Genomic DNA, 72,089 nt, shown 5'->3' on the forward strand with positions numbered 1-72,089 from the left:
CTTGTTGTGGTTGTTGCATATCACAAGGAATGGCTGGAACTTCAACTTTTGGAGTATCATCCAACACTACATAATCATCTTCTTTCTTCTCATGTTGCTGCAATACATCTTTGTACAACACTTTCTCATTGAATATGAGATCCTTGGCTCTTACAATTTTATGATTTTCAAAATCCCAAAGCCTATAACCAAATTTGTTAATTCCAAAATAAACAAAAATACATTTCTTTGACTTAGCTTCTAGCTTGGTTCTATTTTCAAAATCTATGTGAGAAAATGCTTCACAACTGAAAGTTTTGAGAAATGAATAACTCACCTTCTGACTAGTCCATGCTTCCTCTAGAATACCACAATTCAAAGGAGTAGAGGGAACTCTATTAATCAAATATATAATAGTATTGATAGCCTCTTCCCACATGTGTAAAGACAACTCAGCATGCAACCTCATGCTCCTTGCACGTTCCATTATAGTCTTGTTCATGTGTTCAACCACTCCATTTTCATCTGGAGTCCTTGGAATAGTTTTATGTCTATGAATACCATTAGTGGAGCAATAATCTTCAAATTCATGATTACAATACTCATCACCATTATCAGATCTAAGACATTTTAATTTCTTACTAGTCTCATTTTCAACCAAGCATTTCCATTTCTTAAAAGTTTGTAATACATCATATTTCTATCTAAGGAAATAAACCCATATTTTTCTAGTTGTGTCATCAATAAATGTAACATAATAATGAGAGCCACCAAGGTAAGATATCTAAAATAGTCCCCATACATCGGCATGCACAAGTTCTAATTTCTCCTTTTTGTTTTCCTTCCCAGTCTTCACAAAACTCACTCTCTTTTGTTTGCCATACACACAAATTTCACAAAAATCCATATTAACACATTTTAGACTTGGTAAAACTTTCTTTGAATGAAGTAATTTCATACCTTTCTCACTCATGCACCCAAGTCTATCGTGCCACAATATTGTATTAGAATTTAGAATAGCTATATGTTCTCCCCACTCAACTACAACAATTGTTCTTGAACATTCATTTTTCTCTTAAAAAATTAAAGTAGAAGTAACAATATGACTTGTACAAAGATATAAGGTGCTTACTTTCACACATTTTGCTACTACAAGGAAACTCCATGAATCATCAACACTTTCTAAAGACAAAATCAAAGCATCCTCTTTGGATTTGTCACTTACCACATTTGCCTCCTTGTCTCCATCTAGTTTATCTCCATTTTTCTTTTGATTCCAACAATCTTTCTTTTTGTGCCCTGGTTTCCCATAGTACCAGCAATCATTCGGTCCTCTTCATTGAGACCTCCTCCTCTTTGACTTTCCTCTTGATTTACCACAATTTCTAGAGGTACTTCCTCTCTCAGTCATTCTGCCCCTGCTTTGTGCATTCAAAGCACTTCCTGATGTAGATCCACCTGAGGTTTTCCTATAATTTTTCTCACTCAAAATAATATTGATCACATCTTCACATTTTAGGGTACTAGATCCATGAACAAAATTACTCACAGCCATTACCAAGCCATTCTATCTTTTAGACAAAGAACACAAAATCAAGAGAGCCCTAATTTCTTTATCAAAATTGATACCCATAGAAGATAATTGACTAGTAATAGTATTAAACTCATCTAAATGTTTTGCAATAGATCCACCTTCAACCATTTTCATATTAAATAAATGATTCATGAGAAAGACCTTGTTTGAAGCTGAGGGCTTTTCATATAGTTTTGCTAGGGTTTGCATCAATTCTTCTATCATCTTCACTTCTATAATATTAAATACCACTGATTCTTCTAAGCATAATCAAATGCTTCCAAGTGCCTTTCTATCTAAAAGATTCCATTCATCATTTGACATAGATCCTTGATTCTCGGCTTTGCCTTCTAATGGCTTCTATAAATCGTTCTAATAAAGATAGTCTTCCATTTGCATCTTCCATAACTGAAAGTTCTGCCCATTAAACTTGTCAACCCTTAGCTTACCCTCATCTACCATTGCTCTCACTCAATTGTGAGAATTTCCTATAGAGGATAACTAAAAAACAACCTCACTCTGATACCACTTATTAGGATTAAACCACAGACAAAAAATAATAATTATATGCAAATATAACCAGTAATAGAAAAATAATAGATCACATAGAAAAGAACAGAAGGCACCAAGATTTGACTAGTTCACCCAATCCCTGAGCTACATCTATCAAACAACAAGTTTGATATTATTATGATCTAATGATTATAACCTAATTACAATCTATAATCCCTTATAGCTCAATACCACCACAAGAACCAATTTTGCATCACAACTTAATAAAAATACCTAACCCTAAGCCCTTTTATACAAGTAATTTTATGCTACTTTAGGGTTACAACATGTTGACCATATGTCAGCCACAATGTCAACCATGAACCAAACCTTAAAGAATTTATGAAGCATGTACAATACTTTCCTAATCAATCACCAAAAACTAACATAGATTTGAGGGATGTTTCTAGTAAAGAGAAGAGAAGTGTTGAAGGTGAAGTATTTTCTAATTTTATGAAGTCTTTGCATGAGGAAGTGAAGTTGAGGTTGGAACAAAGTAATCTAAAGTAGGAAAAATCATGTTTTTGAAGTTGGTGATGAGGTGTGTTAGAAGTCTTGTAGGGGGTTAATTAGGATCTGTAAAAAAAATTATCATTTTGAAGGAAATCAAATACCTTCACCATTAACCCATCTCATATAAGGACCATGAATCATATAACCATAAACAAATATAGATCCATTTATTTATCACATGCATAAACATGAAAGTAAATGTAAACTAATAACACAAAAGATTTGGTTGCCCATAAAACCTCCAAGGTGAAGGTAAAACTAGAGTGGGGATAACACTCACAAATCTTCAAACTACAACAATAAAGTGTGTCTATTAAGGTTGAAAAGTTTTCATCACATCTGGTGATCTACCTTGTGAGGGGTCTACCCTACTAAGGGCTTACAAGAGTTATTCAATCTACCTTTACCTTGATTAAATGATTTAAACTTACAAATAGTTAATCATTCTATTAGGAGATTTCAATGGGCCTATTAGGACCAATTATTTAAGAGATTTACCTAATTCACTTGCTAGATTATACCAATGCCCGATCCTTCTGTTTGTTAGAAATTCTTTAGAATAATTGAGGACGGGGGGTTGGTGAATCAATTATTCAAGGTCCAAATGTCCTACTCAAACTTTTCACTAAGTATAATGAGCCCATTCAACTATTCATTCATCCAAGCTTTAATTTTTCTAATTAGCAAGTTACTATAAATCAGCATGCAATCATAACACAATGATTTACATAGAAACCTAATTTGGAAAAAACCACTAGTAACATGCTACTCAATTCTCACTCTTTTGAAGTGATGCCCTATGAAAAGCTTGCCCTATTAAAGGCTTACAACACACTATTAAATGTGACCTTGTTAGAGGATTTAACCACCCTGTTAGAAGTGGGTCTAGTTAGAGGACTTTAGAACATCACTTGGAATGCCACCCTATTAAAGAATTTACAAATGGCTATTAAACCAACCTAAGTCCATAGGATTTTTAGATTTTTAGATTGAATTCGCTCAAAAATGGTTTACATAGAATTTTGTACCACCAACTCATTCAAAAAATTCAAGGTAACCACTTTGTTGGCTTAGATTTGATGAATCTTTGTCATTTAAAATAATGTACTAGCTCGACACTATTGAAATACTAGTGCTTGACACATACTATGTTGCTCAACATCAACTATGTTTTTCCTGATTCTTAGCACCTAAAGATCACTCGACACCAACTAAGATTTTTTGATGCTTGGCACCTAATCTTCACTCAACACCTGAAGATTACTTGGCACACCCTAGAATTTCCTATTACTTAGATCCAACTGAGAATGTTCTCAACTTCAACTAACTTGCTCGACACTCACTAATGATCTTAGTTTAATCTTTGCGGTCAACCTTGTTACAACTTCTTCCTCCAATGTTTCTAAGTATGACCAACCTTTGTATCTTTGAGTATGTTATCATTACAACATTTAACCATTATCTTAACTGATTCTTGCACTTCATTACAACATCATAACTCAACCTTTCCTTTAGGTGCTCTTGTTACATCTTGTTGATCAAATCCTCTTCATCAATCAACTAAGTGATAGTACTTAGATCTTATAAGAAAATGTCATTCCTACACATAGCAAGTTTGACATCAATGAAAAAACAATGATTGAAAACAACAATCGCCCTTTTTGATCTTCAACAATGAGCTTTTTAATCAGATTTCCAACAATCTCCCTCTTTTCAATTGATGGCAAACCAAACTGATCAACCATTAGACTAAACTATTCAACCACAAATTAACTATGTTAGAATAGGAAGTCAAATGCCAAAAAGTAATTATAACTTCACATCTTCCTTTACTATTCTGATTGCTTCATTTCTACTTGTCACCCTATATTGCTCATCTTCTACTATTCTGATCAACTTTTGATTATTTCTGTCAACTTCTCCCTTTATCTTCTTTTGATCAGTTTCTCCCTAATACTTCTGATCACCAGATCATCAGCATGTGATCAGTTTCTCACAACTTCTCCTATTGATTAGTTTTCACAACTTCTTCTATTCATCAATTTTCTACTATTTTTCCCTCTTTTAAAACAATCCCAAAGACATATTAGCATCTTAGTATGCAAGTGTAGCTTTTTGTAGGTCCTTTGTCACCTTTCTTGTGACTAATTTGGAATTTAAGTACTTCTAATACTTTAGGCATGAATCCTAAAGTAAACATTCTCTACATCAATGTGTAAAATCTTCAACATTCAACTATTTTGATGCAAGGCATTCTTGCATTTGCTTCACGTAGCCTTAGCTAAGGGTATCACCCCTAACTTACCTCTAAGATACTCAAAAGAATCTTTAGGTAGTTCTTTTGTCAAGATATAGGCAATATGCTCTTTTGAGCTAACCTATTATATCTTCACTTGTTTGTGTTCCACCAACTCTCTTACATAGTGATACTTGATTGCAATGTGCTTGGTTTTAGCATGCATTATAGGATTCTTTGATATGTTGATAGTACTTGTATTATCACAATAAAATATCGTAGGCTTAGTTACCTCTTCCTTTATAATTTGCAACAAATATTTGATCCATAAAATATTGGTGCAATTTATAATAGTTGCCACATATTCAGCTTCAACAGTGGACTGTGAGGTACAACTTTTCTTTTTGCTGGTCCAAGTAATCAACTTTTTTCCTAAGAAAAATGCTCCTCCACTGGTGTTTTTTCTATCATCAATGTTACCTCCCCAATTTTCATCAGTGTAGGCTTTTAGTTCAAACTTTTCACTCCTCTTGTAGTACAAGACAAAGTTATCAGTTCCTTTCAAGTACCTCAGTATTCTCTTTACTACCATTAGGTGATTTTCTCTTGGAATTGCAAAAACTCTTGACACTACTACAATGTCTAGCCTACTATGTACAACATATTGTAGCTTTCCAATCATTGATCTATACAATCTCTGATTTACATCAGAAAACTCATCATTCTTGGATAGCTTGTGTCCTATTGACATTGGTGTGCTAACTAGTTTTCAGTCTTCTAACGCAAATGTTTTGGTTATCTCCTTGATTTATTTGGATTGGGTCACAAATATGCCATGCTTCAATTGATGTACTTGTAATCCAACAAAGAATTTTATTTCTCCAAACATTGACATCTCAAATTCATGTTTCATTTGATCAGCAAAATCTTTGTAAAGAACATCTTTTCCTCCAAATTTTATATCATCAACAAATATTTCTGATATCAAAATGTCTTTACCTTTTTTAGCTTTGATGTATAAATTGTTGTCATCTATTTTCTCAAATCCTATCTTCACAAGATATTTTTGCAACACCTCATACCATGCTCTAGGTGCTTGCTTCAATCTATAAAGTGCTTTGTGTAGTTTGTAGAACATATCCTTGTTCTTGTCATCTACAAATCCCTCTATTTTTTCTATGTAGACTTTCAAACTTTTGTATGCAGCATATGTAAGTAATGTTCTTACTCCTTCCATTCTTGCAACAGGGGCAAATGTTTCCCCAATCTAGTCCTTCTTCTTGTGCATACCCTTTGCAAACTAGAATGGCTTTGTTTCTTGTTATCTCGCCATTCTCATCAAGTTTGTTTTTTAACATGTCCCATTTACTACCAATCACATTCTTATTAGGTGGTCTAGGAACTAAGGTCCATGTTTTATTCTTTTCAATCTGATCTATCTCCTCTTCCATGACTTTATACCAGTCATTATCTTGTAGTGCATCTTTCACCATTTTATTTTCAACCTTGCTCAACAAACATGATTCATTCCTTAGTCTATTCCTTATAATTAGTCTAGCATCTTTGTCACCAATAATTTGATCTACAAGGTGATGTCTTCTCACACACTTGGCTAATCTTTGATCTATCTTTCTTTCCATGTTTGATCCTTCAGTTTTAGAGTCATTTTGTTCTTCTTCATCTAGTATTTCATCATTCCCCTCATGGATACTATTTTTAGAACTAGATTGTGCATTCTCTACATTCTACTATTTGGCTTCTGAAGGCAACTCGACATTCATTGGCTGAGACTCAACAAATACTAAATTTTTTTGTTGATTCCCAACTTGATTTGCAACATTGTTTTCAATAGTCATTCCTTCATAGAAATATAGAAAGGATCTATAATCCTTTGTTTACTTGGACTCATCAACTTGAACTTCCACATGATCATAAAATTTTACATTTACACTCTCCACAATCTTGTTAGTGTTAGTGTTTAAACACTTATATGCCTTGCTTCTAGTGGAGTACCCAAGGAATATACATTCATCACTCTTTGCATCAAACTTTCCATTTCTAGTATCTTTAAGAGTATAACATTTACAACCAAATGCTTTGAAATGTTTAACATTAGGTGAGTGACCATACCATAATTCAAAAGGTGTTAAATTTGTACCTTTCTTGACTTGTACTCTATTCAGTGTGTAGATTGCAGTACTTACATCTTCTCTCCAATACTTTAGTGCAACATTTTTCTCCATTGTCAAAGTTCTAGCATAGTCAATCACTTTCCTATTCCTTCTTTCACCAATACCATTCTGTGGTGGAGTTCTTGGTGTAGATGATTTCCTTTTGATAACTTTGTCACTGAAAAATATCTTAAATTCTTTTGATGTGAACTCACCTCCTCTATTTGACCTTAGGAATTTTAGGTTCTTTCCTATTTCCTTCTCAACTCTGGTCAAATAACACTTAAACATTTGAAATGCATCAGATTTTTTCTTTAAAAACATAGCAGTCATCATCTTGTAATAATCATCTACAAGTAGCATTATGTATCTGTCTCTTGGGTAGCTTTGCAATTGTATTGGACCACATAAGACTGTATGGACTAACTCTTGTTTGCACATTGTGTTTTCAGGTTTCTTTAACATGGGAAACCCTCTGACCTTCTTCTTCTTGCCAATGCTAATTAGATTATCAAAGTTAATATGACACAACCTTTTATGCCACAACCATACATCATCAAATCTGACAATAAGACATGTTGCATCTTTCATATCTAGGTAAAACATATTACTTCTAGTTTGTTCACCTTTTCCTATTAGATTTCCATCAGTGTCATAGATCTTGATAGTTTTGTTTCCAAATTCAACTTTGTGACCTACATTACCTAACTATGATACACTCAACAAGTTTTAATTCAATCCTTCAACATAGTATGCATTATCACATGAAATTTTCTTTGTGATTTTAATAGAGCCTTTTCTTTTGATTTGACATGGAGCATCATTAGCAAATCTAATTTCCATGATATTGAGTAAAGGTAATAAACTTACTTTTATCTCCTATCATGTGATGTGAGCATCCACTGTCTATGATCCACTTGTCATTCTTGTTCACACATGTAACCAATGTTGTTGCTTCATCTTCATCTTTATCTAATTCATCCTTCATGGCCACATAGACTACTTCATCATCATTCTCATCAAAATCTTCTTAAACAATGTAACATCTCTTGCCTTTCTCCTTGTAATCTTTGCTATCATCTTCTCTCTTGTTCCTATTCTTATTTCCTTCTTTGTAATTCTTCTTTTTTGTACATCTTTTAGCAATATGACCTACTTCATTGTAATTGAAACATATGATAGGGAGCTTACCTTCGAATTTACCTTTGCCTCTATGGAATCTCCTAGCCAATAGTGCTTCAAACTATTCCACATCTTCCTCATATGCACTGCTATCACTAGATGCATATTTTTTCTTTCTTCTCTTCTTGCTTAAAGTCTCCTCCTCAGTGTCTTTTATTGTCATCTTGGCTTTGAAAGCAGATTCAAGGTTCTCTGGTGTGTAGTTATCAAAATTGGACAATTCAAATGTAGTAAGTCTTCCCACTATTCCTTCAAAGGTTAGTCTGTTTCCTTGTACACACCTTAGCTCTTGGATGGCTGAAAATCTAATAACATAGATAGGGAGAAGAGTCCTTAAGTATTTATTGATGACCATTTCTTCTTCCAATTGACTAACTAGACTTCTTATTGCACTTACCACTTCTTTCATTCTTGTAGCATATTGAGCAGCATTTTCACCTTCCTCCATTTTTATGTCATCAAACTTTCATCTTAGACTTTCTCTCTTTGCTCTCTAGACATTCTAATCTCCTCTATAGATATCTAATAAGGATTTCCACATTTTGAATGCAGTGTCACAATCTTTGATGTCATCATATTCTACATAATTAAGTGTAGAGGCAATTTCCAACATTGTTTGATTGTGCTCCTTCCTTTTATTCAAATCATCTACAATAAGAGGTCCTATTGGATTTACATGTTTTGTTCCAAGTGAGGTTTGTGGATAGTCACCTATTGATCCAATGTGTAGTTTCATCAGAATCCCCCATGCAACAAAGTTTTCTTTGTTGAGCTTGGGAACTTCTCCCTTGGACATCTTGATCTTCTTGCTTCTAGTACCTTGAAACTAAATCAGTAGAGGCTCTAATACCAATAGTTGAAAATTCTTTAGAATAACTAAGAGCGGGGTGGGGGGGGGGATGTTTAATCAGTTATTCAAGGTCCAAATGTCCTATTCAAACTTTTCACTAAGTATAATGAGTCCATTCAACCATTCATTCATCCAAACTTTAACTTTTCTAATTAGCAAGTTACTGTAAATCAACATGCAAGAATAACACATAAGAAATCAATACATAACATTGTGATTTATGTGAAAACCTAATTTGGGAAAATCCACAAGTAACATGCTACTCAATTCTCACTCTTTTGAAGTGATGCCCTATGAAAGGCCTACCCTATTAAAGGCTTACAACACACTATTAAATGTGACCTTGCTAGAGAATTTAACCACCATGTTAGAAGTGGGTCTAGTTAGAGGACTTTAGAACATTCACTTGGAATGCCACCTTGTTAAAAGATTTACAAATGGCTATTAAACTAGCCTAAGTCCATAGGATTTTTAGATCTAATACAATTGCTAGAGAGTATTAGAAAATCTTTGACCTGACTATAACATACAACTTAACTTGCAGATCAAAGATCACTTCTCAGCTCATACCATTGTCTGACCTTCAATCACTGTAACTCTGATAGCTTGTCCTCCTTTCAAGCTTAGCCTCCTTGAATCTCTATGCTCAATGTACCACTGCAATCATCTTTTCATGACCACTTATAGAAGTAGAGCCTCCATGCTCTTCCTTCTCCTAGATGTCTTCTCCTTGACACTCTTTCTAACCACTTTTTAGTTTGGCTCTTCAGCAAGAACAATATCAATAGAATTTTCTTATTGGTCTATGACTTCTTAAATAGAATTCTCAGAGTTTCTTTTCTCGCTCGATTCTTCCATTCTTTAATTTCAATTCGTATGGATTAGGTAAGATTCATTACATCTAACCCATATTTTTTTTCCTTTAGAAACTTCTTGAATAATCCTCATGAATTCACTCAAAAATAGTTTACATAGAATTCTATACCACCAACTTATCATCCTTATCTTCCAACTCATTCACAAAATTCAAGGTAACCACTTTTTTGGCTCAGAATTGGAAAATCTTTGTTATTTAAAATAATGTAGTAGCTTGGCACGATTGGAATACTAGTGCTCATCACATATTGTGTTACTTGGCATCAACTCCTTTTTTTTTTTATGCTCAGCACCTAAAGATCACTCGGCACCAACTAAGATTTTTTGATGCTCGACACCTAATATCCACTTAGCACCTAAAGATTACTTGACACACAATAGAATTTCTTGTTACTTGGCTCCAATTGAGAATTTTCTTGGCTTCAACTGACTTACTTGAAACTCACTAATGATCTTAGTTTAAGTTTTGCAATCAACCTTGGTACAACTTCTTCCTCCAATGTTTCTAAGTGTGACCAACCTCTGTATCTTTGAGTATGTTATCAATACATCATTTAACCATTGTATTAACTGATCCTTGCACTTCATTACAACATCATAACTCAACCTTTCCTTAGGTGCTCTTGTTGCATCTTATTGATCAAATCTTTTTCATCAATCAACTAAGTGATAGTGCTTGGGTCTTATAAGAAAATGCCATTCCTACAAATAGCAAGTTTGACATCAATGGCAAAACAATGGTTGAAAACAACAATATTCTTTCTTTTCAACAATCTCCCTCTTTGATCTTCAAAAATGAGCTTTTCAATTAGATTTCCAACATGGTTAGAACTCTGATACTAGATTATGAATCCTCTCTTTTTAGTTCAGATCTAATCTCCTTATCTGATGTGCTTTTTTTGTCCTTCATTGCTAGTTTTCTCTATCTAATCTCTACTTCTATTCATCAAACATAGGCTTGCTTTACTCATACACTTGTCTCTTCACTCTCTCTTGATCCTTCTTGCACATAGAATTTAGGGTTAGGGCTCTTCTTAAATAAATATCTAGAGAAGGTTCTAGATCATGATCAACAAAATAGTTTTCCCTCTTTTTCCACTTAATCCTTCTATTTTTATTATTGGTTGATCACCTTTCATAGACATCAATGATCTTTGAAAGAATGTATAAACAAATCCTTAGTTGTCTCTACAATCCTAAAATCATGTGTAGAAGTTGGTCAAAATGGTTTACACAAGTGTTTGTGTCATCACACATTTATATATGCCAAAACTAGTTTACTCAACACTTGAGTACCTTGACACTTAACCACAACTAACATTCATGTTGTCCCTCAGCTTCTATATGCTCAAAAATGTCTATGAAACTCCACATGAACTAACTTTTTTTTCTTGGTGTATGTTGACTTCACTCACCATAAACTAGCACTTGGTCCATATTCGGGTGCTCAACAATCTAACACTTTCTCAGCTTGTACTAAGATATAAACAAGTCCAAATACATTCGGCCTTCATTGGATGGCTAAGTCACCATGATGACTAACCAAATCTTCCTAGGAAATGATTAAGTGTTTTACACTAATTTAGATAACATGACTTGGAGATCAACAATCTCCCCCTTTGACATTAGTAGAAAAAACACTTTATCATGACTTATAATTACATTCAAAATTATAAAATAACACTCCCTCTTAGACTGTGACTCGGTCTTCATAAAGACTTCACTATATATACATCATATGCACATGTTTACAAGAATGAATAATCTTACATTATCATACCTCTGATCTTTCATTTGTTCATGTTTCTAATCTTTCATTTGGTTTCCCCCTTGAATATCATGATTATGCTTTTCACTTTGTATGGCCTTTTCTCTATTTTCCTCCTTGTTTTTGTCACTCATGTCTTAGGGGTTGTTGGGGTCAAATTATACTTATCCAAAAAATATTTATGGATTTATAAAATTATATCCAATGCATGATACCAATTGGATTTGTTAGATTTTGAAACTTGTATCTTAATCTCTAGTTAAGCAACTAGATCGAATAAACTATATGTTGTAGAGAGATGTAGATCTCTTTGAACTAATTTTATTTTCTTGTGTGAGGTATAAAAATAGATTGAATAGAAATCATTTTTTCTTGTATGTTTTAATATTGAGTCATTAACTCAATTGATCTGTTTGTGTACAAAATTTAATCTATTGAAATGAATGGAGTTTGAACTTGCGTCCATGCTTAAAGAATGTTTGGTTGACTTCAGATTTTTTTGAATCTTATAAATAGACTATTCATTCTCTAACGTGAATAAATTAACATCACAAAGCTTCTTATACAAACAATGAATATTTTGTATAACTTCCTCTAAACTATGTACAAGGGTGGAAACTTCAACATGTCTAATAGCAATTTCTGTTGAAACTATCTCCAAAATTTTGGTCTCAAATTTCTTCTCAAACCACCTCATGAGCTTCACATTTTCCTCAATATCATAGTTTTTTACCTTCTCAACACTATGAACTAATTTTTCTATAATAGGTGTCTTCTCATTAACATTATGAATCTCAATTGTGTCAACTAAAATGTCTTTTATTTCATCCAATACCTACCTTTTTTATTTTCACTTCTTAGCTCCTCTTGCTTTGTCTTCTTCTTTAATAATTCTTGTAATATTTTCAATTGATGAAATGTTGTTGTCTTAGGATCATACTTAGGAGTTACAATGACCTCATCCAATGTCTCTAGCTTTCTCAGTGACTTGCCCCTCTTCTTCATTTTCTTTGACCTAGGTGTGCTAACACTGAACAATGTAATATGCAATTGTGTCATTTCAATACTAGGCCTCACCATTTCATGGCCTATTGAAGTAAACTCCTTTTGAGTAGATATAATATGTTCTATAGGTGTAGCAATTGATGTTTTACTAGATGTGGGCACAATACTCGACAATTATACTAATGCTTGTATTGTCACTTGCTCTTTAGGTTTTAGAGATTCCTTGGTCTTTTGTGGCTCGACCTCCTTTACTCCCTCAATGTGAGGTCCTGAGGCATTAGTTGTAGAGTGATATTATTTCTCTTTCTCTTCTCCTTATTTTTAAATTAAAAGATTGGTCATGGGCATTGGATGTAATAGTATACTCGTTGTCTTTCCACATTCCTTGACACTTACATCTTGTTGACCTTTCTTCTCAATTCTGATTGTGGAATGAAAAAATGTAGGATCCATAGTCGATGCACTTTCAAAACTTCGATAATCCTAAATTTGTATTAGAACTGGATTGATGCATGACAAAGGAATGTTTAAGATTACATTTATGCATGCTTCACTTTTGAGTTCTTCCTTAGTTAGGACATTAATATTTGTCTTTGTTTCATCAGTGATATCTTCTATAGTAAAAACATCTTGTTGTTCACTCTCATCTACCTTTCTTCTTATTTTCTCCTCTAGATTATCTAGCTCATCATAATCATTTTGATTGTCCAATTCCACTATTTTTACCTCCTTCTCTTCTTCTATTTTTGGAACTAACAACCCAAATTCCTTCTTCCAGACTAATGTGATCTCTTACACTAACCTCTTCTATCTAATATTTCAAAATTTTATAAGCCCTTGTCTTGGGCAAAAACTTCTTTACAAAATCCCTTAGGGCTATAAACATATGTGTCCTCTCTAAATTTGGCATAGTCTAAGCTAATGTAGCTTCTCTGGTTTATCTTTCACTAGTTAGACAATGCCCATTTCCACTTTGTATCCATCTTATAGTATAGTTATTCAAAGATTGCATTGCCTAACTCTATAGGTGTATATTTAAACATCATCATATCTAGAACTACTTTCTCTACCTTTTCTTTATCTACCTTCTCTAAAGAAGCATATTTAACTTGCTTACATCTTGAAATTCTTGCCAAGTTTCTAATATTTTCACATACGTGATCAATATCTTGAGGAGGTTTCCTGGGAAAATTTTGAAATTGACTCATATCATCTAACTTTCTTATTTCTCCTTCATACTCTTCATCATCATGCATAACAATGAGTTTCCTCAGCTTCTTCTTTTAACCTTATTCGGTCCCTTTAGCTACCTATTTTCTCTTTGGCGGGGTCTTTCCCTTAACTAGCTTGTGTCATGTCCCCTATTTTCCCCAATTAGTATTTAAATAATAAATATAATAAAAATAAATGAATCAATTAAATAATAAATTATAATGTAATTTTGTTAGTGAACAGATAGTCCTCTAAGAAAATGTGTGCAAATATAACCCTGAATGCCCAAGTGAGAGGACTAATCAGCACCAACAGTTGGATAGGTTATCATTGGATTGATAACCTTTCTCTGAATTTTATTGAATACAACTCCCTATGTGAGATATTCAATGAATTAATTATGGATGTTTTTAACCAAAAAGCATAAAAAGATTACAAGCATCTATCCATAAACATAGACTAGACACGTGAACTTAAAAATTGAAAAGAAAGAGAAGTAAAAAAAAAAAAGCAAATCACACAAAGTTTATTTGCTGCACTCTACATTACAAAGGACAAAGATCAAAGGAATAATTTCTATCTTGTTGAGAAAAAGAAGAATCAAACCTTCATAGAGAACTTGATATCAAATGTATTCAGAAAAAGGCAGCATCAGACGCACTTAAAGAAAATTGAAAGTTACGAAAAGATAATGATCAGTGGAAAGTAAACTACCTAAACACAAAGTTCTAGTTTGCAGTCCCCTTTTAAATCTCCCTTCTTTAAGATGTAAAAGACTATGCAGATCTCATTACATGTCACATTAGATTTATTATCTAGAAGAAAACAAAACCCTCTCCCATATATTAGATTTTGAAATCAAATTTCCCCTTAATAACTAACACAAAGTCTAGCAAAGTGAAGCTCTGTTTTGCTAGAGCTCCAAAATCTGCCTTCTCCCAGAGAACTAGAAAATCTTCCCCCATGGAAAAGTAGAATCCTCTCCTTAAGATAACATAAAATCTCCTTCTGGAAAGAAAAAAATGGAACCCCTTGTTTGTCTATTTCTAGCCTATTTAACCCTTGACCATTCCCACAACTTTTCAGTTACTAATATAACCGAATTGGAACCGATACAAATCTGAAAAATAAATCATATCTTCAATGACTCTTTTCAGTTTCGCAAGAGTATTCCAGAATTTTGTGACCACTTGTCATTTCTTGAAATATTAATATATATATTCAAAGACCAACTGTCTTAGTGATACCTCAGGCTTCACTAGTGTATTTTCTTCAGATAATGTGAAAAGTAGCTAGAGGGATCTTTTCAATTGTATATCCAAGTACTGTTGGCAGCAAAACACCATGACTGAACAAGACAGCATCAATTAGGAGGAGTAATTCAGTTGCAGCACGTATAAAGGTATATTCAGATAGGGAAAAGCAGTAGAATTCCATTGTCAGTGCTGAAATAATTCTGAAGGCCACTGCCAGTGCTGAAATAATTCTGAATGTCTTTTTCTCGTCTCTCCACAGAAGTATATCAGCTGCTCTTCCATTACCAAGCTACAAGCTGAGGGTTGTGACGCAAGTGTTTTTAAGCCACAATTTCCATGAAACCTTCCAGTCACCCTATCACGAACTGCGAGTTCCCATTTCTTCTAAAGGGCTTCATGTGTCTCTTCATGCGCCAATTACACAGACCCCAACTCATGTTTTCCTCTTCTGTGCATTATGAAAACACAATTAATAGACTCGATGTTTTATTTCCATTTCTAATGTTTCTTATCTACTTTGCTTATTTTTGTAGCAGGCACGGTAAACACTTTGGACTGGTTCCTTCAAGTCTACCATGTAGTCTTACGAGCTCATGTATTAGAGCTATCTTCATGATCCTCTTGGGTCAGATGTGAAAGACTTCATTGGTTTTCGAAAACACTTATGTCTGTTTTGGAGAGCTTTGTCGCTGTGAGCCCACGGCTTTCAACTATTAGGTAGTTCACATGATTTTCGATGTAGGCCCGAAAACAAGGATAGACTTGGTCGGCTTCTTTTGCAACAACTAGATTCATCATTAGAGCATTGGTCCATATTCCTCTCATGGATTTAGATGCCAGGTTATCGTGATTGAATCTTTAACATATGCACTTTCTCCTCACAGGTTTACATGAATTTGTGGGATAGTTTCGATCGCTTTGCTAAACCATTATAATGTGCATTTATGTCTGAATGTCGTGACCTTCATTTGTAATTCTCCTTGTAATCGGGCACTCCTTTGTGGCCATCTTGATATGACTGTTGCATTCCATGAAGGTTTATTCTTTACATCATGATAACATGGGTATGATTCAGCATCAATGTTATTTGCGAAAGTTTATGACTTGTGCCTCTTCATAATGGGGTTGTGTTTGGATACTTATATTAACACCATAAAAGTCATTGGTATCCTCTATAAATTGCTCCAGTCTATCACAACATTTCATGATCAAGCAATTTTATTCCCCTTGATTAGATCTAATTGATATTAACCATATTCACACATGACTGGAGCAAGTTCCAACTATCAACAGCCAGTATACTTGATGATGAGGCATCGTGGCTATATTTTTCTTAAGACACAAAGTTTATTATGCTCAGGTGGATGTTGGTGTGGATGTTGGTTTTCTTGCAACATAACTCACTTCATTGTTTATCTTTCACACCGTGTGAAGATCTTGGTTGACCGTGGCATGCAACATGTAAAGAAACTTGAATTTCCATTGACTCTATATCGGGCTTATATATGATTCAATCATTACTATCACCCCCTTCGATCTTCATTATCTTGATATGGTAATGAGCCACAATCACCAACCCATCATCTTTAACAAAAAAATCCATTACATAGGTTCTGAGCATATCACTCATATCTAACAATGATAATGTAAGGAAGCAAAGGTGCGCGGAATCACTTCCTACGTTAATCTTTGAGAGGATGATTATGCAAATCCAAGTAACTATTGCAAAGATCTTAAGAAATGCATAATAACATAATCAAAATAACAAAGAACACATAACACAGTGATTACCGTGGGAAAAACCCTTCTGGGAGAAAAACCCCACCCTCCAAAACTCACACAATGTATTATCAAACCAAGATGATTACAATACACTTGCAATGCAAGTTCTTACAGGAGTGCATCACCACAACTCAAACTCGGAGAGACTCCTTCTAGCACTAGTCTTGCAAACTGAACTCAATTACACAAACACCTCCCCAAGCCCTCCTTTTATAGTGATTTTACAACCTGGTAACCACTTATGGTTTTACAAAACCATGGGCAAAACTACCATGCCACATGTTACCCATTTTTGACGTTTACATTTTCAATATAGAAAAATAAACCAGGTTAAAAATAGTAATCCCGTCCACAATTTTGTCTCTCAGTCTAGACCCCCATAAAAGTCACAAAATGAGTCATCAAGGCTCTAAAAATAACCTACCTATATTCTACTGAGGAAAAAACTCATTTTAACAGCTCACTAACCATTTTCCAATGCATTAAACAAGTGGAAAACTTCCACAAACTAATTTCGGAATTTTTCAAGAAAGGATTGCAAGGTTGAGAAACATGTTTCTCAACATTCTCCCACTTGTCAAACACCTTGCAAGAGTTAGGGGATTTGAAATATCATGGACTTAATTGCTAGGAACCGAGAGGCCCATAGACTCTGAACACCATCTGAATTTCTCTGTGCTTACGGGCTTAGTTAATGTATCAGTAACATTCACCAAAGTCTACCTTATTTGGCTTCACCTTGCCATCCTCAACCATATCTCTCACGAAATGATATTGTACATCAATGTGCTTGGTCCTCGCATGAAAAATTGGGTTCTTTGCTAGGCAGATTACACTCTGGCTATCACTATAAATTGTCACTGCACCCTATTTGAACTCTATATCTGAACACAATCTCTTTAACCAGATGGCTTCTTTGCAGGCATGAGTAGCTGCCATATACTCTGCCTCAGTAGTGGACAAAGCGACCACAGCTTGTTGCTTACTCATCCAACTAATTGCACCACCAAATAATGTAAACACATATGCATTGGTGGATCTTCTTCTATCAACATCACTAGCCTAGTTTGAATCCACATAGCCTCAAATATCCAAGGAATGCTCACTTCCTATTCCATGAAAACATATTGAGTACTCTGAGGTACCCCACAAGTATCTGAAAACTCTTTTTATTGCATACCAATGTGCTCTTCCTAGATTAGACATATAAAGGGAAAGTACTCCCACTGCTTGGGCAATGTCTGGTCTTGTACAAACCATAGCATACATCAAACTTTCAATAGCACTCTAATATGGTACTCGACTCATCTCTTCCATCTCCAATGGGGATGCAGGACACTGTGAGCTAGAAAGCTTTGTTCCCATAGTAACAGGAACACTCAATGGTCTTGCATCCTGCATATTGAATCTTTTCAAAATAGTACCAACATACTTACTTTGGCCTAGCCAAAGCTTTCTGTTCCATCTATCTTGTATGATCTCCATTCCCAAAATGTGTCTAACTACACCAAGATCTTTCATTTCAAACTTTATTAAGAGTTGAGATTTTAACTCTACAATGAAACCTTTTCCTTTGCCAATAAACAACATGTCATCGACATACAAGGCAATAACTAGGAAACCATCACCATCAGATTTGAAATATATATAGTGATCAGATTTAGATCGCACAAATCCCAAACTCAACACATATTTATCAAACTTCTGGTACCACATCCTAGGACTCTGTTTTAAACCATACAAGGATTTCTTCAATTTATAGACCAAATGACTTTTACCTTTCACCACATAGTGCTCCGGCTGTGACATGTAAATTTCTTCCTCCAAATATTCATGAAGGAAAGTAGTTTTCACATCCATTTGCTCGATCTCTAGATCATAAGCTATTGCAATAGAAAGAAAAAATCTAATGGATGTCATTTTGGCTATTGTAGAAAAAATCTCAACATAATCTACTCCCTCAACCCGAGAGTAACCTTTTGCAACCAAACGTGCTTTATACTTCTCAATGCTTCCATCTAAACCCATCTTCCTTTTGAACACCCATTTACAACCAATAGGCTTCCGTCCTTCAGGCAATGGTACAAGGTCCCATGTTCGATTCCTCTTAAGAGGTGCCATTTCTTCATCCATGGCTATTTCTAAGACTCTGAATCATTCATACCAAGAGCCTCTTCTACAGATATTGGTTCATCAATGTTAGCATTCAATGCAGATATGCACCTCCAATCATTAGGAGAATACCCATATCTTTCATGTGGTTTCCTTTGTCTAGTAGATCTTCGAACAAGATCTGGTTTAGATTCAAGAGGTTCAGGTTCATGATTAGGTTCTCCCTCTTCCTCTGATGATTTAGAACTTGTAGAGCTCTCTTCAACATCTTTTCTTTCTAAGGGCTTTGATTCAACTTTCTTAGGTGTAGCAGGAAGTTGAATCGCATCCTTCTTTTCTTTAATTTTTTCTAGCTACTCTGTAATAAAAGAAGGCTTAGTTTCTCAAAAAATAACACTTCTAGAATAAAATACCTTTTATGCAATAGGATCCCAAAGCTTGTATCCTTTCACACCATAACTATATCCGATGAAGATACATTTGATAGCTTTGTTGTCCAATTTTGTTCGCTTCTCCTTTGGCACATGAGCATATGCCTCACAACCAAACACTCTCAGATGTCTAAGTGAAGGATTGTGGCTCGACCACACTTCCATTGGTGTCTTATCAAAAAGAGTTGATGTAGGAGACCTGTTTATCAGGTAGCAAGCAGTGGTTATAGCTTCAGCCCAGAACTTTTTTTCTAGTCCAGCACCACTCAACATACTCCTAGCCTTCTCCATCAAGGTCCTGTTCATTCTTTCTGCATCTCCATTCTGTTGTGGAGAATACGGAGTTGTTTTCTCTCTTTGAACACCACAATCTTTACAAAATGTGTCAAAAATATTGGAGCAAAATTCACCACCATTATCAGTTCTCAAGCATTTTATTTTCTTTCTAGTCTGCAATTCAACCATTGCTTTAAATTCTTTGAAATGATTGAAAACTTCAGCTTTACTCCTAAGGAAATAAACCCATGTTCTTCTACTGAAATCATCAATGAAAGAAACATAATAAACTGAGCTACCAATAGAAGGAACATCAATTGGACCAAATACATCCGAATGAATTAGATCCAAAATACATGAAGACTTATGAGAACTCGAGTAAAACTGAATGCAGTTTTGTTTACCATAGATACAATGCTCACAAAAATCAAACTCATGATTGCAAACCCATCAAAAAGGTTCTTACTTTTCAAGGCCTGTAGGCCCTTCTCACCTATGTGGCCGAGTCTCTGGTGCCATAACATAGTCTTCTCTACAGGAAACTTTGATTCAATAGACAGAGCACCCTTGGGTACCCAAAAACCATGACCATTTGTTGAAAGTGAAACTCTCTCCTTCTCCAACTGAGTAGTCTTTTCCACAATCTTATCAAAATTACTATTGCACTCGACTATGTGTGCATCAACTTGGTACAATGTACCTAATCTACTTCCTCTTGCTATTACCATAGCACCTCTCACCATTTTTACACCTGCTTCATAAAACTGTACATGCAAACCCACATCTATTAGCTTACTAACAGATAACAAAGTCCTTGCTAGTCCAGGGATATGCAAGACACCATCAAATCTTCTAATTCTACCATCAGAAAATTTTACATGAATACTTCCATGACCAACAATATCAAGTATTGAATTATCACCCAAATACACCTTACCACCATCAAAATTTTCATACTTACTAAACCAGTTCCTATTAGGAGTCATGTGGAAAGATGCATCTGAATCTATTAACCATGCATTTTCACCTGCATGAGTGGCCAAGGCTACAATTAAAGCATCTCCATCTTCCTTCTCAGACTCAGAATCAAAATATTGCTGCTTCTTCTTCTTCTTCTTCTTTTTCTTCTCCTCTTTGCAGTCCTTTCGAAAGTGTCCAGGTTTGCCGCAATTCCAGCAGATTGCCTTGGACTTACTAGGGGATTTCGATCTCCCCTTATTTTTGGACTTAGAATGACCATGCTGCTTTTCATTCTTGTCTCTTTCTTTTGGTCTTCTGTGAACACTCAAAGCCTCTTTGGCATTCAGAGAGACCTTCTTTCTCATCTCCTTAGAAAGTAGAGAACCAACAATGTCCTCCATCTTCAAGACAACTAAAGTGCTCCCTATGGCCATCACAAGACTATCCCATGAGTCTAGAAATGAACATAACAAGATTTGACACCTTTCTTCTTCATCCATTGGCACCCCTACTGAGGTCAACTGAGTCACCAACATATTAAACCTTTCCAGATGCTCAAAAATTTGTCCACCTTCTTCCATTCTCAAGGAATACAACTTCTTCCTCAAGAAAATCTTATTCACAAGTGATTTCACTTGATAGATCTTACTAAGCTTTTTCCAAAGCTTCTTCATGGACATTAATCAGAATCGAGTCTGCAAGACACAATCTTATGAGACCTTTAGCTTTTCTATCATTCACATCATATTATACAGCTAATGTCAGATCTATGGGCCTCAGCTTGTTCTCATCAATCACATCCCATAGATCTCGATCAGTCAATAGATCTTCCATCTTCAGCTTCCACATCTCAAAGTTTGTGCCAAAAAAATTTTCAACATCAATTCTTCCTAACATGCTTGCCATCTTTTTAATCTTGCAACACAGAAATGAAATGCTCTGCACAAGCTCCCACTCAAACCTTGATTAGCTCAAAAAACCTTGTACCCAACAAATAGAACCAAAATTGGCCAGGCTCTGATACCACTTGTAAGGAAGCAAAGGTGCACAAAATCACTTCCTATGCTAATATTTGAGAGGACGATTATGCAAATCCAAGTAACTATTGCAAAGATCTTAAGAAATGCATAATAACATAATCAAAATAACAAAGAACACACAACATAGTGATTACCCTGGGGAAAACCCTTCTGGGAAAAAAACCCCACCCTCCAAAACTTGCACAATGTATTATCAAACCAAAACGATTACTATACACTTGCAATGCAAGTTCTTACATGAGCGCATTACCACAACTCGAACCTAAAGAGACTCCTTCTAGCACCAGTCTTGCAAACTGAACTCAATTACACAAACACCTCCCCAAGCCCTCGTTTATTAGTGATTTTACAACTTAGAAACCACTTATGGTTTTACAAAACCATGGGCAAAACTACCATGCCACATGTTACCCATTTTTGACGCGGACATTTCCTATATAGAAAAAACAACTAGGTTAAAAATAGTAATCCTGTCCACAATTTTATCTCTTAGTCTAGACCCCCATAAAAGTCACAAAATGAGTCATCAAGGCTCTAAAAATAACCTACCTATATTCTTTTAAGGACAAGACTCATTTTAATAGCTCACTAACCATTTTCCAAAGCATTAAACAAGTGGAAAACTTCCACAAACTAATTCTAGAATTTTCGAAGAAATAATTGCAAGGTTCAGACACATGTTTCTCAACAGATAAAACTGATCTTTCTCGGTGCGTATTTTCAATGTACAAATCCTTTGATTCATCTTTGCTGATCTAGGAGCCCCACATTCCTCATTTTATGATGGAAGTATAATCACTAACAAACTTCAAGTTATATGCATGTGGAATATTTGCATTATTTGGTGCATGGAGATAATATACCACTCGATCCATTAGACATGTTGCATTTATTTAAATCAATAGCTAGTAATGCTTTTGTCTCCAAATGATGACAAATTCCAAATACCCTTTTCCACACAAACCCAACATCTATTACTAGTCCTGTTTCAAACCTAATCTTTTTAACCAAGATAACTTTCCTTGCAGAAACATTTTTATGTGATGAAGGATAATGGGTACCTTTAGCTTGCAACTTATTAAGTTACCAATCTACACCTTAAGCTTACAATTGCCAACCTAAAGATCTACATTTGGAGCTATTAGCCTAAATTTGAGAATCCAAGACTGAATTTTAGAATTTGATTTGGATCTGCATTTGAACATCGAACTGTTGAACCATATCAATGAATTGATTTGAAAAGCAAAATGGACTATTTCAAACCTTTGAACCACTATGAGTCTTCTTATGTAGACTGAACCATTGAAATAATGCATTAAAAATTCCAAACATAACCTTGCACCTCTAATAAATATTCTCTAAACATGTCTGTTATACCACATTGAAACAATGAGCTTGTAGAATCATTCAAACCTTTTCTAGCAAGTTAGACCTAGTTGAACTACTGAACTATTTTGAACCTCTTTGAACCACTTTGAACTTTAGTTCAAAGTGGTTCAAAAACATAAATTACAAGTTTGAAAATCATGTCCATATTGGGTACCAATAGGGGCTCTAATTGCGGGACTATTTTTGATGCAAAAATAAAGAACTCCAACAATATCTAGTGAAAGACAAGTGCCTTAACCATTGGCAAATAGAGTTCATCAAGAAAAACTCAGAGCTACTTGTAGAGAGGGCAGAGGGGAGTAGGGCAAAGAAAACAAGGCAAAACACCTAAACTACCAACAAGCACAAGGCTTGCACAATATTCAAACAACCACTATGCACAATAAAAACTTATTTACAATATTTACAAAGGTAGGAAGAGAACCTACCATGAGAACCAAAAACAAGAAAAAATCATGTGAATCCATTTATTAGCTGGGAGAAGTAGGAACCTTTTCAAAGAAGTGGGTTGTGCCTTAGTGGAGTAGCCTGAAACCAGTGTCTACCAAAAATCTCTCCAATACTAGATCTCAAGCTGAATGCATGAATAAAAATGTTCACCAAGCACCTCTCCCCAAACAACCACATCATGTCATACACTTGTACTCTTTCTCGATCTTTTTGCACATCTTCTTTGAAATGGTTTCCAATTTTAGGCTGAAAGAGGTGATGTCTAGAAATACCATCAAGGGAGGTTACATTCTTTTTGAAATAAATGTTCCCAAGATTATCATCTTTTACATAACCCCCGATATAATGACATAATTCATCAAAAGAAAATGTTTCATTAAGCACAAAATCTACCCTTACAAGAATACTTACTTCACTTTGTGAAAGAAACACATCACCATTGTGCCCACCAAGCATCTCGTCTACTTCTTTATTTATCAAACTATCTTGGTGTTTAAACCCATTTCTACATTCTAGAATTTTCCTAGCGAGGTCATCTTTTCTGATAGCTAATCTTTCTTGTGATTGTGATGTCTCATATTCATGGTTTTTTTTTGTCTCATCTCAACATTCACATTGTAAAAAGAACTTTCAGAGTGACATAAATCTTTATCATCAGCACATGTCACCTTACTATCAACACAAGTTCCCAAAGAAGAATATGATATGGCTTCATTATCACATATGATAGATTCTTTAATTTGCTGATTACAAATTTCAAAATGCAAAGAATCATCATTATTCATTCTTTCAGTGAGACTAAAAGTCTTATGCTTCTGAATACTACTCTAGAAATATTTATTATTTGGACCACTTGAGTCTAGATGACATTCTATACCTATGGATTTGAGAGATCTAGCCTCTAGGTTGAAGAAACACTATGGTAAAACCTTGTCATCTGAATTTACAAGCTCTTTAGCATTGCTTTGCTTCTCCTCACTTGTTGACTTTGGTATATGGGGTTTCTTCTTGATGAGAATAGCACCATAGAAAAACTTCAACCAGCTCACTTGCTTTGCGACTTCTTTTGTAACTTCTTTGATGGGATTATCTTTGAAAGGTGGGATAAAGATGAAGATATTTGAGGTATCTTCATTCCTTTCTGGAACCCAATCTTTTAATATTTCTTGATATAAGATGAAGGCCACTGGGTATCCTTCTTCAATAGAGTCTCTAACTTCCATCCTAGGGGAGGTACCTTGAATTCTAAAAATAAAATCATTGGACTCTTTAAAACCAAAGACCCTAAAAATTCATAATAGGATCGTCAATCTCTGTTGATAAAGATAACAATTTTAACTTAGGAAAGAAGAACACTAATCTATCATTTCCAATTCCCCAGCAAAATCACCAAAAATGTATTCGTCAACAGATTGTCCTCCAAGAAAATGTGTGCAAATATAACCGTGAATGCCCAAGCGAGAAGACTAATCAGCACCAATAGTTGGATAGGTTATCATTGGATTGATAACCTTCCTCTGAATTTTATCGAGTATAGCTCTCTGTGTGAGATATTCAATGAATTAATTATGGATGCTTTTCACTAGAAAGCACGAAAAGATTACAAGCATCTATTCGTAAACATATAGTAGATGCGTGAACTTAATAATTAAAAAGAAAGAAAAGCAAAAAAAATAGCAAATCACACAAAGTTCATTTGCTGCAAGCTACATTACAAAGGACAAAGATCAAATGAATAATTTCTGTCTTCCTGAGAAAAAGAAGAATCAAAGCTTCAAAGAGAACTTGATATCAAATGCATTTATAAAAAAACAACATTAGACGCACTTAAAGAAAACTGAAAGTTACGAAAAGATAATGACCAGTGGAAAGTAAACTGCCTAAACACAAAGTTCTAGTTTGCAGTTCCCTTTCAAATCTCCCTTCTTTATGATGTAAAAGACTACACAGATCTCATTACATGCTGAATCAGATTTATTAACTAGAAGAAGAAAAAAACCCTCTCCCATACATTAGATTTTGAAATCAAATTTCCCCTTAATAACTACCACAAAGCCTAGCAAAGTGAAGCTTTATTCTGCTACAGCTCCAAAGTCTACCTTCTTCATGGAAAATCTTCTCCCATGGAAAACTAGAATCCTCTCCCTAAGGTAGCATAAAATCTCCTTTTGGAAAGGGATAAATGGAACCCCCTGTTTTTCTTTCTCTGGCGTATTTAATCTCTAACCATTCCCACAATTTTTCAATTACTAATATAAGTAGATTGGAACCAATACAAATCTGAAAAATAACACATATCTTCAATGACTCTTTTCGGTTTCCCAAGAGTATTCCAGAATTTTGTGAACACATGTCATTTCTTGACATATTAATAGATATATTTAAAGACCGTCTTAGTGACACCTCAGATAATGTGAAAAGTAGCTGGAGGGATCTTTTCAATTGTATATCCAAGTACTGTTGGCGGCAGAACACCATGAATGAACAAGATCGCATTGATCAGGAGAAGCAATTCAGTTGCATCACGTATAAAGGTATATTTAGATAGGGAAAAGCAGTAGAAGGCCACTGCCAATGCTGAAATAATTTTGAACGTCTTTTTCTTGTCTCTGCACAGAAGTTTATTAGCTACTCTTCCATTACCAAGCTACAAGCTGCGGGTTGTGATGCAAGTGTTTCTAAGCTGCGGTTTCCATGAAACTTTCCAATCACCCTATCACCAACCGTGAGCTCCCATTTGTTCTAAAGGCCTTCACGTGTCTCTTCATGCGCCAATTACACAGACCCGAACTCATGTTCTCCTCTTCTGTCCATTATGAAAACACAATTAATGGACTCAATATTTGTTTTCCATTTCTAATGTTTCTTATCTACTTTTCTTATTTTTGTAGCAGGCACGATAAACACTTTGGACTGTTTCCTTCAAGTTTACCATGCAATGTTACGAGCTCATGTATTAGAGCTATCTTTGTGATCCTCTCAGGTCAGATGTGAAAGACTTCATTAGTTTTCAGAAATCTTTATGTCTATTTTGGAGAGCTTTGTCGCTCTGAGCCCGAGGCTTTCTACTGTCAGGCAGTTCACATGATTTTCGATGTCAGGATAGACTTGGTCAGCTTCTTTTGCAATAGCTAGATTCATCATTAGTGCATTGGTCCATATTCCTCTCATGGATTTAGGCGTTAGGCTATCGTGATTGAATCTTTAACATGTGCACTTTCTCCTCATAGGTTTACATCAATTTGTGGGCTACCTTCGATCGCTTTGCTAAACCATTATAACGCACATTTATGTATGAATGTCGTGACCTTCATTTGTGATTCTCCTTGTAATCGACCACTCCTTTGTGGTCATCTTGATATGACTATTGCATTCCATGAAGGTTTATTCTTTACATCTTGATAACATGGGTATGATTCAGCATCAATGTTATTTGCAAAAGTTCATGACATGTGCCTCTTCATAATGGAGTTGTGTTTGGATACTTATATTAACACCATAAAAGTCATGGGTATCCTCTATAAATTGCTCCAGTTTGTCACAACATTTCATGATCAAGCAATTTTATTCCCCTTGATCAGATGTAATTGATATTAACCACATTCACACGACTGGAGCAAGTTCCAACTATCAGCAGCCAGTATACTTGATAATGAGGCATCGTGGCTTTATTTTTCTTAAGACAGATTTTATTATGCTCGGGTGGATGCTGGTTTTCTTGCAACATAACTCACTTCATTGTTTATCTTTCACACAGTGTGAAAATCTTGGTTGACTGTGACATGCAACATGTAGAGACACTTGAATTTCCATCGACTCTGTATCGGGTTTATATATGATTCAATCATTACTATCACTGCCTTCGATCTTCATTATCTTGATATGGTAATGAGCCACAGTCACCAACCCATCATCTTTAACAAAAAAAAGTTGTTACATAGGTCCTAAGCATATCACTCATAGCTGACAATGATAAAACTGATCTCTCTTGATGTGTATTTTCAATGTACAAATCCTTTGATTCATCTTTACTGATCTGGGAGCTCCGCGTTCCTCATTTTATGATGGAAATATAATCACTAACAAACTTCAAGTTATATGCTCGTGGAATATCTGCATCATCTGGTGCATGGAGATAATAATATCACTCGATCCATTATACATGTTGCATTTATTTAAATCAACAGCTGGTAATGCTTTTGTCTCCAAATGATGACAAATGCCAAATACCCTTTTCTGCACAAACCCAACATCTGTTACTGGTCCCCTTTCATACCTAATCTCTTTAACCAAGATAACTTTCCTTGCAGAAATATTTTTATGTGATGAAGGATAATGGGTACCTTGAGCTCGCAACCCAAAGATCTGCATTTGGAGCTATTAGCCTGAATTTGAGAATTCGAGACTCCATTTCAGAATCTGATTTGGATTTGCATCTGAATATCGAACCATTGAACCATATCAATGAATCTATTTGAAAAGCAAAATGGACTATTTCAAACCTTTGAACCACTGTGAATCTTCTTATGTAGACTGAACCATTGAAATAATGCACCGAGGATTCCAACCATAGCCTTGCACCTCTGATAACTATTCTCTAAACATGTCTATTATGCCACATTGAAACAATGAGCTTGTAGAATCATTCGAACCTATTCCAACAAGTTGAACCTAGTTGAACTATTGAAATGTTTTGAACCTCTTTGAACTACTTTAAACTTTAGTTTGAAGTGGTTCCAAAAAATAAATTATAAGTTTTAAACCATGTCCATATTGGGTACCAGCAAATTTATTATTAAATAATACAAGATAATATTATATTATATTATAAACAAATAAAAAATTTAATATCTTATTAATTAGTATTCTACAAAGTTTAGCCCAAAATTGGATATTATTAATTGTCCTATAAATTGTATATAAAAGAAAACTAATTATGTGGAATAGTAAACATAACCATACAATAAGATAACTCATAACACCATATTGTGTTACCTATGGAAACCTTGGCCAAGGGAAAACCCTAGTGGGAATGGTACCCACAAAATGATCTACTAATCAAAAGTATCTGGTTAAAGATATTGGCATTGTTAGGAGTCTATTACATGCATATAGTGTCTTGGTCCTTGTTAAAGGACTTAGGCATTGTTAGAAGCCTCAACCCTTTTAGGATTTGTTATGCACAAATACAAAATATATGCAAGAAGAGCTCACTGCCCAAACAGGCAATCTACGACATAATTCCTTGATACAAAATGATAGATACAAAAACTTTTTGTTTGTTGCTGATATCTTCAATATATTATATAACTCTTTTTACACTTCATAAACACAGATACCTCTGATCATACATTAGAATTCGCATCATATAAAGTTCATATAGTCTTCCTTAGAAGGACACTTAACTTTGCATATTGTAATCTTCTTATATACCTTTACAATTTATAAAATACTATCCAATCAGCCTTCAAGCTTTCAGATGCTTTATAAAATATATTATTACAACTTGTTGACTTAGGGTTAACATCGAAGATGTCATTCCTAATTAATTAAGTAATTATTTTGTAAACAAAATAATTCCTCAATCTATAATTATCTCTTTCCTGTCATGCTTTGTTCTTTGTTGTAACTTGAAAAATTCTTATATCTTATTTCATGCTAACTATACTGACTTGCGCACTCACATATGTCATCATGACGATGTCAGGGAGTCATACCTAACTCTGCACATGTCCATTATGCCTTAGTAAACCTCATTAACCAAAACTCTATCTATTCTATTAGATAATTTGTATGATACATAGACAATTTTCTATGTATAACTTGTCATAATTGCATCTTCATGATCTACCCCTCTTCACATAGCCGATATGTTTCCATAAATGACAACATCAAATGATTACCTTAGAGAAATTGTCAACAAGACTTTTATTACTCGCCTTGCATGGTGAAACATTTATGTTTACTTACAATTTAAAGACTTATATGATGCTAATTTAAATAATTTGCACTATGGTCCGTACTATATTTTTCATAGAGTTAAGAGTAGGGTTGCTAGTTTATGTTGTGAATGTACTAGCTATGGTTAATGTGTTAATTCTATTTGTTCCACAAGGCAACACCCTCTTGTGTTTTTATTATCAAAACACGTTAAGAATTTGAACTTTATAATTAAAAAGATAATAAACTATATTCATATTTATATATGTGAGAATTCTATAATTATATAATTAGATAGTCAAGATAATATTATATAATTTCAATTTGTAAAATCTAGTTCTTAGTTTAATCTAAATATAATCTTAAATGTTTTATTATTAATTACTATAAAAATTAATCATATGTATTTATTTCTACTATTTATCTAAACTCCTAGATAATTTTAACTTAATTAGGGTTTTAACCATACAACATAAATAAAACTAAATTAATCAAAAATTATTTTTAACTACACAATCTTCATTAATTACAATCAATTTGATAAAATGACACATAAATTATATTCATTAATCACAACTACTTTTGTTGTTTAAGAATAGACCCTTTCCATTAATTATTTAAATAAAAAGATATATATTCACAACAACTTTTAGTTTCTATCAATAAATAATAGAAAATATTCATTATTTTTAAATATTTATATATTCTAAATTTTAAGCAATGTGAAATTCTAAATTGTCTATTTATATATTCATGATCTTGTATTTCTGACTCTTTTTTGTGAATTGTAATCTTAGTATATTATTTATTAATAAAAAAGGACTACTTATCAAAAAAAAAATATATATATATATATATTGAAAAATGATTATTTACTTTGAGCCTTTTAAAAATGCCATCTTTTAAATTCGAATTGAGATAATGATAAATTCACAGAGCCCACAGTTCAGTAATTTCGGTACATCCATAGTGCAAAGTGGATGTGAAATTGGTGGCGGCCAGAAAATAAACGCTCGGACGCTCTCTGCCCCCAAACTGTTTCAGCGTTTGTTGGGACACAAAAATGCTAGAACTTGGACCTTTTTCATATTTGAGTTAAAAAAAATTGTAACAGTTGGACGAATTAAGAACCATTGATTGTAAAGCGAGTAGAATTATCTACTCCTTCCGTCTTCAAAATGTGTTCAATCAAACACGGCCCTCAAGTACCAAACTACAGTCAGAGAAACGCCACAACATTGAATATAACGAATAAACCGAAAAGCAGCTGGACCAACCTTCGAAAGTTAACAACTGCAAGCTGTGATGATGTGGCATCCTTTTTTGCTCTTATTCTTCATCAGTCGAATCTATGCTTGGTCCTTGGTGGACATCAAAATTCTATATATTCCACATTCGTTGCCCATATTTTCTCATAATTCTGTCCTTTCTCAATTAAATTCAGGAGTTAGGAGTTTCTGAATCTGAGAAAAATGCTCATATTTGAAGGGAAATTCGTGCATCTGGGTTGTTATTTGAGGGCATTATCTCTGTTTTAAGCATATTGGGTATTAAATGCTAATCCTTTTCGCCATCTGGGAATTGAGATCAATCTTGGAGTTATGGAGCCCAAGAAGCCAGACTTTAAGTCAGTGGTATCGATTAAATCAGCTCAATTAAAACTCCCAGATTTTCTTCAATCCGTCAAGCTTAAGTATGTCAAATTAGGATACCACTGTGTGATAACGCATGCAATGTATCTTTTGTTATGTCCCATCGTAGTCCTCATTGCTGCTGAATTGGGCACGCTCAAGCCCGAAGATCTCTACGAGTCATGGGAGCATCTTCGATTTAATCTTGTCAGTGTAATCCTCTGTTCAACATTGTCGGTTTTTTTAACCACGCTCTACTTTATGACAAGACCAAGGTCAGTTTTCCTTGTTGATTTTGCATGTTATAAGCCTGAGGATGAGAGGAAATGTACTAGAGAATTGTTCATGAATTGCTCGAAATCAACTGGTACATTTTCCGAGTCAAGTTTAGATTTTCAAAGGAAGATCGTCGAGCGTTCGGGTGTAGGGGATGAGACTTACTTGCCTGAAGCAGTGCTTAGAGTGCCCCCAAATCCATGCTTGGCAGAGGCTAGGAAAGAAGCGGAGATGGTTATGTTCGGTGCCATTGATGGGCTTTTTGCCAAAACGGGTGTCAAGCCCAAGGATATTGGGATACTTGTTGTCAACTGTAGCGTCTTCAATCCCTCTCCTCCCTTGTCTGCAATGGTCCTAAATCACTACAAGTTGAGGGGGAACACTTTGAGTTACAATCTAGGGGGAATGGGTTGTAGCGCTGGTCTCATATCTATTGATCTGGCCAAGGACTTGCTTCAAGCTCATAGGAATTCTTATGCAGTAGTTGTTAGCATGGAGAGCGCTACATTGAACTGGTATGTTGGGAACGACAGATCCAAACTCGTATCTAATTGCATTTTTAGGATGGGGGGTGCCGCCATTTTGTTGTCAAACAAGAGATCAGAGAAGAGGAGGGCGAAATATGAGCTAGTGCATACCGTTAGGACCAACAAAGGTGCTGATGATAAATCCTTCCAGTGTGTTTTCCAAGAGGAGGATGATACAGGAAGGGTAGGGATTTCATTATCTAAAGAGCTCATGGCAGTAGCAGGGCATGCTTTGAAGACTAACATAACAACTCTGGGTCCTCTGGTTCTCCCCATGTCAGAGCAAATTCTCTTCTTTGCAACTTTGGTGGGCAGGAAATTTTTGAAGATGAAGGTAAAACCCTACATTCCAGATTTCAAGCTTGCATTTGAGCATTTCTGTATACATGCTGGAGGAAGGGCGGTTTTGGATGAAATTGAGAAGAATTTGCAGCTTTCAGAATGGCATGTGGAACCATCAAGAATGACTCTTTACCGGTTTGGTAACACATCTAGCAGCTCGTTATGGTATGAACTGGCGTACAGTGAAGCCAAGGGAAGAATGAGGAAGGGAGACAGAACGTGGCAAATTGCATTTGGGTCTGGATTCAAGTGCAACAGTGCTGTCTGGCGGGCTCTCAGAGCTGTCAATCCTGCTTCAGAGAAGAATCCATGGACTCAAATTATTCATCAGTTCCCTGTTGACGTTCCTAAGGTTTCAACCATATGATCTAATCTTTTCTTAAGTGGGTAATCTATGTTTTAATTTTCTCCCCAACTCTTGAAATATGTATTGTCTTTGCAGTCCTAATAATCTATGATTTAATTTTCTCCCCAACTGTTGAAATATTTATTATCTTTACACCTATTATATCTTGCATAACCTTAAGGTATTTCATCCTGCAAGGTTTTGATGTTGTAATGAAGCTGCAATGACTATTCTATGATTCAATTTCCTCTGCTAGTCTTGGATATTTGACGTCTTGATGTATCTTGTACTATGTTGGGGTTTTTATCCAGCAAGGTGATGATTTTGAGATGAAACTCACACAGCAAGGCTATGGAAAACCTGCTCGATTTTTCTTTTTCTTTTCTATTCGCTTTAGACTGCTGAAAGCCTAGACAAGGCGTTTGAACTTTAAATGTTGAAGCTTCATGATTCGATCCCTCTTTCTCAAAACCTTAGTATATCATTCAATGCAGTATTTATCTGTCATCTAACTGCTGTGAGAATGTTTGCTGGGTGATTTTGATGCATGCATGGATATTTTATTTTTATTCAATTAAGGTAAAGTTACAAAGAAGGCAGGGTTGGGCAGTGATTATAGCTATAGCTATGATATTCATTTGGCTCTCCCCGCATTCCATCTTTATACTTGTGATAGTAGTCAGGGTAAGTGCACACAAAAATTGGATTATCAAAAATAGAATATAAGATTAACATAACTGTAAAAAGGTTAAGTATAAGAAAAAGTTTGAAATATTTTTTTTATAAAAAGTATTCTTTTATTATTATTAATGTAATAGAAAACAATTCAATCTAAATGAACAAATAATAATGATAGTTTAATATAAATGATATGTGATAAATCACATGTAAAATAGACCAATAGCTAATAAATTAGCCCTATGATTTTATTTTTCTCGCATTGATATGAGTATATTGGAACATTCCTCTTACCAAAAATGTAATACCTTTCCAAATATCAAATTTATTTTACATTGTAACCCAAAAAATTCTTTCTTTGCAACCATTGTTAATATCATCTTTTGTCTTTGTTGTAAATTAAGGTAGTCGGTCCTTCACTACTATTCAATATTTTAACCTAGATAATTTAGAGGGAGAGTTAATTACATTAATTCCAGAAAGAGAGAGATTAGTTCCCACCCATACTAAAATTTTCTCTCTCCCCGTACTACCTCTCTTTCCACGTATTAAAACTTCTAGAAAGAGGTTTGAGATTGGATTGCTTTTCCTGCATACAACTTTTCTCTCTTCCCGTACTACCTCTCTCCACGCACTTTTCTCTCTCCTTGTACTCAAATCTTCTCTCTCCCTATACTGAAAATCATCTCTCACTACATACTCAAACTTTTTGCCCTAATCTTAACCCAAACTCCAACTTTAAAACAACCATTGGCTAGAAATAAAGTTCACAAATATAATCTAAAAGACTAGTTTTATCGATAGGGAAGGCCATCCTTACAATTATATAGGTATCTATAGAATGTTTTAGTTCCCAACTCATGACACATTAAAACCTACTCAAGGAAAAGTTTGGAGTCTTTGCAGGTTGCACCAAGATCCAAGCATCACCTTCCACTCTGTGGCATAATTACATTAATCCTAAGAAAATGTAGCCAAATTATATATGTTGGAGGCAGATCAAAGCAATAGTCTTTGACAATATTATAGCTCTTGTCACTCCGATGTATTCATGATAACTTGATATATATAAGCATGCAAAATATTTGACAAAATGATCAACGGAGTCATTATTCATGGTGTGAGTGCAAAAGAACAAGTAGAGAAGTCTGAGTTCCCTCTCTAATATTGCGTTGCCAAGTCCATAGAAAATTCAAGCCCATAATTCCCTATTGGGAGTGTGCAACGTGGAAACTTAGAGAATGTATATATGCATATTGACAAAATGCTCTTGCTTCAGTAAGGATTTGTCATTGCTCAGCCGTCACAAGCTAGACAAGACATGAAAATTGTTTGAAAAAGAACCTCAATTTACCTGTGAGCATCTGAAGTATGGAGATTGAAGCTTAACCATTTGGCATAATGCCTCATAGGGGTGGCATCTTATTTTCCCAACTACTCCAAAGGAAATATTGGGAACGTAAACTCAGTCCCTCAACTTGAATGAACGAAAGGAGAGAATGGAAGTATTAGAGCAGGTATGGAAAGCTATTGAAGCAAGGAAACTATTTTCCACCACATACAAGGACTCGCATTTATCTTCACTAGAGTTCTATATTATTGCACCACCTTGAGGATGCTAGAACTGGGCAAGAAAATCCATGAAGAGGTTACTAGAGGTGGATATGAATCAAATGTCTTTGTAGGGAACTCGCTTGTTGACATGTATTGCAAATGAAGTAGCATTGAGGATGCACGCAATGTATTTGATAGGATGATTGAGAGGAATATTATCACGTATATTTCTATGATTTTAGGCCTTACATAGTGTGGGTGGATGTGTGAGGCGGTTAAACTCTTTGAGGAAACACCAGATTCTAATTTCATGTCATAGACTACCATTATTTCAGGCTATTTATAGAATGAGTTTGTGGATGAAGCTCTAAAACTCATTCAGAAAATGACTGAAAGAGATATTATTTCTTGGAGTGTAATGATTGTTGGACATGCACGAAATGGGCATTTTCATGAGTCTATCGAGTTGTTTCAGCAAATGTACACATTTGGTGTGAAGGCAAATGCTGAAACTTTTCTTGGCGTTCTTCCAGCTTGTACCAATTTGATAGTTCTCCCTTTGGGAATGGAACTTCATAATATAATAGATGCTGTCTCTTGGAATGTAACAATAGGCTATGCACAAAGTGGGCAATTTGAAAAAGCTTTAGAAAGTTTTCAACATATGCAATTAAATATTACAGGGCCAAATTCTAACACTTTTGCTAGTATCCTTTCAGCTTGTGGAAATTGACATCTCTCTGCTGAGGTGAGGGGGTCTACGGGCATATAATTAGGATTGGTTTTCACTCAAATGTATATGTTGGCAATGCTCTTGTATACATGTATTCCAAATGTGGGAGAATAGACAAGGCATGCAAGATGTTTGACAAAATGCATATTTGTGACATAGTTGTGTGGAATGTGATGCTTGCAGGGTATCCCATGCATGGTTATGGAAATGATGCCCCCCAACTTTTTGATACTATGGAATGCCATGGCGAGAGACTAGATGATATCACCTTTCTTGGTATTCTCACTACTTGTTGCAATGGATGCTTTGTGGATGATGGAAGGAAATATTTTAATCGCATGACTCAGGATTACCAAATAAAGCCTACATTGAAACACTATGGCTGCATGGTTGATCTCCTTGGATGTGTTGGGGAACTGAATGAGGCTCGAGATTTGATCAGCAGAATGCCAATGAAACCTAACATTGCTGTTTGGGGATCTTTGCTTGGTGAAATTTTAGAATTATATTGGAGATTGTAAGAAGGTTACCCAAGTTAACCAAAAGATCCTCATGAAAGGGTTATGCAATTTGGTATTAAAATGGATAATGATAATGATACAATTGAAGAGTACATTTCTAAAGAGGTTGGTTATTGGAGAATCTACAATCTTTGTATTGAGAGATACAACATGCAACCTATCATAAATAAACTCTTCTATTTTCTGCACAAAATCTATAGTCATCATGTTACTTATCATTTAAAAGTGATCATGTCACATATTCTAACTAGAGTTAGGATCTAGAGTTTTCACTCATATGAGTTAGAGTTAGAGTCAATTTTCAAATGCATTCCAAACTCCAAACTCTAACTTTTTGAGTGGTTATGAACCCAGAAAGTTAGTTAAGCTAGAATGGTTATAAATTCATGAATCTCAATGTAATAAGGGACTTTTTGGACTTAGAGACAGGGAACACTTATGTTTGGATAAAAAGGTAGTTTTTGGAAAGTGTGTACGATTGTTGTTCTTGTAATTAGTCATTTCTTATGTTCTTGGTGTTAAGAAATAAAAGAAAGTACAAGTTGCATTCTCTCTTCTACTAAATCTGAATTGTTGAAGTGTTGATTCACTAGTCTATGTATTTTCATGGTATGGTGTAAATATTCACAGATTATTGAATTAGCATTATATTGATGGTAACTTTCAAGCATAGTTCTTGCTTGATTTCATAATAGTCTACATCACTTTATGGAAACATTAAAGTCGTATGGTAGATTCATCATCAATAGTTTCCTTTATACATTCTAAGTTGTAATCATCTTTATTGAATTGTAAAAAAAAAAAAATATCTTACGAGGGAGTTACCCCTCTAAACGCAAAGGAAGGCTAGATATCAAGGGCCTATTCAACTATTGGAAAAATTGATTTGCCACACATTCCATTGGGCCAAATCACGTATTTTCTAAGTGACAAATCTATTTACCAACAGATTTTTGGTGACTCTACTTGGGAGACTAAACGAGAAAAGATTGATAGTTGCCTATGATGAAGCATGATGGTGCTACCACATGAGAACATTTTCCCAGTTTTGCAACCAAACCTTGGCTTCCAAGACACCCAGGAAGATATTATTTTAGACTTGAACACTCTAGCCTAGAGGTGTACATGAAGTGCCCAACAATATCATCAAGTAAATAAAGTTTTAGAAGAAGAAGAAGAATACGAGAAAATCTTGTGAAGAGCTCATTAGTCAAAAAAGTGTAGTTGTTGAAAGTATAGTTGTTATCCCAAGAAGAAATAGGTAGAATCTTGGTCACATCCAAAGGCAAGTAAATAATAACCAATAAGCTAGCTAACAAATCATATACTTGAGTGGACAGATAAAAGGGTCTGCTAGAAAAAGATTTTGAATCCCTTTGGAAGTTAGATTTCAAACTGGTTATTCCTAAGAAGAAGAAGAAGATTAAGTCTGTTAGCAAGCCATCTTCACCACCCAAGGCTAGTGTTTTTCCTATAGCCTTTCAAGCTTTTATCCTACTAGGTACACTTGTACCTCTAGCCATAAATTTGTAACCTTTGAACATCATTCTCCCAACCATGGCACATCAAGCACCGTAGCCACTAGTCCCATGGGGAGCCACTATTGGTCCTTTAGCTTTAGGGAACCAATTATATGACATGCCCATTGGCTCCTGATAAATTCTTCCTAAGTTTTCCAGAGACAAAAAAGTCACCATTGATCAACACATTAGTATCATTTTTATGGCAAGTGGGGTTCTTACAATTCAACATGAAGATGTTTCTATTTGTCTCTTTGTTGAAACACTCATAGAGGCTGCGACTGAATGGTTTCTTTAGCTACTAGCTGGATCAATGATGTTATGGAAAACCTTGATTCGAGCTTTCGAGCGGAGATTTAAAACTGCAAAAGATGAACATTTGCTTCTCTCCTAGTTAACTCAATTGAAGAAGGAAATTCATGAGCCAATGCAAGAATTCATTTCTCGTTTTGACCAAATAGTGAATTGAATTCTTGTCAACAAACGACCCACTAAAAAAAATCAAATGACCTTCTTTATCAATGCTCAACCTTTTGATGTAAGCTTTCAACTACGAAGAGCGAGAGTTGCTAATCTAGAAGATGCAAAAATTTAGCCATTGAGGTGGAAGATGAATTGCTTAGTTTAGGTAAATGGAGTCATGATCTGCAAAAAGGGAAGGGTCAAAAAACTCTTATTACTACCATTGACCCTTTATATCAGAAATTGGCTAATGATGCATTACAAATTAAGAAGCAATTGCCCCATAATCCTCCACCTTTGTATCAAGATATTCCAAGGAGGAATTATATGCCATATCAACAGAACAAACAATCTAAATGGCTACCCCAACCAACACCAAGATTAGCCATTGAGCATCCAACATCATCCAGTAATCAAGTTTCTATGTGTGATTTCCACATGATGACTGATCATGACGGTGCAAGTTGTCCCGAGATGGCCAAATTCATGCAAATGCATTTGACAATAGAGTGAATAGAAAAATATGTGGCCCCTAAAGATGCAATAGAACCTACTATTAGGACCTCTTCCATAAATTATCTAGAATATGAATCTGATCATGAGAAAGCTAAAGATATTATGAATCATTCTTGCAATGCATCTACACCAAATTGGAGATAGAGATTAGAAGAGAAGTGGAGAAAAGAAACAAAGGATAAAGCCTCTGATGAGACTACTAAGAAAATTCTATCTCATAAGCATACTTTGGAAGAGCCTTCACAAGAAAAGGAGATAGATAAAGTCAAATCCTCTCCCATTGTTGAAGACTCTTTTGATTCTATCGATCATTGTAACAAGACCAAAGTGCAGATTTCTTTGTTGGACTACCTAAAATCCAACCCACATCAGTTAGGTAGACTAATTATATGTGTTGGTAAAGGAAAAGGTTTACCTAAAATCACTATCAACCACAAGTCAAGGATTTCTCTAGAAGAAGAAAATTTGGAAGGGCTCATGACCAAGAAAGAATCATTTGTTGCAACTTCTGTATCAGATAAACCTGATCCATTCTATGTTTCCCTCTATATAGCTAAATACAAGTTAAGCAATTATATCATTGATTTTGGTCTATCTGATAATGTTATTCCTTTGAAGGTGGCCCATGCCCTAGGTCTCTCTCTAAAAAAACCATTAGGAAAGGTGTATTCTATGGAGGCGAACAAAGTTTCATTGATTAGCTAGTTAAAAGACACTCAAGTAGCTCTTGCAGCACATCCAGAAAAGAAGCTAAAACTGAATATCTTGGTCATTGATATCCTAGCTAGTTATTGGATGCTATTGAATAGAAGTTTTTGCAAAGATCTCAGTGGTGAAATCAAGATGGACATGTCTCATGACCTCATCTCAATTGGAGATAAAAAGGTTAAACTCAATCGTGAACCTAAAGCTAAATATACAGTCTTGAAATCAGATGATCTAAGGGTCAAAATCTTGTATGTTGATGCTACACATGGAACATATATGATGACATCTATTGAAGAGGATTTAACTAAGCCTCTTATGCCTAATATAACCAATATATTATGGTCAATGGAGTTTGAGGGAAGTTCTTCTTCTAGTTCAGGTGCTAGGATAGTTTTGATGTCACCTAAAGGAGAGAAGTTCCTAAAATCTTATAAGTTGGTTTTCAATACCACTAATAATACCACAGAATATGAAGCTCTTCTACTCAGCCTTGAATATGCAAGACTAAAAGGGATCAAACAACTCAAGGTATTAGGAGATGCAAAACTAGTTGTCAACTAGGTACAAAGGCAATATATAACAAAGAATGCAAGACTGGAGGCATATAGAAATAGAGTGTGGGATGAGATTGAGAATTTCAATGTTATTTCTTTATCTGCTATCCCTCGTGAACAAAATTCCAAAGCAAATTGTGTCGTAGTCTCTACCTCTCTCCTCATTCCTCATCCTGAGTTTGACAAATAAATCTACATAGTGGAGATGATTCATAGGCCTAGTGTGTCAGACATTGATCAACATTGGAAAGTCTTTGATGATGATGGGCAAATCATTGCATTTCTTGAGGGAAGACCTCTGTTTTCAAATCCAAATTTTGAAGGATCACATAATGATGAGATGAAGAATTGTGATGGAGCACAAGGAGATAATCCTGATATTATTCAACTACAAGGTAATGTTATTCCAAGAGGATTAGTTACCCTTGAAAGTATTTTTGATAAAGAAGATAAAAGGAAAGAGAAAGTCAAAGATACTAAATCTTCTAATTCTTTGGGTTATGAGAAGGTAAACATTGGTTCTAAATAAATTCCAAAGATGGTCTTAATAGGGAAATAATTCCATAGAAGAGAAAGGAGAATTCATGAATTTGTTGAAGGCCTGTACTAGGATGTTTTTGCTTGAGGTTATGAAGATTTGAAGGAATTCATGAATGGAAAATTTAAACATTAGATTCCTTTGAAACTTGGTTCAACTCCCTTCTAGCAAAAACAAAGGAAATTCAATTCAAAGGTCACTGATGCCATATTCAATGAAGTTGATAAAATGCTTAAAGAAAAGATTATCTACCCTATCCACCATTCAATGTGGGTAGCCAATATCATCCTAGTTAGGAAGAAGAATGATTAGATAAGAATATTTGTTGACTTTTAGAATTTGAATTAGGCATCACTTAAGATGATTATGGGCTCCCTATCATGGATCATATTTTGCAGTTGGTGTCTAATTCTAGGCTCATGTCAATGTTAGATGGTTTCTCTAGTTGTAATCAAATTAGTGTTGCACTAGAAGATCAATATAAAATAGCTTTTACCACTCCATGGAGTACATTTGCCTACAATTGTATGCCTTTTGGTTTGATAAATGTTGGAGCCACCTTTCAATGAGCAATGGATCATTCATTTACATATCTCAAGAATAAGATCATTGTCATGTACCATGATGATCTTACAATGTTTTCTAAAAATAGAAGAGATCATGTGCATCATTTGGAATCTATCTTGCATTGATGTCGAACCCATGACATCTCCCTGAATCCTAAGAAGTCTATATTTGGAGTGATAGAAAGAAAGCTACTTGGACACATTGTCTCCAAAGAGGGTATTCAGATAGACCCTGAAATGGTGAAAGTTGTCCAATAGTTATCACTTCCCATGAGTAAACTAGGGTTCAAGTCTTTCTTTTGACAGATAAACTTCATAAGGAGATTTGTTCTAGACTTCTCTAAAATTATGAAGTAAATTTTGGATATGATGAAAGGGAATACAAATTTTAAATGGACAAAAGAATGTAAGGCTTCTTTTGAATGGGCTAATGCCCTACCCTTTCTTATCTATATTTTTCTTTAAAAAATTATTTGCATTGCTATGCATCTAAGAACGCTTTATTTGCTATACTCACTCAACCTGACAAAGATAATTCTAAGGCCCTAATAGCATTCATGAGTGTCACTCTTAAGAAACATGAATTGAAATATTTTTGGATTGAAACGAATGCATATGCTCTAGTCAGAGCAGTGAAAAAAATTAGATTTTACATCCTAAACTCTCACTCCAAGGTATTTGTTCCTGATTTAGTGGTGAAGACTATACTAACACAACAAGAGATCAGTGTGAACAAAAGAGCTTCCTAGATAGCTTAAGTACAAGAATATGATCTCAATATCAAACCTATGAAGCTTGTCTATGGAAAAGTTGTGTTTAAATCTATCACAGAAGGATCTTCTAGAGATGAAGAAGGGACAATGAAGGAAATACCATTAGTTTTATTCATCGATAATGTTGATGACTAGTTTTCCAATATTGCCTATTTTCTGACATATGGAGAATGCCCAACTCATCTATCACCCAAAGAAAAGAGGACCTTAAAACTAAAATCTGCAAAGTACATTATTTGGGGTGACATGTTATACAAAAAGGGAATAGATGGTACTTTCTTGAGATGTGTGGACTCTAAACAAAGAAAGGAGTTGCTTCAATTGTTTCATACTGAAGCATGTGTAGGTCATTACTTAGCTCGATAATAACCTATAAGATTTTGAAGAACTATTTTCACTGGCCTAGAATGTTCAAAGATGTAGAAGAATGGGTTAGAGATGTGAATCTTGTCAATATTTTAAAAGAAGAGTTCAATTAGTACCACTCCCCTTGAAACCAGTAGTGATTGAAGAACCCTTTCAATAACGGGGTCAGGACTTTATTGGTCCTATCGGTGTACAAATATGTATTTACTTATTACACTAAGTTTTACTTAGGTTAATGCATTATTTAATGATTTTGCATTATTTTATTATTATTTTAGGTGAGACACTTAGGATTTTGTGTACTCTCATTGAGTTACGCAACTCTAATTATGCACACGGTGTATACAACACAAGAGTATGCATCATTCACCGAGTTGTCATGTTGACAACATAGTTATCTGCACTCCTCATTTAGCACATGTTGTCTACACCACTGATTTGCATGCTACACCATTGTAGGCTTATCCTCACATCATCACACTTAATCCCGTGCTCAATGGAGGATAACCCATATTTGGTGGACATGTGCTTGGTTGTATGACATATCATGATGCTAACTTCTATGCATTCTAGAAGCTCTCCTGAGGCCTTTATATTTAGGGAATCCTAGTGTACTCTCAACTAGTTATTGAATGAATATCATCATTCTGATCATACTATGTCTATTTTGGTCTATTGTGTGCTTGTGTTGAGTTCTTTAGTTCTTGGGTGAATTCTAGCCTAAGCCAAATTCTTACATTGTATCAGAGTTGAGGGAGATTCTCTACATGTAGCCATTTGAGACTATTCATGCTTCTGCACCTCGACACAAATCTAGAGGATCCACAAAAATTGGGAGTGTCTAGAGCTAGATCTAACCTCACCATTGCATCTAGAGTGTTGATTCGGTGAAAATTGACTATAAATTTTCCTATGTTGGGTGAAAGTTGATCGTGAGGCAATTTTTTTTTGCAAATTGGAACCCAAAGGCCTCGATTTGCAATTCGGGTATGGTCAATTTATTGATCTGATTATTTAAATTTTGAATCTACATGCATCTCTACAATTTTGGGAATTTTTTTCGAATTTTATTTTCAGATTAATTAATTGCACAGACAAAGAAAATTTTGGCCAAATTGGGCAGTGACCCCTCGACTCGGCTCTATATTTTTTGGTGGATTATTTTATTAATCGCATGGATTTATTCAATCCATGCACGGGTCGTACTACATACTTGATTGTAGTAGCTAGCCACACAAATTCCCCTACAAAATCTGACCCAACATCTGTTAACAATGACCATTCACATATTTCCGGTGCATTCCACCAACTACTGTGCGAGCCTTTATTCTATCGGGCTGTTTGAGCGTCTTTTGCAACACTCTGTATTTTAAGTGCGCTTATAGCACCCTCCCACTGCATGTGGGATATTTCCCACTGACTTTCGATGAATAACAGTCCATAGCCTAGTGTTAGTAAAGTCAAATTTTTGGCAACTATTTTAAATATCTGGCTTTCGAGTAATTTTGCCATGTGTCACCCACTGACATGCAAACAGCTCAGCCCTAGCACACGTCAGCGCTGACACAAGCACCTAGTAAGCTCAACATTAGATCCACGTGGAATGTACTTTCTAATATAGTTAGTGTACATAGTGGATGAACCATCCAATCTTAGATTGACACATGGTGTACTGCAACTGCCCCCTACACACGTGGTGCCCACATCATTTTCTTGGTTCACCTCCAATCAGAATGCCATGCCACCTTATTATGACTGTATAGTTCCATATAATGCAACATCATCGATGATGCCATTTGTGGACTTGGAGTAGCTAACGTCACTTATCCATGAGTTTAGATTTGACGCCCGTTTGGACATCAAGACAGGCCAAATTGTAACTACTATGATGTTTGTATGACTGTCAAATTTAGCCCCATCGTTCACTGATGCAACCCCTCTCCAAATTGATTTTCATTTTTGCAGTCCGACTTTAGGAGGCCATAAAGTTCAAACATTCAAACTCCAAATCAGGTGCAATTTTTTTTGAAATTGGGTAGAATTTCCTAAATTATTCAGTGGTGTAGCTATTTTCTGGTTTTGGTACATGGATTGTTCAGAAATTACATTTTTTGGTGACTATACGTGTATAATTTTGCATTTTGCAACTTCAAACACTCCATATGGGCACATCTGGAGTCGAAAACAAGTTCCATTTTTTTTGAAAGTGCATATTTTTTTGTCTACTTTCCAGATCTAGCATTAGATTATAGTGTTGTGTGGATAAAATTGTCACTTTGAGCAATATGACCTTTCTTTACTTTGGAATGCTTCAGAATTGTAGCACATTGTAAAGTTCTAGATTTGTACTCTATTAAGAGGTTGTAACAAGAAAAATCAGAAGTCCATGAAGGCCAAAATTGGTAAGTGGCCCATTGTAATTGCACTACTGATAAAGTGCCCAAAGTATCTATTTTGGGGGGGTTTCTTGATTTAGTGAAAAAGGGGGGGTGTTCTTGGTGTTGTGTTCTCTTTTCTGCACTTTTCTTTCATTTTCTGCATTATGGGTAACTTTAAGTTTCCTAAATTAACTCCTCATAACTATGCTTCGTGGTCAATCAAAATGTTGTATCACTTAATGCATAATAGAGTTTCACAATATGTAGATGGTACTCTTCCTAAACTAGAAGGTGATAATGTTTTTGCAAGTGATATTTCAAATTGGGTAGTAATGGATAGGAAAGCCCTAGGTGATATATGTTTGGGGGTAGACAATAAGATCATGTATCAAATAAAAAAATGTACTACATCCAAGGAAGCTTGGGATACCCTCAAAAACCTTTATGGTAAAGTGTCTGAAGAGGATGTATTCAAAATTGAAGATGAGCTTGTTTCCTTAGATCCTAAGTCGTATGACTCAATCCAGGATTTCATCATCAAGGTGAATGAATTAAGGATGAAGCTTACTAATTGTGGGAGTTCTATCAAAGATAAAAAACTAATCTATCTCATACATAACAAGCTACCATTGGAGTATTCCACATTTGCATCTTCTTTTAACACCTCAAAGACTACCTTAGGGTCTACCTACAAGAAAGTTACTTTTGATGAATATGCTAAATTGTTGGATGATGAAGAAAATAAGTTGAAATCAATGGGGATTCTCAAATCACCTCAGTCTAAAGCATTGGTGGCCAATGATGGTTCTCAAAATTCAGCTATACAATTTTCAAATAAAGGAAAGGGTAAAAAGAAATGGAAGAACAAATCTAAGGATGCAGAAAAGACAACACCACAATCCAATCAACAAGGCAAGTCCTTGAATTCTAACAAGAAAGGGGACAACAATAAGGCGAAGAAGAAGTGTGCTTATTGCAAGAAATTGGGTCATGAAGAGCATGAGTATTATCTCAAAAAGATCGATGTATTGACCAACATCATGAAGAAACATAATGTTCCATTGCCTAATGCTTATAAGTACAAAGGATCATCTTCAGATTCAAAGGGCAAAGGGTGAGAATTCATGGAAAATGCAAACTCTTCAAAGGAATGGATATTTGACTCAAGTGCCTCATATCACATGGGTTCTTCAAGAGAGGATTTGTCTTCATTGAATCACTCAAAGGTACGACACATATTCATGGGGAATGATAGTAAAATGGAAGTTGAAAGGAAAGGAAATGTGGAAATGGACGATGGAGAGTTTCAAGAGGTTCTCTATGTTCCAAACCTAAGTTCAAATCTCCTATCAATCTACCAAATCACTCACCTCAGAGATGGACATAGAGTTGAGTTCCTTCCAGACTCAGTTAAGGTGCACAATCTTAAAGATGAGTCCTTGGTTGTAGTGGGGAAAGTGAATGATAATAAGAGGTTGTACTCTTTCTCTCATTTTGTACCTAAGTCTTCTTCAAAGGCCTTGTTATCACAATCCAATTCAAACATGCAATTATGGCATGAGCGGTATGGTCATCTTGACTTCCGCTACCTTCAACAACTTTGCATAGACCAAATGGTGAAAGGTCTACCTCAAATCAACTTTTCTAAGGGTGAATGTTCAACATATTTAGTGGATATGCATCCAGAGGGGAAGTTACAATGAGGGAAGTCTTCAAGAGCAATAAGTGTTCTACAGATGGTTCACATGGTATTAAAGTAGGTCCTTTTGCATCCAACTAGGGTCGCTACATACTTACCTTTGTTGATGACTTTTCAAGGTTCAATTGGGTCTATTTTCTTCACAGTAAGAGTGAAGTGTTGGAAAAGTTTCTAGACTTCAAGGCTCATGTAGAGCAAAAATCCAGAAAGGTCATCAAAGTACTTCGAATGGACAATGGAAACATGGATGTGAACATAAGACTTAAGGAATTTTGTAGACATGAGGGAATTGATCTTGAAACTCCACCCACATTCAGTCTACATAAGATAGATGTTGCAACTTTGAGAATCCAAACTCTCAAATCTATGGCAAGTTGCATGATTCATGCCAAGTCTCTAGATCCATCATTAGAAGTTGAAGCAATCTCTAGTGCCACTCACATTCTTAATCAATCTCCTCATCCAGCCTTAGATGGAAAAACTCTTTTTGAGGCATGGTGTGTCAGAAAACCTATTGTGACATACTTCAAATTCTTCAGTTGTCATGCATGGGAAAAGAGATCTTCCAGGGGATTCAAGGAACAAACACCTCGGCCTTTTACTTTCATTGGTTTTGAAGATAGTGTGAAGGCATATAGACTTCTAGATCCTAAGACACATCAGATATTTGTGGAGAAGGATGTACATTTTGAGGAAATTTCACCAAGCTTGTCATCTACTCCTCTCTGCACATCATACAGTAGGGAAACTGATAGTGATTTAAGTGATAGTGCTTGAACAGATTCAGACATGTGGGGTTCTATTGACGGATACAGTGAGAGGTCACTTCATCAGTTCAGTCCATATGCATACATCACCATAGTGATAGGTCTAGAATAATAAGGTACATCCAATCTTCCAAGTACAGGTTCAGTAATAGATTTGGGGGACAGTATTCATGACTTGTCTCTTCTTCTTGATGAAGAAGTACATTCTTTAGTTCTCATGAGGGCTCCATCTAACTCTTTTGTTCATTCTCTACATGATCAATCCTCATAGGTTGAAGTGATTCTGGATACTTATGATCATCAGTTGCAGCAGGGTTCTTCATCAGTTGTAGAGATAGACAGTTCTTTGGGACAGGTTCTTCAACCAATTGAGTAGGTTTTAGATACATCACTTATCCATGGGATTCTTTCCACACATAGCGGAAGCGTCTCATTTGTACCCTTGGCATTGTTTCTTCCTAAGGGGACGAACACCATTCTGTAGTCTTTGATTAGCTTCTTCATCGAAGCAATCACTATTTGGCATTCTTCTTTGGGGAGAGGGGGGGGGGGAGCCCATCTTGTCTCTCTTCATCTTCTCATCATTCTCTTATGTATATACTGGATGTATGTTGTAATGGGGGGGTCTTGATTCCTCCATCCATCCATGCATCCCTATTTATCTCTCTTTTTGGGGAAGGGTTTTTCCCATGAGGTTTTCCCTCTTTTCTCTCTTTATGGGAGATTGCATATCATTATGTACATGGGTACCTAATATGGCCTAGTAGCCGGGACCCATATTGTATTTCATCATAGATTTCGTAAGCTTAAGGGAATTCCCCTAAGTTGCACTTAAGGGGGGTGTTGGTGTAAATAAGTATTTACTTATTACACTTACTTAAGTTTTACTTAGGCTAAAAGACACTTAGGAGTTTGTGTACTCTCATTGAGTCATGCAACTCTAATTATGCACATGGTTTCTACAACATAGGAGTATGCATCATTCATTGAGTTGTCAAGTTGACAACATAGTTATCCACACTCCTCATTTAGCACATGTTGTCTACACCACTGATTTGCGTGCTACACCATTGTAGGATTATCCTCACATCATCACACTTAATCCCGTGCTCAATGGAGGATAACCCATATCTAGTGGACATGTGCTTGGTTGTATGACATATCATGATGTTGACTTCTATGCATTCTAGAAGCTCTCTTGAGGCCTTTATATTCAAGCACTCCTAGTGTACTCTCAACCAGTTATTGAATGAATATCGTCATTTTGATCATACTTTGTCTATTTTGGTCTACTATGTGCTTGTGTTGAGTTCTTTAGTTCTTGGGTGAATTCTAGCCTAAGCCAAATTCTTACAGGTCATATCCATCCTCCATCCACTACTGAACATATCCACATTTTAATGGTAGTTGATTATTTCACCAAGTGGGTAGAAGCCATTTCGGTCAAGCAAAAAACTTCATAAGTGGTGTGCAATTTCCTCAAGAAAAATATTTTGGTTAGGTTTGGGGTTCCTAACAAGATTCTTGCCAACAATGCTACAAATTTCTCTTCCCAAGAAATATCAACCTTCTGTTATCAATATGAAATCATTCTCTCTCATTCTTTAGATTGTTTAGCACAAGAAAATGGTCAAGAGGAATCAAGAAATAGAAATATTATATCCATTGTGCAAAAATTTATAGATGTTAATTAGAGGTCTTGGCACAAACACTTGTATGATGCACTATGGGCAGATTGTATCACTAAGAAGAGGACAACAAAGCTATCTCCCTTTGAGATCCTAAATGGTACCAAAATAATTTTCTCCTTCCTCTGGAATTATCTACTTTGAAGTTATAGAATGCTATTGAAAACCATGAATTCAAAGATGCTCTTGAAAAGAGGATATTATATTTAAGTAAATTGGAAGAGGAAACATAAGTGGTTGTAGATCAGATATAGGAACATCAGTCCTAAGTTTAAAAGTTGTTTGATAAGAAAGCTAAATAGAGGGTGTTCTAGGAAGGTGATCTTGTCTTACTTTGGGAGAAGTGTAGAGAGCCAAAGGGTTTACATGGAAATTTTGACTCCTTATAGAGAGGCCCATTCTAGATTAAAGAGGTACGTAGACAAAATTTCTTCATCTTATCATATTTAAGTGGTACTCAATTGCCCTTGCCTTATAATGGGCAACATTTGAAGCATTATCATTAGTAAGACATGTAGTTTGCCATCTTGTACATATCTTAGCTAGGAGTTTTTGTAGTGCTTTCCTTTTTCTTCTATTTGGTCATGTTTCCAATTTTTTTGTGCTTAGTCCCTTTTCATGGATTTATCTCCTTTTTTAGGTGACTCAATAGCCCTTGCGATAAAGCACTACTCTTTATTAACTCTGGGTTCATTCAGTGTCCTACACATTCCTTGTCCCTAGATATAGCCAACTATTACCCAAATAATTTAGAGGGAGAGTTAAATACATTAACTCTAGAAAGGGAGAGATTAGTTCCCACCTATATTAAAATTTTCTCTCCCCACATCCTACCTCTCTCCACATACTAAAAATTCTAGAAAGAGATTTGAGTTTGGATTTTTTTTCTCTGCATACAACTTTTATTTCTCCACATACTCTTCTCTCTCCACTTACTCAAATCTTCTATCTCCTTGTACTAAAAATCATCTCTCACTACGTACTCAAACTTTTTACCCTAATCTTAATCCTAACTTTCCAACCCAAACTCTAGCATTAAAATAACCACCATCTATAAATATAGTTCATAGATATTATTTGAAAGACTAGTTTTATCGATAGGGAAGGCCATCCTTACAATTATATATCTATCTAATAGAATGTTTGAGTTCCCAGCTTGCGACACATTAAAAACTAGTCAAGATATAGTTTGGAGTCTTTACAGGTTACACCAAAATCCAAGCATTACCTTCCAATCTGCGGCATAATTACATTGATCCTGAGAAAATGTAACCAAATTATATATGTTGGAGGAAGATTAAAGCAATTGTCTTTGACAGTATTATAGCTCTTGTCACTCAGATCTCTTCATGATAACTTGATATATAAATAAAGCATGTGAAATATTTGATAGAATGATAAATGGAGTCATTATTCATGGTGTGAGTGTAGAAGAATAGGTGGAGAAGTCCAAGTTCCCTCTCTAATATTGTGATGCTAGATCCATAGAAAATTCAAGCCTATAATTCCCTATTGTGAATGTGTAGTGCAGAAACTTAAAGAATGCATATATGCATATTGACAAAATGCTCCTACTTAAGTAAGGATTTGTCATTGCTCAACTATCACAAGTTAGAAAAGACATTAAAACTATTTTAAAAAGAGCCTCAATTTACCCACAAGCATCCTAAAGTATGGAGATTGAAGCTTAGCCATTTGACATAATGACTCATAGGGGTGGCATCTTTTTTTCCCAACTATTCCAAAGGAAATATTGGGAATGTAAATTGAGTCCCTCAACTTGAATGAACAAAAGGGGAGAATCAAAGTATTAGAGTAGGTACGGAAAACTATTGAAGTAAGTAAACTATTTTCCATCACATACAAGGACCCAAATTTATCTTCACTATAGTTCTACATTGTTACACCACCTTGAGGATGTTGGAACTGGGCAAGAAAATCTATGAAGAGGTTACTAGAGGTGGATATGAATCAGATGCCTTTGTAGGGAACTCACTTGTTGACATGTACTGCAAATGAAGTAGCATTGAGGATGCACACAATGTATTTTATAAGATGACCAAGAGGAAATTTATCATGTATACTTTTATGATTTTAGGCCTTACACAATGCAGGTGGATGTGTTAGGCAGTTAAGCCCTTCGAGGAAACACCAGATTCTAATGTCATGTCATGGACTGCCATGATTTTAGGGTATTTATGGAATGAGCTTGTGGATGAAGCTCTGAAACTCTTTCAGAAAATGCCTAAAAGAGATATTATTTATTGGAGTGCAATGATTTTTGGACATGCATGAAATAGGTGTTTTCATGAGTCCATCGAGTTGTTTCAACAAATGCACATGTCTGGTGTGAAGGAAAATGTTGAAACTTTTGTTGGCATTCTTCTAGCTTGTACCAACTTGATAGTTCTCCCTATGGGAATGGAGCTTCATAATATAATAGATGTTGTCTCTTGGAATGTAATGATTGTAGGCTATGCACAGAGTGGAAAATTTTAAAAAGCATTAGAAAGTTTTCAATATGAAATTAAATATTATAGAGCCAATTTCTAACACTTTTGCTAGTATCCTTCTATCTTGTGGAAATTTGGCGTCTCTCCATTGGGGTGAGGAGGTCCATGATCATATAATTAGGATTTTTTTTCATTTAGATGTATATGTTGGTAGTGCTCTTGTAGACATGTATTCCAAATGTGGGAGAATAGACAAGGCACACAAGATGTTTGACAAAATGCATATTCATGACATAGTTGTGTGGAATGTGATACTTGTAGAGTATGCCCTACATGGTTATGGAAATGATGCCACCCAACTTTTTGATACTATGGAGTGCCATGGCGAGAGACCAAATGATATCACCTTTCTTGGTATTCTCACTACGTGTTACCATGGAGGCTTTGTGGATGATGGAAGGAAATATTTTGATCACATGACTTGGGATTACTAAATAAAGGCTACATTGAACCATTATGGCTACATGGTTGATCTCTTTGGATGTGTTGGGCAACTGACTCAGCAGAATGCCAATGAAACTTGACATTGCTGTTTGGGATCTCTGCTTAGTGACAACGTGGAATTATATTGGAGATTGTAAGAAGGTTATTAAAATGGATAATAATAATGATACAATTAAAGAGTACATTTCTAAAGAGGTTAGTTATTGGAGAATCTACAATCTTTGTATTGAGAGATGCAATATGCAACCTATCATAAATCAACTCTTCTATCTTTTGAACAAAATATATAGTCATCATATTACTTATCGTGTAAAAGTGATCATGTCACTTTTGTAACTAGAGTTAGGATCTATAGCATTCATATGAGTTAGAGTTAGATTTAGTTTTCAAATGCATTTGAAACTCCAAAATCTAACCTTTTGAGTGGTTACAAACTCGAAAAGTTAGTTAAGCTAGAATGGCTATAAATTCATGAATCTCAATGCAATAAGGGACCTTTTGGACTTGGAGATAGGGAACACTTATGTTTGGATAAGAAGGTAGTTTTTGGAAAGTGTGTGCAATTGTTGTTGTTGTAATCAGTCATTTCTTATGTTCTTGGTGGGTGAACCCATAATAGTGGGTTACACATTTTTGGAGTAAGAAATTCCTCAAAAAAATGTAGAGGCCAAAAATCATCTAAGCAGTTTCGATAGAAACTAATTTTAAAATTTTCGATCAAAAAGCTCTCTAGTTTTGATCGAATGTTACTTTCCATCGAAACCCACTTAATATGAAAGTTTTGATCAAAACTTTGGTCAAGCTTCGATTGAAACTTGGAAATGCGGGTTCGCACACGGGTTTCCAAGTTTCGATCGAAACCCTAATCCACTTGAATAAATAGGGGCGCAACCAGTTGTCTTCTCATTATTTTGATCAAAACTTAGAGAGAGACTGGCATCTGCCTCATCAACTGTCTAAAAAAGGTATGAAACACTTGTTTTTTCCCTTCTTATGTTGTTTTAGTTAAAATTTATGTGTTTTTAGTATTTAAATATATGTTTCTTTGTATATTTTTTTTTTTTTTTGTATATTTTGTTATTTTTTATAAATGTTTCTTTGTATATTTTATTTTATTGTTCATGCTTAAGCCTCTAATGTCATTGTGGATCTCTTAATGCACAAACAAGATATTTTTAAAAGATATTTTTCATCCATATTAGATCTAAATATATAATATTATCTTTTAATAAAGTTTATTTAAGTACACTCTAACTATTTTACCTAATCTAAACTCTAAAACTAGCCATAGTTCCATGACCTTTAAAAAAATCTCTAACATTAATTCTAACTTTAACTATAAGCTTTACTCCAACTTTAATCATAATTGAAATGCTAACTCTAATTTTTTAAAACCCCAATATAATTATTTCTCTAACCTAAGATGATGCTAAAATTAACTATATATCACTAATCCAAACCCTTACCATGTGATGTAAAACCTCAACCATAAAGCCTAATGCTGACTCTAGCCATAATGCAAACATAAAACCTAGGTATGTCATTTTAACTCAAACCCTATTCATGACCAACCATGATGTAAACCCTAAACTTAACCTCAAATAATATTTTCAAACTATATCTAAACCTCAAACCAACCAAATTCTAATTCTCTCCCTAACTAAGAGATAATATAAACACTAATCGTAACCCTATCCCTAATCAAAGCCATAACTCTAACCCTACATGGTGCATTATATGAATCCTAACACTGGCCTTTATTATAGTCTTAACCATAAACCATGACCTTAACTACAATCTTAATCATAACCAAAGTTATGCTAACAATAATCCTAAGAAAATTATTTCTCTAACCTAAGAATGATTCTAAACCTAACTATATCACTAATACAATTTAACCTAACCCAAACCTTAATCATGATGTTAAACCTGACCTTGACACTAAAGCTTAATACTAGCAGTAACACTTACACTAGCCATCCCCAAACCTAACTATATTTTTATTCCAACTTTTAACTCTAATTTGCTAACCATGATTTAAACAACCACACCATTTAACCTCATTGCAAAACCCTAAACCTAAACTTTATCCTAGAGAGTGTGTATATATATATATAGATCTATATATGCATATGTGTCATGATATGTATATTTTCTCATATCATGTGCACGTGTGTGTATATATATATGCACACATATGCACATATATACACACACATGATAGATATATGTGCAAATATACATATCATTTACATATACGCATATATCTATATATACATATATATATGCACATATTTACTTCGTGGACCTAAATTACACTTGACAAGTTTATGTTCACACATATGTCTAAAACCTTTGAACATTCAATCTAACTTAGATAGAAATACAACTTGCACACATGTAGTTCTTAAAAGGTCCTTGAGTTACAAACATTATATATAACAACATGTGTGTTTTAAAATTTAGTTCTTTTAAGGTATATGTTCATTTATGTTTTAGGACTTCTATACACATGTACACATGTTTAATTTTGTTAAAAAAATTTAGATACAAGTTTTTTAATTTTGTCAAATTGTACATGCATATGTTAATATAAATTTCAAGTTTATTAAATGTCATACTTTTTAATTTAAATTTTCAGGTTTACACATTATACACACACCTACATACATTGACATGGCTGATCAATAGCCTTCTATCCCCCCCAAGTAGCCTGTCCCCCTCAAGCAACCTATACTTGGGCCCAAGCAGCCTATCCTGGGCCTTGAGCAGCAACCTATACCCAGGCCCAAGCAACCTATCCTGGGCCCTAAGCAACAGTCTATCCCCCCTGAGCAGCATCATGTCCCCCGTGATCAACTACCTATCCCACCTCAGGAGCTCTATGATCACACTAACCAGGAGATTCATAGACTTCAGGAATCCTTGACTAGTGGCACATGCTCTAGTGTTTATAGTGGTACATGCCAGAGTATCTTACCTAGCTTGACATTTATTCAAGATAAGATTCATGGAAATGCCCCATATTTTGCACATACTATATAGACTATCCTTGACGGTAAGAGACGAGAGGTCTCCTCTAGTCTTTCACTCCAGGAGGTGCAGGGCTTGGTGCCCAAAGATGTCCTAAAGAGGGAATGTTTCCCTCATTATCTTTCACAAAAGTATGTGAAGGGGTATTCTCCCCTTAAGTGTATAGATCCACATATGGCTACATTGATATACCCATGCTTCCTTGCTACCCATGGTCATTATCCAAATAATGACCAAATTCCACTCTATTTTTCCTGATAGCTTTATGCAGAGGTTCGGTTACGTAGGGTGGTGAACTACATAGATTTACCAAGACATTTAGGATAGGGGCGTGGTAGATTGGCTGATAGGCAGTTAGGTCGTCCCCCACTGGCACATAGATCAATTGTCAGAGAGAGGGAACCTACTATTTCTCCTATGTTAGGTCCATCAGCTGATGAGGCCATGCATAGCACTCAGTTACATGGGGTCATTTAGGGAGTTGGAGAAATTGCAGCAGCTATTAGATCTATTTTGAGTGATGAGGTTGGTTAGTATTTGATGTCTCGTCGACGTTCTAGATTATCATCCTATGCTTCATCTTTAGGAGACTTGTATAGTGCAGCAAGCATCCCTTTAGTGGCTATCTTAGAGGGTCTCACTAGAGTGTTGGCAGGAGATACTATGATTGGTTTAGCTAAGGATATATTAGATACATATAGATTTGTATTAGAGCATCTTGGCATACCCATATCAGATGTTCGAGGTCATGTCCATGGTAGTACTAGGACACATCCTCAGCTATATTCCTCTCATCGATCAGGTAGTGGTCATGGTGGTAATGCACATGATGATCCACCTACTGACCACTCTTTTGCTCTAGAGAGACATATACATACCACAACCCTTCAGCCAGTGTTATAGTGCAGGCTCAGAGTTTAGATGTGGGCCTTAATGATGTTGATTTGAGCTTGTCGACCATAGGATGGATGAACTTTTTGACATGTGATGATTCTACTTCTATGCCATCTCATCTACATAGTCCACTTGGCTCATCATTATTAGGACATGTGCCAATCACGAGTCATGGGGCCCGCATAGATGCAGAGATTGACCTTGATGCGACGCAGCAAAATCTGGATGCATTAGTGGAAATGATCAATGCTAGGCAGTCCAAGTATTATCAGATGCCACCATCAACACAGGTAAATTTTTTTTTGTTCATGTTAAAATTTCAATCATTTGAAACTAATTTAATTTAGACATGTGCATGTGTGCACATTTATGTATATCATGCACATAGGTTCAAATGTAATCATGTAGAGAAATTTTAATTTGATCTGTTGCACATGCACATGTACAATGTAGGGGAACATGCCTCTTTTTACTCCAGCTTTGATGCCAGATCGTGTACGTCGTCGAGACTCATTAGATGATGTCAGTAGTGGATAGGTAATGTTTATTTATGTTTTGATAATGTGTACATGTATTTCAATATCACTTTCTCTTGATTAAATGTATGTATGTATTGATATCACTTTCTCTTGAATTTATATATAGGGGTCAACACATCCTAGTGAGCACCTTGATACTAGTCATTCTTTAGACCATGTTATGAGGAGGTGTGGTGATGATAGTCTTGCACCTGATAATCTATAGTTTTTTTTATCTAGATGATTTGTTCTAGACTTTCATCCAGAGAGACATTCATATATTAGATAGACACTTTATATACACACATGATGCATGTTATATTTAGATTTGATTCGGTATAGATGTACCTGGATCTACATGTCTACATGTGTGCACGCTATTTATATTTGATATTATCTTCTGATAGATCTCTAGATAGATACATGTTACATTATGTTGTGGAATCTAATGTACATTATAGATCTAGATCTAGTATATTATAAATTGTTTCTATCTAAGATATGTACACATGTTTAATATATTGATTAAATTTAGATATATATATATATATATATATAGTTCATGTAAGTTAAATGTCTAGTAATATATCATGTATTAAATGTTCAAGTATCAGGTAATTAGTTGTACATAATTCCTAACTCGAGTAAATCTATAGAACTCATCCCTTTTATTTGTACACATATCCTAGAATTTTATCCCCTTAAGCCCAATGTTCTAAAATTCAAGTCCAACTTAAAACATGTACATGTTCAAAATTTAGTTAAACAAATTGCAATTTGAGCTTGAAAGCTCACATGTCAAGTAATTAGTTAAATCGAAAGCTCACACGTCCTAAAATTGAAAGAACATGTCCTAATTAGTTAAATTGATAGTGTACATGTGTTCTAAAATTGACAAGTTAAATGAAATAGAAAGTTCAATATAATAGAATGTTAAATGAATTCAAGACATTGAGTTAAAAATGAAAGAGCAAAAGTTCAATTTAGAAAATTAGTTATTCCACCAAATTTCAAATTGATCAAATAATTGTTCAACCAAATTTGAAATAGTTTGAACTAGATTTCAAATTATTCTTGAGTTACATTTCAAATTTTAATCATAGTGAAATTTTAATTTGTACACATATTCTAGAATTTTATCAGGCCCTTAAGCCCAATGTTCTAATTCAGGTCCAACTTAAAACATGTACATATTCAAAATTTAGTTAAACAAATTGCAATTTGAACTTGAAAGCTCACATGTCCTAAAATTGAAAGCTCACATGTCCTGAAATTGAAAGCACATGTCCTAATTAGTTCAATTGAAAGCGTACATGTGTCCTAAAATTGACAAGTTAAGTGAAATAGAAAGTTCAATATAATTAATTTTATAGACTCCTAATTTCATCCCCTTAAGACAAGTGGTGTTCGAATTTCTTTTCCTCAAGGTGCACATGTTAGGTAATTAGTGTACACACATACATATAAGTTCATAATTTCTATAATTAGTTACTTTATGACAATTTGAATTTAAGACATCGAGTTAAAAATGAAAGAGTAAAAGTTCAATTTAGAAAATTAGTTATTCCACCAAATTTCAAATTGTTCTTGAATTACATTTCAAATTAGGAGTTGTTTCTATCTCATATCAAGTGGATCAGCTCATTCTTGGATAACAATTAATATTTTCTCATGATCATCAATATGGAGCCTCCACTTATGTATTCCAGGTCCTTTGACTGGATGAAGAGTTAGACCAGTGGAAATAACATGGTTACTATATTGATATACCTTATTGTTAGGTTGATAATCGATGAAATGAATCCCATTTTTAAGTACTTTTATTTGCTTCAAATATGTTCCTTGTACAACAACAGAACCTGCACATGTACACATTTAAAAAATACATCAATCTTGAATTTACGTCAAAGAATTTGAATTCATTAAAAACCTAGATACTTGACATACATATATACATAATTCAACTATATACTAACCAATGGGAAAAATAATTTCATCACTTATTTCAGTCTTTGTTAGCTTCTCTCTTTCCATGGTGCAACATAATAAATAATAGGTAGCACCTTCTACATTTTTCGATTCTGCCATGACTGCAAAAACATTTCCTACACAAACTTATATATGTCAAAATTATAGATACACGTCATTCACATAAGAACATATATATAATAAAAATTAACCAAAATTATGAAAAATGTATACATGTACATGATCCAGGTATATATATAGTTCATACATACCAACTTTGATCAATCCTAAAATATGGTTATAATCATTAGAAATCAATGGAATATCATCATAGTTTTCGTCCTCAAACTCATTCGTATTAATAACATCTAGTGGCACCAAAGTCCATTCACCCACATATCCACGTTCTTGATTAATGCAACCATCATAGTCTTCATCAATACAATTAGGACAAAAACATGAGTATTATCTTGTGTACAATGACCACACATTACTATTTGTACTCATAACTGAATGTAAAGATCGTGTCTTCTCTACCCTCTTGCATGCATGCATTGATCTTCTATCAACACCTGAATGTACACAAGGTCCATAATTTAGTTAGAGATCATCTAAGGTAACATATTAAATATAAATTTAAGATTCAATTTAAAAATATGAGCAAATTAATTTATATATACCTGATACCTCCCAAAACACTCTAAATGGTATGACTCGATCCACTTGTGATGATGTGTTATCTATATTTGTTGGCACCGAAAAATGTGTTTTGCACCACTCAACCACATCATGAGCATTATTAATGTGATATCCTTTATAGTCCATTTGATACTTTCTTAAAGCACTTTTGATACAAGCTCCTGCACCATCATGCTCACCCTTTCCATGTACACTCTCAAAAAAACTCCAAATGTGTGGTATATTAAAGTATCGATGATATCTACATAATGCATAAAATGGTCTAGCTGATTTAAATTGTGCTGCACATCCATCTGACCATACAAAATGTTTTTCTATTTTAATGTTTTTGTTTTTCAAATATTCAAAAAATGTCTTAAAACAATGTTCCACAAAATGTGTGTCATGTTCTTTGTCATCACTAATATAAAAGTGATACTCTTTTTTAATGGCTCATGCTTGATCTATAGTTTCCATGCCATCTAGATCAATTTTTGATAGTAACCTACTATGTATATTAGTATTATGCTTGAAGTTGTTTTTGAGATACAAAAGAGTAATTCTCTGCAAAGTCAACAACAGATAGAATTGTTCCGAGTGGGAAAGTTTCTCTTAGTGTTTGAAATTGTTCTGCTTGCCACTTAGCAAAAAATGCATGGCATATATATGGTTGAATCAATTTTAAAAAATTTGACATAAATTCTCCAACCGATATCTCATCCTCTACATATTCTAACCTTGTTGATTCTTTTCTAGCTTTTGTTTCTAACTTTATGTACTTATATCTCTTACATTTTACCATCCTTATCGTATTAGTATCTTCTTCTCTCAAAGGAAATTTAGTCAAGTTACCACATGTTTCACAAGTTCCTCTTATGCAATCTATTTCACCTATTCCACAATCATTTGGTTTGTCACATAAGATTGATGTTATGAATTGACTCAGTCATTTAGGAAAAGTATTTTGAGAAGTTCCACCACTTTCTTCTATCATCTTTCAAAACCCTTCATAGTACAGATCAAATTCAACATGATATCGACAACAAAATGTTTCAAAAGCTTTATTTATCTTCACAAAATAGGGCTTTAATCTTTCAAATATTATTTGTCCAATCTTTATGTTAGGATTTAAATCACAAAATGAGAGATACAATTCATGTTGAGTGACATCCAACCAATGTCTTGCATGTTGAATATATTCCTTAGGCCCAATCCTCTACTTGATGATATCTCTTCTATTTGGTGAAGGACGAGTATTATCAATCCAAAATTGAATAAATGAGTTCTTAACTATTTCCCCAATCTTGTCAGATCGAGGAGCTCTACACATTAGTGCCCAATTGCCTTCTAGTGTACTATCATTCAAATTGTTTCTCCTTTTCAGATAATGTAGTACTATCTTTTGACTATACTAGAAATGAGATGATAATGAAGAGATCTATCTATTTTGGCATGTTTTCTTATTTAAAATAGATGTTAGCATCACTCTTCGTGCAATGGATTTATTTGCAAATCTAGTTTTTTTCCCAATGGAATGTAACCCTTCCTTAACACTTTCAACAATATCTTTTTCTAGTTTAGAAGTCCTCCTCTTTTTTATACTTTTATCTATACCCAATAGTCTCAGTGGCTTTTTTAATTCATTTTTCAGAAGTGAAATTGATAATAGTTGAGTTTTCTCCACTGTTGATAGATTCTCAAATTGTGCAATTATGTCTTTAGACTTTTTATTCAATTTCCTCTTCATAGTATGTGTAGGTTGATTAGCATATTCTCTCAATTTTTCCACATCCATTTCAATTAAATGATCTATGTTTGTATGATTAATTTTTCTCTTCAATCTTTGAGCTAAATTAACATTCTCATTTGTTGTTTGATCTCGGGCTACACAAGAAAAAATGAAACAAAGTCTTAAGATACAATCTCTTTAGGGGACATATATGTATACATATATACATGTTTAACTTGAGTGAAATATTATGTACTTGATTAAATTATCTAACCTTCAGATGGTCCTTCTTCAATATCCATTGCTTCATCTTCAATTTCCTCATGTCCAACATTTTCATCATCTACCAGAGTTGCACATGCATGATATACCAAATAAAATCAAGTAATTTTATAAGGGGAAATATCGCTCACTAAATTTAAAAATTAAAGATATAAAGTTTGATAGAGACCTAGAAATCTAGAGAGATCTATATTATATACTTGCAAGAGATGCACATGTACCTGTTTGAACTTGGGATGAACCTTCTCTAATGTCGATAGGTTGTCCTAGTTGACTATGTCCTAAATAAATTCATTTATTTATATTTAATCATAATCTAATAAACCTTAATGGACTATAAATTATTAACATAATTGAATAAACAAGGTATTTCCCATGCTAAATAAATTCATAATTTAAATTTATTCATAATGTAATATTTACCCTAAGGACTAAATATGGACATAATTGAATAAACCCTTTATTGCTTTTTGTTTTTTCTTTAAACAAAAGACAAATGCCTGTATATATTGAGATAAAATAAGAGTTTACAAAATATGTTTAAAAAATGGTTGAAGAGACTAACAGAGAGTAGAGCTGGTAAATTTCATATAGGTACTTGAGAGTTACAAAATTTATAGTTTCAATAGTGCTTTAGTTCTAGTTATTAGTTACTACAATAACCTTGTCTTTTTCTTTGTGAAAATTGTTGCCTTCCTACTAAAATATGGTGTTTTTGAAATGGATTGTGTGCTAATTGGAGTACACCAGTATAGTACAACACATAGAGTTTGTTAATGGAAGCGTGATTAATCGAAAGTAATGAGAAGCTTTTAAAATATTCGTTAGGTTTCTCTATGGAAAAAAGGGATTTTAACATTTTAATTTTTCTTTTGGTCTCGAAGGATTCTCAAATCTACAAGTAATTTTTTAATTTTTTTTATTAAAATAGATATAAAAGGGTTACTAATCATTGTTAAAATAGAACCTAGTATAATAGCTAAGACAACTATTAATTTTAACACACTACTACATTTGAGCCTGAATTGTGATAGTAGGACATCGTAATTACAATGATAACCCATTGCCTAACTGATATCAAGAGGAATTGGCTCATGTCAGATGGGTGTAGGACTTTTGGTGTCTCAAGTTGTGACAACAAGGACAACTATTGCAATTGCGATGACCACAAATGTTGCAAATTGAGCTAACGTATTGGCAAACCATTAATTTTCACCATCACAATTGTGATGGAAATCTATTGGAGATGCCATCACAATTGCGATGTCTATGCAACAGAAATGTCTATCAAAATTGAAACAAGCATGTGCTAGGAATGTTGCATGATTGATAGTGAGTTGTCGCAATCATGATAGTGCAATTGTATGAATTTTTTTTTTAATAAATAGTGGTAAATGTTGAATAACTATGATGCAATCATAGGTTAATATTGTCATGCAATCATAGGTTAATATTGAGCTTCACTTGGTTTTGAGAATAGTTTAGTATTCTCTACTAATTAGGGCCAACTACATGAAGGTGGAAGCTCATTTGCCCCATTGCCCAACCTGTCCCCCCCCAAGCATCTATATTCCTCATTAACGTCAAAAATCTTTAATGAAAGATCAATGTTTAAAGTACAAAAAAAGGCACCCAACCTACAAAAGTGACATCATATTCCCATCTTCTATTGCATGTCATTTTTCCATCGCATCCAAAATAAGATTCTTCCACTTTGAATTAAGAATGCATGTGTAGCTGCACACAAATGCATGGACAATAGGTGGAGCTCATAAAATACAACACAATTACATTTATGAGCTTCTCAAAAAAATGCAAACATGTTGTGCTTTTTAGCTTTATCTGATGTCATATGCATATGAATTGAAATTGCATATCGAACTATGACATCCTTCTGCATTGCCTAAAACCAAGAGATTCACACAATTAGTTTTCATACAATCATTGGTTTTATGTTGAGTTTCACTTGGTTTCAAGAATAGTTTAATATTCTCTACTAATTAGGGCCAACCACATGATGGTGGAAGCTCATTTTACGACATCTAAATTCCCCATTAACATCTTAAATATTTAAGAAAGGATCAATCTTTAAAGTACCTAGAATTTCCTCATCGCCTCCTGATATTTTCAGGGGAAGTCCATCTTCATTTTTCAGGAGCAATTAATCACACAGGCACATCTAGGAATGTCCTCATCACCTCCTACATAAAATGAATCCAATATTAGAAAATTCCCTCTAAAAAATAATAGTTCAAGTGAAATAAACAAGTGAAAAATGAGAGAGAAAAAGAAGAATCTACTTACCAATAGGTGTTTCCATCACATTTGTGGCCATGCTTCCTATTGGGTGAGTTTTATTGTTTTTCTATTATGCCAAGATCTTTATATATATATGTGTGTGTGTGTGTGTGTGTGTGTGTGTGTGTGTATACACACACATATATATATACATATATGTATATGTATATAGATATATACATATATGTAACTTTGTATACATATATACATATATACATATATACATATATATATATATATATGTGTGTGTGTGTGTGTGTGTGTGTGTGTGTGTGTGTGTGTGTATGTATACAAAGATCACAAGGGCATGAAAACAAGATGTAGAGATCACAAGGGCACACAAATGAAATGCAATGATCGCAATGGCACATATATACATACATATATACATACATACATATATACATACATAACACAGTTATGTATTTATATATATACACAAAGATCCTTTTTAAGGTGCTAAGTGACTTACCTTAAGATCTTCCTCAAAAATAATGTAGACTAGAAAAAATGAGCAGAGTTTGCAAGGAACTTTAGAAAAACATATTATAGCAAATATTTTTAGAAAGAAACAAGCCATAACCCAATTAAATGGGCCTAGTTGGTGATTAGCTAGGTTGATATATATGTATATTTAACTAGGTTAAGGTTTTTGCAAAGGAATGAGTTGTATGATTATACAATTTACACAAAAGTAAAACTTGCTTCTTCAACTCTTAACACTCAAATCTTCATTGAAGTTATTCTTCCAAAAGTGAGAATAACTACTACAAATTCCTAGGAGCCAAGGGACCCTAAACCTATGCTATTTTTTTTTGGAAACATGGGAAAAGTTACTACCAGCTTCAATAATTCATAGCATTCTAAATCATATAGTGATGCCCAAATTAATAGTAGTAGTAGATGCTTGGGATGTAGAGATCAAAAGGGCATGGAAACAAATTCCTATAGAATTGTCATCACATTAGGTACAATAAAACAAATGAGATTTAGAGATCCAAAGGGCATGACAATGAGATGCAGAGATCACAAGGGCATGTCAATGAAATGCAGTAATCACAAGAGCATGACAATGAGATCGTAGGTCTCCACATGATATGTAAATGCATACATACATATACATACATAAATACATATATACATACATACATATACATGTTTGTATGTATATAGAGAGATCTTTTTTAAGGTGCTTATTACATATTAGCAAAACAAAAAAATTGATCAAACTATAAACATATTCCAGAATCCAAATAATTAAACAATAAAACTCACTCAACCTATGATATGTATGTATGTATGTATGTATGTATGTATGTATATATGTATGTACGTATATGTATATGTATATATATATATATATGTATATGTATATATATATTTGTATATATATATACACACACACACACACAGAGATATAGATATATAGGGGGAGAGAGAGAGAGAGAGAGAGTAATGCCTACAAAGAATGACATTAACTCTACCAATAAATGCATAGTTAGATCCTTGCCTTCCGTTATTGGGTCAATGTATGGAGCCTTAATATCCAACCATTCATTATAAATTTGGGAATGTGCTTCATGCCTGGCATTCAAGTGATGCATCTACATATGCAATTCTATTCCCTTAGAAAATTGTATTTGATCCTGCTATTTGGGAACAACTAATTGCTCATTTTATTGTACCTAATATGATGACATTTCTATAGGAATTTGTAGTTAGCCTAGCTAATCAACAACTAGAACAATTTAACCAGGTTATGGGTTGGGCATGTGTGTTATTCTCATTCATCATATGGCTAGAATGTTGAAGGAAACATTTTTTTATTTGTGTAGGATATGGAGGAAGAGCAGTGGTGTTGGAAAACATGAAAATTTAATAATATGAAGTCACCTTGAAGAACTTGTGTATGCTCTTGGAAAACATGTCATCAAAAATGTTCATCATGACCCTTTTTGCTTCTACATGTTTTTGCATGGAGTTTTCACAAACCTAGTGCTCACAAAGGTCTACTTAAGAATGTATGTGAACCTACAATGCACTAATATGTGGTGAGATATGTACAAAATCATATAATCCTTCATCACATAAGGTCTTTCACTTGGTGTGCTCATTCATTAAGTTAAGCACCCAAGTTTTCATTTCAAATCATGATTTATCTATTTTGCACTTAAGAATTAGTGCAATAGCCTAAAAAGAATACCTAAGAAGAGATGGATCTCACATTCATTTATTAATAAAATATAACATTCATTCATTATCACATGAAGAAAAAAACAATTATGAACATCCATTAAATAGTCTCATAATGTCCAAAGATAATATATAACATTATTTCATCCTTTAAAATTCCTTAATAGAAGCACATGAATACATAACATTCAATAACATGTGAAATAAGGTATTTAAACATGTCTCAACCAATTATTGTTTAATTTTGGATCACCTACTTGGTTAGTTTGGAATTATTTTCTCACCAAAAATCATAAAATGTAAGAACAACTATGCCAAAAATAGTGTAAAAAGATGATTATTGTGCACCAATGATGTTTTTAAGATATTTTTGGACAATCATTCTTACAATTTTATGGCTCAATCTCCAACTAGCTAGTATGTGTTTTGAAAAATTATTCCTTGATCGTGAGCCAAGAAAAAGAGAAATATCAAACTTGAAAAAGATGTACATAATTGCAATTAATTTTATAAACTTACAAAGAGAACCATAAAACATAAGAAACTATTGTGGTTTGTACTATTTGAAAATTATAGTTACAAGAGATAAAGTTATATACCTTTGATTTAGAGAGCACAAATAATAGAAATGAAGTATTGCAGAAGATGCAAGCTCAACCCCCCGAGCCTACCCCATGTGGATGACACTATTAAGTAGAGAATAATTATATACATACATACATGATTAAGTGCTACCTAACTATTTTCAAGGCTACCTAATTATATCCAAGGTGTCTACACACTAGAGGCATACTCAACCTACCAGGCTGCCTACATATTCATATCCTTGGGATCAAGACCCTTGAACTACTCACTGTAATGAATAGGTAGTTATAGTTTCTAATTGTTTTGATATATTTATATTCCTATAATCACTAGTGAGAATTACTCACCTAATACAACTCTTTGCCATCATACACCCACTCAGGTGAGTTAGATGATTTTCTATAATTACAATATTGTAATACCTTGGTGCAACCTTTGCGATGTAGTTTACGGTTAATGCACGGTTAACCTATATACATCCTAACTCACTACTTATATAGGTATTTTTAAAATATTGTGAAAATAATCAATGGGTCTAAATCAAATAGTCAAGTTAATGCTGAAACATAGAGTTTAACCTTGTATTTTCAAAAGCTAGGTACACTAGGTACATATAATGTCTTAAAATACAAGCTTCCTAAGTTATCATATATTCTGTTAAAATAATTAAGTGCTACCTAACTATGTCCAAGGTGTCTGCACACTAGAGGCATACTCAACCTACTAGGCTACCTACATACCCGTATCCATAGGATCAAGACCCTTGAACTACTCAGCCTAACAAATATGTAGTTTTGATTTCCAATTGTTTTGATGTAGCTATATTCCTATAACCATTGGTGAGATTTACTCATCTAATACAACTCTTTAGCATCATACACCCACTTGGGTGAATCAAGTGGTTTTCTATAATTACAATATTGTAATACCTTAGTGCAACCTTTGTATTTTAGTTTACAGTTAATGTAAGGTTAACCTATATATGTCCTAATTCACTCCTTATATAGTTATGTTTAAAATTTTGTGACAATACCCATGGCCATGCTACCTATTGAGTAAGTTCTATTGTTTTTCTATTGTATCAAGATCTCTATGTTTATATGTATACATACATACATACATACATATACACCTATATATACATATGTACACATGTGTATACATACATGCATACATACATATACAGAGATCACAAGGGGACGACAATGAGATACAGTGATCACAAGGGCACAGAAATGAAATGCAACGATCATAAGGGCATGGAAACAGAATCCTAGATCTCCACTGATCTCCACAATCCATAAGATCTCTTTCTCAATATATATACATACATAAATACATACATCTACACATGCAATTTTATCACCTTAGAAAATTGTATTTGATCCTACTAACTGGGAACAACTAATTGTTCCTTTTATTGTACCTAATCTGATGATAGTTCTATAGGAATTTTTTATCAACTTAGCTAATTAGAAACTAGACCAATTTAACTAGGTTATGGCTTGTTTCTTTCTAAGAATATCTTCTATGATATATTTTTGTACAAGATCTTGAGCTAAGTCACTTAGCACGAGTTGAGTGGGTTTTATTGTTTTATAGTTTGGATTCTTGTATATGGGCTTTGTTTTATTATTGACTTTGTTCAAGTCCTAATTTAGTGAAGTGACAAAGTGGTTTTTAGGATGGAAAGGACTATATAATGAAGAGGAAACTTGAAAACTTGAATGTTGAAATGCTAAAATGAAAGCTATCAAGGATCAAACACCTATGGAATAGTTACAACACAATGTGAAGTTAATTTAAGATATAAAAAAACAAAAATAAAAATGACATAAATCATACCCCATTTGTTTTGATTATGGAGAGCTACATGTGAAAGAGGGTTGAGAGCTCTGAATGAGGGTGGAGAGCTCTGAACATTGGTGGAGATTTCATATTTGTGCCATTGTGATCATTGTATTTTGTTGCCATGCCCTTATGACCTTTCCATTTTTTTGTTGTGGCCTTGGTGGAGATCAGTGGATATCTTTAAGATTTCATTGTTGTGCCCTTGTGATCTTTGTGCCCTTTCTCTACAATTTTGTTGTCATGTCATGCCCTTGCGATCTCTGTGCCTTTTGCAACACTACAACATTTGGGGTTAAATTATGATGGAAACTTGTGATGGTGGTGTAATTTGTGTTGCTTGGACCCAAATATAGTAGTGCTTGCTCTGTAATTTTCTTCAAGGGGAGAAGGCATGGTCTATGTAGCTACTTTTTTGTTTTCCTTCTAAACATGAATCTCTTTATATTTCCTCTACCAGGTGATTAGAGAAACTTCTCTTTATGCATATGTATGTATATATATACATACATATAGACAGACATGTGTTTATGTATGTATTTATATATAGAGAAGCTTCTCTTTATATATATATATATATATATATATATATATATATATATATATATATATATATATATATATATATAGAACTCTCTATTTATATACATATATACATAGACAAACATACATATTGGCATACATACACATGTATATATATGTATATACATACATACAAACATACATATACAAAGATCACAAGGGCACAAAAATGAGATGTAGAGATACATATACACATACATATATACATACCTACATACATACATACATCTGGATATGCAATTTTATCACCCTAGAAAACTATATTTGATCTTTACTCAATCACCAAGAGATAATATAATTTTTAAGTACAAATTTCAGCATACTTAGTTCAAGGTATGAATAGTTTTGATTGAATTATTTTGAGGAGAACGAGTCTACTCATAATGATAATGGCTCCATGTATTGGGTCTTTAGAGGAGAGAGACTTACAAAATATTTGATGTTGTTTATGGATATGGGATGATTCATTTGTGATGCCAATATATCCTCCTCCATATCGAATTTCAATATCATCAATTTGCTAGATACAAATAATTAGACTTGGTCTTCTAAAATTGTGGGACTAAGATATAAACCTTAGATAGGGGTTGTGTTCTACGGTGGGCCATGAGGAAGATGGTTCTGTGAATGGCTGACTAGGCAAGTTGTAGAAAATCAATATGTTAGTTGCAAGTGGTTTCATTAATTTGATAAGGGAATCAGCTTTGAAAGTAGGATGATCAAAATTGGCATGTCCATCCTTATGATAGATGTGTCCATCTCATAATAGAAAAGTACCTCAAACAACAAGCGATAAATTATTAAATATATGGAAAATCAGAAGAACATTCACTTGTAATATTTTTGAAGGACAAAAATGTAACAAAAATATAATTTGGTAGAAAAAGCCATGAGCTATGTGGCTCCACATTATCACTATTCCATTGTCTAGTAGTGGAAAATCTTCATGTTAATTATGAAGATCTTAAAATTAAAAAAAGATAACTATCAGAGATCTATATCTGTGTTTTAGTGGTAAAAAATATACATTGTAATTTTAAGAAAAGTAATAGTCTTAAATGTATATGATAAAATACAATAAACAAGAGTACTAGTTTTAGATGTATAATTCTAGTATTATAAATTATGTTAAACAAAATATTCAATAAAACAAGTATGAAGTAACATAAATCGATCATCTTTTTGATACTATTATGACTTAAGATGAATGCATCCGATCATTACCTAGATGATATTATGCACGAGATCTTTACTCAATCAACAATAGATAATATAATCTTAAAGTACAAATTTCTACATACGTAGTTTGGTGTGAATACATTTGATTGAATGGAAGGATAATTGCTTATGTGAATTCAAGACATGAATGGTTAATTTAAATTAGCACAAGTACTATGCAAGTGTGTATGTATGCATGCAAAGTAGTTCACATAGTGAACTAATTTGCATACATCTATGCAGATATGCATACAATCATCATAATTAGTTATCCTTGAATTTGACAAAAGATATTATATTTGAAAAAGTGATACATGTTTAGAAGGGAAAGAAAAAGAACATTTACATAGGTACCTCTTCTCTCATTGAAGAAAATCACAAAGCAAGGGCATGGAGATCACAAAAGGAACAATAACAAAATCCTAGATCTCCATTGATCTCCACCAACACTCAGAGCTCTCCATCCTCATTCAGACCTATCCACCCTCTTTTGCGTGCAACTCTCCACAATTAATTAAAATAAATGGAGTATGGTTAATGTCATGTTTTATTTTCTTTTTTGTCTATAATCCATAATCCACAATACACAAGATCTCTCTATATACATACATACATACATGTGTATAAATATATACATACATATATATATATATATATATATATATGCATACATAAATACATACATACATACATAGATACACACATACATACATGAAAAAAACAATGCACTTTCTAAGAGTTTATAATTGTTCAAAAAAGTTAATGCTTTACAAGAAAATGTACCTAAAGAATTGTTAGCTCAAAAGCAAGAAGATGGTGTTGAAACAATACAAAAGGTGCTTAATATGAGAGGTCCACAAGTGAGGGTGTTGACCAATCTTGAAAAATTGAATGCTGAAATGAAAGATATTGATGATCAAATAGCTATGCTAGAGTTACAACACAATGTGAAGTTGATATTTTGATATTCAAAAGTTTGATAATCAAAATTTAAGGCACGTGAGTGAAGGGGAAGGAGTAGCTTTAGAAAGAGAAGGAGCAGCTTTCGAAAGAGACTACATGACAGAAACAACAACTAGACAACATAAAGGATATTATGGGAGCCACTAGATATAATCTAGGAAAGTGTTACAATAGGTACTATGACATTGGAATCACTTGCAAGAGTCTTTGAGAATTTATAGTCCAAATATCAAATTCTTATAAGAGTGTTTCAAGTATTGGCATACTATCATTGCAATGATCCCAAGTATGAAGTGCATATAAGAGTGTTTCAAGGTTGGGAACCACTTCAACATTCTTTGCATGGTTTAGAGGTAATGTCATTGTGGTAGAGGCTTTTACAAGGGAATGAGTCTCATGATTATGGAATTTACATAGAAGTAAAACTTGCTTCTTCAACTCCTTACACTCAACTGTTCACTGAAGTTATTCTTCAATTCCTTGCATATACAATTTTATCACCTTGGAAAATGGTATTTGATCCTATTAGCTAGGAACAATTGATTATTCATTTTATTGTATCTAATATGATGAGAGCTCTATAGGAAATTGTAATCAACCCAACTGATCAATAACTAGATCCATTTAACTAGTTATGGCTAATTTCTTTCTAAAAATATCTGCTATGATATATTTTTGTAAAATTTCTTGTGAAATTTGCCCATTTTTCTTGGTTTTGCAATATTTTTGTGGAGGATCTTAAGGTAAGTCACTTAGCACAAGTAGACTAATCTTATTTATTTATTTATTTATTTGGATTGTTGAATATGTACGTAGCTGGATCAATTTTTCTATTGTGTAGCTAAGATGTAATAAGCACCTTGAAAAAGATGTCTAAATATACATTTTCAGAAGGAGATATAAAGAGATACCTATTTAGAAGGAAAAAAAACCAACATTTATATATCCTTGAAGAAAATCACAAAGCTAAGGCATGGAAACAACATCATAGAGCAAGGGCACAACACGACAATGTAATTGTAGAGTAAGGGCACTACATGGCAACAAAATTATAGAGCAAGGGCATGACATCAAAATCAAAAAGCAAGGACATGAAAATGAAATGCAAAGATGACAATGACATGGCAAAAAAATTGCAAAGAAAATTTACAAAGCAAGGGCATGACAATGAAATGCAAAGATCACAAAGGAATAACAACCAAATCATAGAGCAAAGGCATGGCAAAAAAATGTAGAGATCATAGAAATGAAATTGTAGAGAAAGGGCATGAAAACAGAATGCAAAGATATATAATAAGAATGAAATACACCAAGCATAAGGGCATGATGACGTTTAGAGTTCTCCACTTTCTTTCATGTTAAATTTTTTTAAGAATAATTGAAAGGGTGGATGAATCAGTTATTCAAGGTCCAGATGTACAAATAATTTTTTTCTCAATTTAGTGAACCAATAAAACCTTCTTAACCATGCATGCATTCATTGTGTGTTAACTAAAATTGATATGTTATTTTTAAATCAACTTACATAAATGTAAAGCATAAATACATCATATCTATTAACACACTTAACACAATGATTTAACGTAGAAACCTGATTTGGGAAAATCCACCAATAACATGCTACTCCTTTTTAACTCTTCTGAAGAG

General features: G+C 34.2%; 1 protein-coding gene and 1 pseudogene across 1 annotated transcript; both read left to right on the forward strand.

The window, feature by feature from the left end:
- The first annotated feature begins 31,154 nt into the window (after window positions 1-31,154).
- LOC149545263 (3-ketoacyl-CoA synthase 11 pseudogene) lies at window positions 31,155-32,712 on the forward strand (annotated as a pseudogene).
- Window positions 32,713-35,292: 2,580 nt separating this feature from the next.
- LOC149545264 (pentatricopeptide repeat-containing protein At1g08070, chloroplastic-like) lies at window positions 35,293-36,161 on the forward strand. The gene is made up of 2 exons (XM_089793724.1): window positions 35,293-35,560; window positions 35,824-36,161. Exons 1-2 carry the CDS (start codon window positions 35,293-35,295, stop codon window positions 36,159-36,161), a joined length of 606 nt encoding a protein of 201 aa, XP_089649850.1.
- Window positions 36,162-72,089: the final 35,928 nt, after the last annotated feature.

The sequence above is a fragment of the Cupressus sempervirens genome, chromosome 7 (genome assembly GCF_028749045.1).
Source record: "Cupressus sempervirens isolate cs-2001-9-10 chromosome 7, ASM2874904v1, whole genome shotgun sequence".
Classification (NCBI taxonomy): Eukaryota; Viridiplantae; Streptophyta; class Pinopsida; order Cupressales; family Cupressaceae; genus Cupressus; species Cupressus sempervirens.

Bases quoted from the DNA above. Each gene is read 5' to 3' on its own strand.
- LOC149545264 (XM_089793724.1), top strand. From the start codon at position 35,293: ATGACTGAAAGAGATATTATTTCTTGGAGTGTAATGATTGTTGGACAT. The intron at 35,561-35,823 runs GTTTTCAACATA...TGATGCTTGCAG, and splicing joins ATTTGAAAAAGCTTTAGAAA to GGTATCCCATGCATGGTTAT.